General features: G+C 39.7%; 3 protein-coding genes and 1 long non-coding RNA gene across 5 annotated transcripts; all 4 read right to left on the bottom strand.

Annotated features, from left to right (window-relative positions):
• Window positions 1–14,882: 14,882 nt before the first annotated feature.
• LOC307036592 lies at window positions 14,883–17,185 on the bottom strand. 2 transcript variants are annotated; one of them, XR_013807396.1, is made up of 3 exons: window positions 16,084–17,185; window positions 15,633–15,693; window positions 14,883–15,550 (listed from the first exon to the last, which is right to left on the bottom strand). It is a non-coding gene; the product is annotated as an uncharacterized lncRNA (long non-coding RNA). The 2 variants fall into 2 exon arrangements; XR_013807397.1 differs by having other exon boundaries at window positions 14,883–15,532.
• A 4,836-nt stretch (window positions 17,186–22,021) lies between these two features.
• Window positions 22,022–23,881, bottom strand: LOC307036868 (uncharacterized protein). Its single transcript, XM_079677480.1, has 5 exons — window positions 23,767–23,881; window positions 23,317–23,433; window positions 23,008–23,199; window positions 22,610–22,762; window positions 22,022–22,338 (listed from the first exon to the last, which is right to left on the bottom strand). Exons 1-5 carry the CDS (start codon window positions 23,807–23,809, stop codon window positions 22,205–22,207), a joined length of 639 nt encoding a protein of 212 aa, XP_079533606.1. The 5' UTR covers window positions 23,810–23,881; the 3' UTR covers window positions 22,022–22,204.
• Window positions 23,882–23,944: 63 nt separating this feature from the next.
• On the bottom strand, window positions 23,945–25,125 carry LOC307038133 (uncharacterized protein). The gene is made up of 3 exons (XM_079679431.1): window positions 24,423–25,125; window positions 24,164–24,281; window positions 23,945–24,087 (listed from the first exon to the last, which is right to left on the bottom strand). The coding sequence occupies exons 1-3, from the start codon at window positions 24,678–24,680 to the stop codon at window positions 24,083–24,085; spliced, it is 381 nt and encodes a 126-aa protein (XP_079535557.1). The 5' UTR covers window positions 24,681–25,125; the 3' UTR covers window positions 23,945–24,082.
• Window positions 24,688–34,404, bottom strand: LOC307034839 (uncharacterized protein; the record flags this gene model as incomplete). The annotated part of the gene is made up of 10 exons (XM_079673765.1): window positions 34,267–34,404; window positions 33,808–33,934; window positions 33,468–33,548; window positions 33,068–33,275; window positions 32,705–32,757; window positions 32,517–32,615; window positions 32,091–32,323; window positions 31,824–32,002; window positions 24,990–25,051; window positions 24,688–24,767 (listed from the first exon to the last, which is right to left on the bottom strand). The coding sequence occupies exons 1-10, from the start codon at window positions 34,366–34,368 to the stop codon at window positions 24,688–24,690; spliced, it is 1,224 nt and encodes a 407-aa protein (XP_079529891.1). The 5' UTR covers window positions 34,369–34,404.
• Between the last annotated feature and the right edge of the window lie 26,544 nt (window positions 34,405–60,948).

The raw sequence follows: 60,948 nt of genomic DNA, 5'->3' as shown, positions 1-60,948 counted from the left end.
TGTCTGCTCACCTGGTAGCCTATTGTACAGAGCTCTGTTTTTAGTTGTCAGAAGAGGCCGAGATGTTTAGCCCTGGACTATTCCGTCCGCTTGCTGCTGGTGGTCTCTTCCCCGAAAACACCCCACTCAGACACGTCGGGTCACCACTTGTTGGAGATTTGGAGGATGTTTAAAACCAACCTTGTCTCCGCATGTCGTTTGATAAGCTGGGTAAATTCGTAAAAAGGAAGGGATTAAGAAACACCAGAATGCAAGTGAAACAATAATCTTGTTTTAATGATACAAGGTAACAATACAAATACAAAGGAATCACGAAGCACTCTGCAGAGTACTCCGGGCTCAGGTTCTACCACGTGTGAGACAGGTCTCAGGAACGGCCGGTCAAAAACAAGAGCGCGAACCAAAGGAAAACACAGGCTTTCATACTAAAACACAGGAGGAGGTGTGTGCGTGCTTTCCCCCAGAGGTCATCTTATTGGGAGAGACCAACACATGGCCTGTCGCACCCAATCAGTGCGACACAGCAGAAGAAACCCGGAAACAAAAAGTCTCTTTCAGTTTGACGAAGACCAGACACCTTTTGGTGTCTGGTACGAACCTGCTCTAAACAACAAGTTTCCTAATCTTATTTCACATCTTGCAGCCAGCACACACACATCCCCTTTATGGCCCTTTGTCCCTGAGTCCATCTTCCCGCCTCAGGCTGCCACACACAAGTTAAAAGTATGTTTTAAGATATAGTTGTTATAGTTGGCTAACTATACGTAATACATGTAAATCACTTTCATATCAATAATAACGAGGAACACATTACCTGTGCTCTTAAGCAGTATTAGAGATGCTTTTCAAATAGTCAAACTTCACACAGGCCTAATATAGAGAACACACTCATTTGTCCTACAGCCCTTCCATTTGTTTGAGCTATTGTTCACATCTTTACTTCAAATAAAAGGTTTCACATTGCATATTTCCAGCTTCCTTTACACATACTGTTATTATTAATACAAAGTAATTAACCACACACATCTATTGAAAACAAGTAGATTTCCCTGCTAATTGACATGCTGAAAATGCTCTCTCGTCCCTATCATAAAAGCTACTTCCATTTCATATAGAGTAATAAAACATGTTTAAGCTAATTTCTCCACAATGTTTGTAGCCATTTAGTACCCACACATGAAATAATAAAAACAGAGGTATAGTTGAACAGTAATCATGTAGCACATATATTTACTGCAATGAAAACACACATATTTGCACTAAGCATGTGTAACGCACCCTCTTCTTTTATGAGGGAAACATTCCAGAGTCTTGGAGCTATCCCCAAATTAGGATGTCCCCTGCTCACACCCCTCTCTAAACACAAAGACTTCACCTCAATATATTGGGGAGGGAAAATATACTTTGTCCCTTCAAATTTAACACACATGAATATATATAAGGTGACATTAAAATTAATATACCAGATTTAACTTTCCTGCCATAACACGTTACTTTAATACTTCAAATAATTCAAATAATCCTTCAACAGCACAATTTTAAAAGCAATGTATTTCTATTGGTAGTCTTTCCCCTTTTTTTTCGTGTTGCACTGCACGATTTTAAAAGCAATGTATTTCTGTCGGTAGTCTCACGGCATTACGTGTTATAGGAAGACCGGAAGCTGTGTGGTTCATAAAAACATGTTCTTACTCAATATCAAGCCACGATTATTGCTTTTATTTAAAATCGTATCATTTCGGACTTTTGTTGCTGTCTTTGAGGAAAATAAATGGGGCTCATTTTTCCTTCTAATTTGTTATTCTTTTCAAAATAACACACTGTTATTTAGTCAACAATAACACACAATTATCCTTGTTTTTATTTATTTGTTTAATTCTATAATCTCGGGCCTTTTTGCCATCCTTCAGGAACTGAATTTCAAAATAAAAATAACCGGAAACAGATGTAGGCCTATAAGGGACATTTCGAGCATCATCGAGTTTAGGATGGCCGAAGACACTACACCAGTATTAAACACCAATTATGAACCAATTAAAATGAACCAATTAAACATCTCTCTGACACAGTTTAAACGCATTTCAAGTGGAAGAATTGTTCGTGTCTCCTCTTCGTACCTCGGGAAGCTGTATTATTTAAAAAAAATATATATATATATATATTTTTTTAACCATAACGGGTACTTTACACAACATTGGGTCAAACTTATCCTTGTTTTAATCCTTGTTTTATTTATGTTAAATTGTTGTTGTCGGTTAATTTTCCATTTTATTTATTTTGGTTTAAGATATCATTATTTTTTATTTATTATCATGTTAGATGTTTAAACTTTTCTGCATTTTATAAGGCAATATATACTTTTTTGTTTTTGTCCGTAGGCTACTTAGGTTATTAAAGAGTTATCGTGTCAAAATATAGGAAATGTATTAATATTTTATTGTATAATCGGTAAAGGAAATTACATCATTCGGAGCACCACCTATTGGCCAAAGACGCTGCCACCGGCATTGCGATCCAGCCTCTGACAAAGTAAGTTGGGTCACTAAAGTCTGATACATGTTTTGCTTAGATTTAATAATTGGGGCTTTTTTTTAAGCCTTTACTCGCATGGTTCATCATACATACTGAACTGTTCTAAGTCTGAGAAATGCTTTCGCCATAATCAGCAAAGCAACATTAATGTGAAATTATTCTTGCGGGCGGCTAGCTAGCTAGCTCATGTTCAACATAAGCTTAAACTAGTTTAGCTACATTTATATCAGCTCATAAGTGGTGTGTGAAAAATATTTGTCTTAATTACGGCTACATAGGTCGGTGTTAAAGTGTGAGTTATACGTGATCTTAATCGCTTTTGTTTTACACATGACAGTACTAACGCTGGCCGACATTTTAATATATGTTTGGGGGGAAGGGTGTTAAATATGTTCTTTATTCTCGCGTTCAGGAGAGAAGCTTTAAAATGAGACTAAATGGAGTATCTGAGAAGATTCAAATGGGATACTTTAATTTAAAAAAGGCGCGGTAGTGTTACAGACAGAATATTGTTCCGGCAGAAAACAGCTGTGATCCGGCAAGAGAAGAGCGAGAATCTCTCGTCCGGTGCTGTTATATATATCCTCTGCTGGCTCCTCCCCGCCAGCCGGCTCGCCTCGTCTCTAATGTCCGTTGTTGCATTTAAACAGAGGATTGGTACTTTTCACATTCAATATATGCTTAACACGCCTTTTCTCCTCATATTCTCTTTCATCACTTTTCATGTAACACATTCTAAACGCTGTAATCAATACTCTGAAAAATACAGAAAATACTTCACTGCTGGTTTGGTTTCCGGTCATTCCGGATGTTGTCACATGCTACTCTCGTCTGTAAATTATAATGTATTCAAATAAACTGTACCTTCATTTAATATTCAGCATGGTAGTAGTATCTCGACATCTATAGTTGTAGTGTTAAATCAGTAGGTTTCGGTTTGCACCACTCCATATCATTTCGCTACAAAATTCACCTCTTTAGGAAATCGTATATTAGCCACATGCTAAATGCTAACCGGAGATGAAGGATTTTCAGAATAAAAGCTTAACTGGTTGTGCACGAGAATTTCAGGTTTTTTCAGTATAAATCAGCATTTTAACTGATGGCATGTTTCAACTAAATTATGCCATAAAGAATTGATTTTAATTTCTAACAGTCCCTCCTTACACACCTAAAAGGTGTGTATAATACTGAAATCAATGAGTTCTTCATCTGAACTTCGCATAACTTCGCATAACTCATATTACAAACATACAATCTAAATGGAATGGTTCAATAGGCTTAACTTTACAAAAACACAAAATAAATTATTTGCCTGTGCTCAAACATAAAAGTTTTCCCTTGTGTATAACTTCTCGTGTTTACATTCAATATCATTCTTCAAAATAGCAGCAATGGCTTGATATCAGAACATTTTTTCCTCCCTCCTTTCACAGAAACCGTTCTCATACCACGCTCAGTGTTAAGGCACTTGTTTTTACAAAGTGAAAAGAAACAAACCATTTTAGAATTGCAATGATTTATACAACATGAAATCTACCATATTAGAATAGTATAAAATAATAAAGTCAAATAAAATGGACTATCTTAGAATAGTGTAAAATTAATTGGAATAATACAAATATACTATCTCGGAATAGTATGAAGTAAATTGAAATGGATTCACTCCATTTTAGCATTTTAATTTTGCTCACTTCTTCACATGATTTCATCATTTAAAGAATCACATCAGCTGGACATTCATTGATCAATCTCATCTCCGAACATCCATATCATTTAAACTAACTCATCATTGTCCTCAACATCTGTATACGGGGTGGGTCGTCTTGTTCTGCTAGCATTTGTAACTGTCTCCTCATGAGAAAGTTACCCTCCCTCCTTTCAGACCATTTAAGGTATGAAAGTCATATGTTCTCTAGAAGGGGCCGTCGTGATCAATCGGTACGTTCTACTCTGGGGTACGGCATTCTAGAAAGTCATTTCTGGGAGAAGATTTTGGTCAGTTACAACAGTTGTAGAATTTCATCACTTAAATGTTCCTACTAAGTACCTTTGGGTGGTCTGTTCTAATGCAGTGATAAAGTCCCTGAAATGGTGTGAGAACCGGTGGAATATCAATAACGCATTATACTAATTTATTTTCAATTATGGTCTACTTAAATAGCTATGCTAACCCCTGTAACAGTGTGTGGAACCTTGGGTGCAGAGCATGTGATAATTACTCCCTCCTTTAACAAGGACTTTAAAACAGAAGTCATTTCATTAATGGTTTGCAGTTCAATTCAGGAATTTAGACTTATGGCAGATATGTTTCTCCTTTAAATAACATCTCTAAATGTCAGGTCATCACTGATTGAATGGATGACCTTTAGGAGCTGGTGGCGCTTGTCTTTTAAAACTCATACTCTGGTGCCGTGCGCTCCCTCTGAAGCTGCAAGTAAGATTTAAAACATCTGCAGGGTGGGTCAAGCGACCCCTTCTCCCTGAACGATATTTGTTGTAAAATATGCACCATCACAATGAGTGATCCAAGGCCCCGCATGTATTACTCCCAATTATATTAGTTTTTTTTTTTAAATTAAAATGTGCAATCTCTCTTTGCCCAGTGTCTTTTTAAAACTACATCTTGGAAGCAAAACAAATGTTATTTCCACCTTAATCTTACCTCCTGAGGTAATAACCATGCTACAATGGAGAAATCAATACTCTAGATTGGAATACTATCTTTGGCTTGGTACTAGCTCTACCTTTAACATTTTCCATACAAATAAAGATTTGTCTGCTTTTATAGAGTGGTTACTAAAACCATCCCTTTAAACTGTAGGTCTATATTGTAACAAATTCAATCTTCCCCAAATTCACACATGAATAAAAAACTCTTAAATAATAATTTGTTCATATGATGAAAAGATTGAATAATATGTTCTACCCTCAGTGTGTTTTTAGGGTTATTTAATAGTTTCCTCTTTTTTTCTTTATAAATTCACCAATTGCTTATTTCATGGCTAATACATATTTTTCTTTACTTATTTCTCGTTGGTGAATAAGTGTGTTTATGTGTAAACTCACTCACTCCCGTTTTCCTTCTCTCCCCCTCTGGTTGTCAAGCCACGACCCCCTCACGTTCTGCCGGACCATGCCAACTCCTCCGTCCTGTCCTCTCCTCCGTCCACCTTCTCCTCAGTCCATCTGCTCTTGGATCCTTCCGCTGTAACTCTTTTCAGTGGCCCAACTGCTTTGCATTTCATCTCCTCCTTTACAGTCTCTACTGGTTGCATGGAGGGCGTATTCCGCTCTCATGTCCCACACTCTGCTCTTGTGCCCAAATCTTGTGGCTCAGCTTGGAACTTCATGTCCTGTGGGGGACCGATGAGAGTGTGCCTTTTTATGTCTCCTGTAGTTCTGGATGCCTCAGGTGGAGATGGTTCAGCTCTGCTTCTCTGTCTGTTCGATGGAGGAGGAGGAGTCTTCTGTGGTGAGGTCTTTTCTCTGCTGGGACGATGGGGTCGTAGCGGTCTGACAGGCGGATATATAGAGAGAGAGAGAGATCTCGGGAGGCATTACGTATAGTTAAATTCTAACACACCGGAGTAAAATAAATCCAACCTTTTCCTCTCTATTTCCCTAATCTTACTATCCATCTTAGTTGTTAAATGTCATCTAAACACAATTCATGTCTACTAATAATTTTACCATATCCCTAAACATTGCTTTCACCCACTGTAACATGTTTATTCCAATTAACTCTTTCAGGAAACCATTTTCTTCTATACATTTAAATACCTACATGTTTCAAGCACCACATATTTCACACACTATAAAAGAACGTCTCCATATTTTCTCCATCACTTTAATCCCACTCTTATTTAGAACCTTAGTAACGTTTGTGACTGGACATATCTGCAATGTCGCCACTATCTGCTGGGGAATCTTGTTCATAGAGTTTGTACATACAAAGCTGTACTTGTGGGTTAGTAGCCTGTGTCTAACAATCATTTTCAATAATTGTGCTCAGATAGGTCACCGGTCGGTTGTTCATAGCTTAACAGGGGGTGTTTCTGGTAAAGACTAAAACATGGATCCAGTGTATTTAGAGATTCCCCTAATCTGTAAATCCCCATCACTTACATATCCCGATCACTTAAACCCATCTCATCATTTGATACAAGAATTGCATATAGGGGGGTGAATCATCTTGATAATAACCGCCTCACCTTTGGGAACGAGTATTTCTAACTCCTCCTCTTGTTGCTCAGCTGATCTTTTGGCTCTGGGGATAAGTGAAAGTCTGTGAAACCCAGCTGGAGTCTTGTTAGTGATGTGGGCATTCTCTATGAGTGAACTAATGGTTCCATGTTTTACTTGATATTGTACTCCCCTTCCAAACAGAAAGGTGCCAAGTGTAATGAGCACAATCGACAATGCTATTCTGCCTCTTATCCCTAGGGGACCCCACAATTGGTTTGGCTTTGTTCTTGTCATCATCTATATTTTATCCCTGGTTGTGTCCGTTACAGAATTTAAATAATGAGTACAAAAATAACATATACAACAAATTGGACTCTTTTTCAGATGTAAAACAACAAATAGGTTTTCACATTAATGTACAATCTACAAAAATCTATAGACAATTTGTCTTTTGAGCTGTTTCTATCTTTATCTTATTTCTATTTATTGTTTTGTTCCACCTCTGCCAAATCAGTCCTAACTCCCGATAATGTTCTGGAAGTTGTCAGTGAAGGGTGACAATGTGTGAGGTGGTGTCAATTTGCTCCTTTTTATTTACCTTTAAACCGGAGCGCGTGTGAAGTTTGTTACAACTTTTCACGATTCCGTCCACCGGGGATGAGCCCACTGTCTTTTGTGAACTTTCACCCTCACCCATTCACCTGGCCGAACAGGAGTCTCTTCTGGTGTCTCGTCTGGTATCTCTGTAGTTTTCCTAGCCTGTGTAGACAAAACTTGCATAATATTAGTCAGAGTTCTGACATAGTCATCCACTTCTATTTGTCTAATATCTAAAACTGGACCACTCCCTCCTTGGAGAAGGCCCAAGCTTCGGCATACCTCTTGTTGTTATGAGACCTATTGTTGACTACATGTTATTATTTATTAACTACGTCACTGAAATCAACATATCTGTATAATCATGACACTCCCTCCCTTGAGCATAAAATTCTCAATTAATATTGCAATGATTACCCTATTATGAACAGGACATGTAAAACACATAACGTTGGATTAAATAAATTATAACTTCTCCGCGTACACACAAGGCGTACAAAAATATCGTATGATGTATGGCTTTCTGATGGCATAAATGCATATTCACAAAAAATGTGCCATTAGCACTTCTAATAGTTTACTTGTTTCAATAATGGCTTTTGTCATGGTATTATGCATTTGTTGCTCCGAAAAAAACCACCCCTGGTGTTGCTAATGCGTCTCAATAATTCTAGGATTAGAGGATTGGTTGACACTGTTGAACTAACATATGATAAAATAATATTTCTCCAAACTGGAGGGAAAATATGAACTATTCTCACAGAGAGTGACCTGCATGAAGGGCTGGTGCCCCTCACTCAAAATGAGATATTGCCTTACGCACTACACTATAAATCAGTAAAGATACTCAAGAATAAATAAATAAAGTATGATTCTTGAAACTGTTGTAAAAACCCTACAACTTCTTCATCCAAGCTCTCAATCAGTGTTATGTTATTTAATCTGCAGCTCATGCCTTAAAACAGATACTTCAGACCGATTATAAAATTGTGTTTATGAGAAAAATGTAATCTGACTCAATAAATCACATAATTTGTTTGATTAAAAACTGCACTTCTGGCTAAGAATAAATGAAGTTCCCCTTTAAACACACCCCTGGTCTTCTGACGGGGTCTATCTATGTACTGGCTGGAAAATGTTGGGCCAGTCTCTGTCGCTCCGTCACAGTTCTCCCGCTAACAGTCACTCTCTAGTTCTGCTGGGGTCTTGTTGACTTCTTCACTGGTTTGAGACAAGCGACCCTATTGGAACACCTCCCTTTGTAGCCAGACTTCACCACAGCAGAATGGAGTTTCTGTTTTCAGGTCTGGACAGCTTCACGTCAGGTGTATCGCCGCCCCTTGCATATTTTGGGTGGAAGCCCGTCTTCTTGACCTCACTAGCTGTGTGGACACAATAGTTTTTTGTGTGGGGGAACAACATCACTCGTAATGTATTTTCCTTCTCATAATTACAAAAATAGTCTGCTAAATGTTCTACTATGTCTTAATCTTCTACTACTCTGTGGATGCTTTATGTGTAAATGCAATATTCTACTCACTATCTTTTAAATAACATTCAACCTCTCCCTCCTGTGGTGACATATGTGGCTCTATGTAGCTGGATTTCAAAATACTCTAGTGCTGAAGATGCATCACCTGATGGTCTGGTCCTCTAAGCTTCCTCATTGTTGTGGTTGATACCAGGCTGTCAGTGGCATTTGGTTCATGTTTGGAAATCCTGTACGTCTTTGACATCTCTGGGACCCCCTGCCTCCGTCGTCATCATGGAAACTGCATGGTGGGCCGTTGTTTGGTGCATGTGGTGGGTATTTCATTTGTTGTTGTGGACAATCTCTAGCCCAATGGCCCAGCTGATTGCATATGTAGCATCCCTCGAACCGGAGAATTTTTCCTGTGCCTCTGCCTCCTCGGAAACCTCCTGGTTGTTGGTGTCCATCTGATTCTCTGGCACTATCTGAGATTCAACTGTTTGAGATGTCTGCCCTGCATTCTCTGGTTCTTCCTGAGCTTGAATTGTTGGAGGTATCTGCCCTGCCTTCTCTGATGTAGCTGCCATTTGCCTTGCCGCTTTCTTGTTTTTATTAGCTTCGGTATCTTTCTCAGCTATTTGTATCTTCAAGAGTCTAAGTTGTAATGTTTTAATTTCTACGTCTTTTTCCCTCTGGGTTGCTTGGTATTTCATATCGTGGTAAATGAGATGTTGTCTCGATTCTTCAATGGGTATAGCGTCTAATGTCACCACATCTCCCAGGCTTGCCTGCACTGATTGGGGAAGGGCGTTAATGACCGCGTTCTTCCACATCATTACAACAGGCGGTGAAACGTCATGTCGTTCTCCAGTGTAGTCCTCCCACACTCCTTCACATCTCTTCAGGAAGGCATACATGTCTTCCCCCGGTTCTTTTCTCATGCTGTTGAGGGCATGTAAACTCTGTGTTGTTGGGTAGATTTGACGAATGGCAGCCCAATACCTCGACCTGACTTTGTTGAAGGAAATGTAATCTGGAGAGTTGGTGCATTTGGCCTTGGAATCTATTGCTCTCACTTCAAGTCGTCCTTCAATCCGTCCGAGCAGGGCCCTCATGTCTCCCAAGCACAGGTGGTCTTGGGCTGTGTATCTCTCCACATCATTCACCCACTTCTGACCTCCTTTCGTGAGTGAAGGTAGCTTTGACACTAATGCTTCCATGTCCCTGTGAGTCCATGGTTGGTATTGAAATCCTCCTCTTCCAGCCGCTATCACCGGTAGCATGAGTGTTGAGCAGTTATTGAGTCTTCCAGCTTCAGTTCCGGTTGTGGTGTCTGGAGAACCTTCGCCTTCTCTTCTCTTGAGTTGTGCTTCCATACTTTTGCTGAGTTCTTCCATCTTTCTGTTGAGCTCCTCTTCCATTCTTCTGCCTACTTCTTCCAATCTTCTGTTGAGCTCACCAGATAGGAGTCTTACCTCATACTCCAAGTATTTGACACGTGTAGCTGTGGGGAGACCGTCCAACTCCAATACTCCTCCTAAAACACCTAGAGTTGGAGCTTGTATTGGGGGTTGAAAGAAACTGTATTCTTCTGTCATGTAGGGAGGAGGCGCATCTGTCAGGCTTGGAAGGAGCTTTGAAGGTTGGATTACTGGAGCTTCTTCTGTCTTTTCTTTCTTATCTTCCTTTGCTGTGAGCTCTGCTCCTTGAGCCACATACATGCTGTTCGTTGATTCTTGGCTGACATATTTTAGATGGAGTACCAGACTTGTAACTCTAAATTTTCTTTTTTCAGCTCTGTTCATAGCGCTTTTAGCAGATCCATACCAAGGGGGTTGTCCGGCTTTGATCCGTGGCGTTTTGCTGTTGCAAATATTCTCCATTCTCATAGTCAACTACAGCTTTTCTATGGGCTTTTGTTGGTCCAGGCTGATCATCTGCTGGAAACAGTCCTCTCGTTTGCCACTGTTCCAACAGTTTCTCTATGTGGTTCCATGTCTTTTGTCTAAGATTTGGAACTGTTATAGCATCTGATCTGATCTTATCCTTCCCTTGATATCTGCTGTTGAGCCTGGCTCTGCGTCTAGTCTCAACTTAGTTTGTTTTGGTGACATGTTCCCTAATTATTTATTAACTTATCAAAGATGAAGCACTAATCTTCTGACTAGCACCTTCGTTGCTGTTCGTCCGAACTTTAAATCTGTTTTTTTTTTTTTTTTTTAGTTGCTCAAGGTTTTATTAATATATATATATTTTTTTAAGTTATAGGTTTTTGTTTTTGTTTTTTTTAAGTTTTAGGTAAAATATTAATAAAGTTAATTAATATATAAAAATTATGCAAAATTAAAATATGAAATGTTAAAATAAAAATTGTACCGTGTATGGTTTTGACTTTGAAATATGAATATTGGTTCAAATCTAAATCTCCTGTGTACAGTGCATACCGAAGTGTATGAAATTATGCTAATGTCACTACTTGTGTTAGCTTCAATAAATTGGTGTTTGAAAAATTGTTATGTAAAGTTTCTTATCTTATAATTAGAAACCACTTGCAATTCTATCTTGGCGATCAAGCATGTGTTTATTTATAACACTTAAAATTATACTTCAAAATGTTATGGTGTTTGTTCTATTTGTGTAATAATTCTGTACTACCAACAGAGTGCGCTATTTTAATTTCCAGCTTAATCCACTAGGGAATAGCTGTTGCAAAACTGACTTGTTTTTAACAAGGAGAAACTTATTTTCCTTAAACATATCTTTAAAATAGGAAGAACATTACACTATGGTTAAACAACACAGCAGCACATAACCGCCAAAATACATTTGCAAACAAGAATATTCACAAAACCGCCAATACACACTTGCAAACAAGAATATCCCAAAACCAGACAATGCACTTTTACCAGCAGAAGTACTTCCAATAGTTCTAACTCTAACAAGAAGTATGGTTCTTTACAAGATGGAATGCCTATTCTCAGTGTGTTAAAGCAAACAGAGTACTTCAATTAGCATTTCATGAAATGGCGACTGCCGTGTGGTTCACTGTGAACATGAGGTCAAGACAAGATGACAACTGGTTTTCCAACCTTTGACCTGAAGAACAAAATGATTTGAAAAAACACCTCGTGGCTCTCACAGTGGAGTTGAAATAATGGTGGGGTGATATTTTGTCTAGTAAATTCAACACACAACACTGTAGTTTAAAATAACATTTCTATTTAGTTTATAATGATAAATGGGCCTCATACCCTTACGTCATAGCCCTCTACCCATGTACGTAAATGTTTTGACTTTAAGAGCCAGTATGGTCATCTCTTCTGTTTAAACACGCTATTGGTCAGAAGAGCTTTATTATTTATATTATATTATATATATATTATTTATATTATATTATATATATTATATTTATATTTATTATTTAATTATTTATTAATGCTGCCCATTATGGGCACAAGCAATTTTCCCCCATTTATTAATTATATGTTTTAAATGTGAGTGTTTCCTATCCCCTAAACCTCCAGGGATGTACACAGTTTAATACTGGCAACTTCTTATTATGGGAAATATGAAAACGTCTTTTAAAACTACAATTCCCATTAGAGACGTGCCATAGAACATGTTGCGAAACACACTATAGTGTGTAGTTACTACACAGTTACTACATTTGTAGTTCTGGGGACAGGGTGGGGGAGGGGGTGGACCCGTTCAAATCCAGTTTTGGACAGTCTGCCGTGGTTCCATCCCATTTCAAAGTGCTGTTCGACGCTCAGCGTAACCCTCGGCGCACACTCAAACATCCAATCAGAGCTTGAGGACTATCACGGGGTTTGTCCATGGATGGGTCTGTCCAGCGCCGTATAGATAGAAGAGTTACGACAGCGGAAGTCCAAAAACGGTTATCGTCACGTGGTTCATGCAGACGAGGATCATTCCCCGGAAGTTCATGGCAGGCAATGTGAATGCATTGATAACAGGAGATAGAACTACGATTTTTGGTAATTATTAGTGAATAAAGGTTTTGATTTGCAATATTTATAAAACAAATCGATATGTGTATGTATTTACATCAATATGTTTTAAAAAATAAAATAGAATTTGCTAATATTAAGTGATAATATTAGGATTAGTGTGAACAACTAGTTTACATGTTAGGCTAACAGTGCCTTGGTTAAAGAGCATGTTGCTGTTTATAGCTTTGAATTCTTTCAAACCAATATTATCTTCTTAAACTTGTATGATAGTCAGGAGCATCACTTTCTAATGTTTATTGATATATTTAGAGGGAGGGGATCTAAAGGAATGCTTCAAAATTCAGATTAGATTAATTTCTACCATTTTCTTAAATTCATGGTAGTTTCAGTAATCCCATGGTAATTGAGGACACAAGTTATCTAAATGACTAATGTCATCTTTATGGCTTTCAGAAAGGACAGGAGACCGACAGGTGACTATCAAAGGACTAGCAGCAGCAGCAGCAGCAGCAGCAGCATGATGATGATGTTAAATGTGTTGTTTTAGGAACATCCATTGCAAATACATGGAATTCAATAAACATTGAATAGCATATCATGCAGTTTGTCTGTGCCTTTTCCTCCGTGTTGTCCTGGTTTGCTGTGCTGCCTCCTAGTCGCCACCATGGTTTGCTGTGCTGCCTGGGGATGCTCAAATCGCTCCGAGAAAGGAGTACGAATGTACGGCTTCCCCACTGACACAGAGCGGAGGAAAAAATGGCTGGCTCAAGTCAGCAGGAGCAATTTCACGACCAACAGCAAAAAAATATGTGAGGTTATTATATACAAACACTGCATTTGCACTTTTTCACAAAACGAAAACCACACCATTGGGAAAGCTTAATGTTTTGTTTAATACAAAAAAACAGGGAAAGGCTTGAAAAACACAGAGTTGAGACTCAGGGTGCAGGTGAGGGTCTCAGTGCAGGTATTCAGGCTCCATTGAATCCCCCTCTGGTTCTTGTGCTGAAAGACGGAGTAACAGACAGGAGAAAGGGTTATACACACCTATATAGCACACCTATTGGATGGGAAATTGCTTTGGGGAGATAAGGTGTGGTCTTTGTTCCCAACTGAAGTTATGGAACTTTATTATTTGTGAGTTTAACAAAGTATGACAAATGGCATCAGTAACAGATGTGATATGAATTTCTATAAAGTTGTCTCACATTCTTGGTCATATTTTATATACAGTATGTAATGAGTATAACATGTCCAATAAGTATAAAGTGTTTCCTAATACTGTGTATTCAACCACTATGAAATATGTATGTGGGCAGACAAAACTGAGTTGTTCTGTGTGTGAAGTAACCTCAAGTCACTCCGCAGGCACATTTTGATGCAGACCAGTTTGTCAAGACAAAAAAGGGCAAGACTAGTCTGAGAGCAGAGGCTATACCCACCATCTTCGTGCATCGCCCTGTGGTCAAAAAGAGAAGGGCCCCTGCACCAACATTCACCCCGGGACCTGTATCTACAAAGCCCATAGCACATGATCACAGCTATAGTGTGAAAGGTGACACAGGTATAATAAGTATGAACTCTTAGTAACAAAAGTCATATTTCTTATTTTTAAGTGGTATAATATTTTAAATGTTCGAAAATCTACAGTGCCATGTCTTCTACTTACATTAGTCTCAAAGATTGAGGGAAGAAGGGATGAGGAGACTGAGAGAAAGGAAAGTGAGGGTGAAGAAAGAGAGGACATGGCTAGTGAGGAGAGACAGGGAGGGTGGACACCACCCACTCAGCCAGCAGCCAGTCAGCATAAGGGGGAACCAGCAGCCAGTCAGCATACGAGGGAACCAGCAGCCAGTCAGCATACGAGGAAACCAGCAGCCAGTCAGCATACGAGGGAACCAGCAGCCAGTCAGCATACGAGGGAACCAGCAGCCAGTCAGCATACAAGGGAACCAGCAGCCAGTCAGCATACGAGGGAACCAGCAGCCAGTCAGCATACGAGGGAACCAGCAGCCAGTCAGCATACGAGGGAACCAGCAGCCAGTCAGCATACAAGGGAACCAGCAGCCAGTCAGCATACGAGGGAACCAGCAGCCAGTCAAACAGATCTATTAAAAAAATTAAAGAGAAAATTAAAGAGCCAAGAAAGAATCGCCAAAAAAGCAAAGTCTGCACTAAGAAAAATCAGGAAGGAAAATGCAGCTCTCAAGAAAACAATGAAAATTAGGGACAACAAATATAAGAAAACGTTTTCAAAAGACCAACTTAAGGCATTAGGCAGACTCACCACAAAGGGGATGAAATGGAGCAATGAGACAATTAAGAAGGCTTTAAAAATTTGCTTTGCGTGCGGACCAACGGGTTACAAAACTCTGCAGGAATTGCAGATTCCCCTTCCAGGAATAAGGACACTGCAAAGAAGGATGCAATGTGTTAAGTTTGAGCCTGGTGTGTAACAGCTAACATCAATGCCCCTCCACCCGTAACATCACTGCCCCTCCACCTGCCAACATCACTGCCCTCCACCTGCCAGCACCCAGCCAGAGGAGCGCAAACAAAAACCTTGGTGGCTCTCTACTCATGTTGTTACAGTTGTCTTGGTTGCAGATCTCAAGTTTTTTTTTGTTGCCATTTCCACATCTTTAGAAAATATGAAATAAATGAAGTGAAATCAACCTCTTCTCTGGAGAACAAACTTTGATTTCTCTGTCTTGTGAGTTTGCAGTCTTGCAGTTTTGCTCCTCCACCTGTAACATCACTGCCCCTCCACCTGCCATACAGTAGGTTACTAACAAGATTACTTATATAATACAGTGATAGAATACATTTTTAGTATGCTTACTTATATAAAACAGTAGTATTAAACTTACCTTGTGTTTTCACTCTCACTTAAGTCCCTCTCACTTTGCCATCAATCCAATATCAGCTGAGCTGCAACATTATACAGACAGGTAATAATCAACATAATCACAAGGACACAATATGGCTCTGCTAAAAACACTCACTCTTACACGCACCAAAGTTATATTTATCTAATATTTAACTCCCTCCACCCCCGCATACAATCCCTTTTAGAAGCCCCTCTTCTCTAATTCAACAACGTTGGACGAAATGACATTAAGAGAACGGAATTTACAATTAAAAGGCTATTCAACGTGTGTTGCTAACTTGATCCGGAATCCTAGCTTTATCTGTTATCTGTAAATGTTCCCTAAATCTACTAATTTAGGGATAATCCACTGACATCCTTTAATACACATGTTAATTTGTATCAGATGTACTGATAATATCCACAATATAAATCTTTAAACTTCTTCTTACCTTTAAAAGTCCGTCACGAACGGTCTATTATGCTGCAACTCTACAGCTCTGCTAGCCTTGGCGCTAACTTCCGGGGAACGATTGAGAGGCTCCACGATCCGCCATTGCTGTAAAAAAGTGGTCCATTGGAGTGAACGGAGATGACGTAACTCTCAGTCTATACGGCGCTGGGTTTGTCAAGCGAAGCGGAGAAAATACTTACTTCCGGGTGTAAAATTCTCTAAAGCAAATGAGCTGCTCCGACCCGGTCCTGGCGGACTCCAACTTGTGTTTATTAATCAAACAAATAAATACACACAAGGATACTTATGTGTTGTTGAGTAAATAACAGTGTGTGGTTTAGAAAAGAATACAAAATTAGAAGGAAAAAACAATGAAACAATACAGATTTCAGTATTCTGAGCCCCTACTCTCCCCATAACTGACGGCAACAAAGGTCCTACATTATTCAATTAAAATAAAGAAGTAAAAACAACAAGTGTGGCTTGATATTGAGTAAGAAAAAGGTTGATAAACGCTGTGAGAATGGATCTGCGGAGAGCATTTCGCCGCGATCCCAACGTGTCTATTACCAACGTTCAGGGAGCTCTATGCAAGTCGGTGACGGGGAGGGGCCCTGACCGTGCGTCAACATGTGACGGGTTGGGAGTGAGAACGTGTTGCAGTACAACAAATTACCTCTGGCTGGAAGAGAACTCTCTGCTCCATAGTTTCTCTCTTCACTGTACATTTGACATATTCAGTGTAATATTTAATATTCCATCTGTCACATAGTTATGTAAATATAATACCTTGCATATCTTGTTATTGCTCATTTGTAAATTCAACATGTATATTTTCTTCTTTATTTCTTGTCTTTTTATTTGTATTGTATAATGCCATGTGTTTTAATGCTGCTGCAACGCAAAGATTTCCCAAATTGGGATCAATAAAGTTCTATCTTATCTTAAACCAACAACCAGTGTTCCGGATGAGGATCATCTCTTTACAAAAATATTCAAGTGCTAACCCATATTGTTACTTCTAAATGAATTTATTTCCAAACGCATTATAATGCAGTGTGATGTAAACAACAAAAAGTACCACAGACGTATGCTTAATTTATATTTATTCATCAACCAACCACATCAATAACATTGTTTTTAAAACAATAAAACGGTCCTCTCTGGCAATGGTTTACTTATGTGTTTCACCACAATACAAGTAAAAGGCCACCATAAGGGTGTATGTCTTGACTCTAGAGCGTTGGGGTTAGTCTAACATGAAAAGCATGGACAACAGAACATAAAATCAAGTTATGCTAACGGTTATAACTAGGGATGTAACGATACCAAAAACTCACGGTACGATAATATCGCGATAACAAGTCCACGGTACGGTATTTATCGCGATATTGAATAATAAAGGGAAGAAAAAAAAAATCATAAATTTTTTTTTCAATAAAACATTTTTTTACTCGGAAAATGTTTCTTTATTACATAATAAATCTGATTTTTACAGCCTTTTTGTAGGATAGCAGTATTTTAAAGTGTCAAAAACAAAGTGACAGTAACAGACTGGAACAAGAAAACCAGTGTTTTTGTACCTACTGGTACTACCAAACAAAGTAAGCATTTTCTTTATGCCACTGCATCTCACAAATAAACAAGGACATTTAATAATCAGATCCTGCAATAAAATAAATCAAGTTTCACTTTAGTTTTTCAAGTAACTCAACTCAAACTCACTAGTCACTCACTCAGCATCATCAGACAGGTTTTTAGGAATATGAGAATGTCCACATTTCCAGGTATTTATAAGCTGGGGTGTTTGGGCATTTACAATATCCCCTGCTCTGGAAACAACTCTCTCGCTTGGTACTGATGTTGCTGGGACACCAGTGGTCGCGGGTCTGAAAGCAGCCTGTCATTTTGACAGATTAGAACAAACTCGGAACAGCGCCAACGTTTCCCCGCAGCGAGGCTCTGGTGTTATGCCGTGTTATGGATGCCCTCCAAAAGGAAATGATATAGTTCCCAAACCGTACTTTGCCGTACAGATCAATACATGTCTGGGAGGTTTTGTTTCACGCTGTGCGCGTCCCGCGAGGTGCATGCACACACGGCATAACACCGCCCCCCCCCCCCCCGTTGACAGTTCACGAGCATGCTCTATCGTGAACTGTTCAGACCCGACGGGTAATAAGGGATTATGACGGATATTTTACGATCCTGTCTGTCAAAATGACGGACAGCGAAAAAGTCTAACGCCAGGCTTATTGACAGGGCGAGATATAAATATATGGTTGGTACTTGTCAATGTCTCTAGGTGTGTAAATGTAGCCCTGTAAATACGATGTCCTTTTGTGTTATCTGTTGTTTTATTTTCATGTTGTAACCTACTTGCTGCCATGTTGGACAGGTCTCTCTTGAAAAAGAGATCGATGATCTCAATGGGACCACCTGGTTAAATAAAGGTTTAAAAAAAAAAAAGTGTTTAAAAAAAAAAAAAAATTTTAAAATTTTTTTTTTTTTAAAAATCGCGGTAGATTTTGTCAGTCTCACGACGGTATTGGGAAGTTTATTTACCGCGATACCGCGATATTCGGTATATCGTTACATCCCTAGTTATAACATACAGTATTAAGAAATCATACAACACAACCATTTTTTTATGATTTAACTATGTATATTAAACATGTACATTCTATGTGTAAATCAAATATAACAATTTATAACAATGTATTATTTGGTTTTGAGAACAACAATGAGGTGATTCACCAAATACACTATTTGTTGTTTATCTCAATGTCCCTAATTATACATCCTAAAAGACTGTGCATTGTACATGTTGAATGAAGTACTTCAATCAATCAGGTTAATAGCTGGAGACCAAAAAGGAAATATAACTGACAAAGCAATTAAAGCAAGTAACGCAAAAGAAACAAAAATGAACAATTAGAGGAAAGCTGTTATTGGCCTGCGGTGTAACAGGTGCAGTCATATAAAGTTAATGACAGGTAAATCCTATAAGAGATCGAAAATAATAATGCATATGCATCCCGTTCTGGGAAAAAAGGGAAAGACCTCCTGCTCTTGGACAATGATGTGCTCACCAAGATGTATGGTAACCAACAAGATATACTTGGAGATTTAGGAATTTACATTCTAGTGTTTCAAAAAGGATCAAAAGTGAATGGTTCATTGCTCAGGATGCATTCCAGGGACGCTGAGCATTTTCTTCGATACAATTTAAGTTGTGTACAAGTGAAATGTTTGGTCTGATGCGGCGGCATAGGGAAAAGTCATATGGTCAACATATTCAAGGGTGATCTTCCATTGAGGAGTCTGAATACAATCTCTAAATATAAAGTCAGTAAAGTATTTACATTTCTGATAGCACATCAAGTCTTGGCGGATATTCGTGCTTGAGAGCAGCAGCAATCTGGGGAAATACAGAGAAACAAAAAGGAGGGGCAGATCAGAAACCAAATTTGAGGTTTTTGAATACACAATGTATGTTTAGCATTAATGAATACAAAAGTAACAGCAACATGTCTAGGTTGAGGCTAAATCAACAAAGATACTGTACATTAATTCATAAGTAAATTACCTAAATTATGTTTCCTTCTTCATCTTCACTGGTGTCTGGACTGCTTAGGCCACTTTGACTTTCCTCTTCATGTTGAAGGAAACAAGCATCAGGACCTAAAGCAGTCTTGTACTACTGCAGTACCACCTGCAACCTCTCCAACGCCCAGGGCTCGACATTAAGGACTGCCCGATGGCCCGGGGCCATCTAGTATTTAGCTCGGGCAATGAAGCCTCACCTGCTGGTTGCCCGATCGGACAATCTATTATGCCAGTATCATGCAGCTCGCGGATCCAGTAATGAGTGACCCGACAGTAAAACTAAACATATCTATAACTAGTTACGGTAGTTTGAGAGGTAATTAAAATAGCTACGAGTGATATTCTAACCTGAAGTGTGTGTTTTGTTCCGCTCACCGCTGCATGTGATCAGAGGCGCGGGAAGGTATTTTGAGTGGGGGTGCTGATGTGCTGGACTCCAGTGAACACTATTACGGGCACTATAGAGCACGCACAAAAAAACTCCCCACACGCAAACACACAGTACACCCGCGACTGTTACAATGAAGGCTCGATAATCAGCTCACGGCATATAGGCAGCAGGGGTAAAGTGCTATTTTTTACGAGTGGGGAGCGGACCTCACCTCCTCTAGGGGGGTCCGGGGGGATGCTCCCCCGGGAAGATTTTTTTAAAATATTGAAGTTAAAAGCATCAATCTGGTGCACTTTGAGAGCAACATTAAGAGATCTATGGATACATCTCTCAACAACAAGATGAAACACAACTGTAATCAGATGTTCTTTTTCTTTATGGATATTTCACAAATCACTCCCCTTTCAAACTGTATTCTTGTTTTACTGCCATATAGTATTTCATAACTGTTTTTCCTTTATTCTCTTATTTTTTTTATAACTATAGTCTAATGATCATATGAAGGTGTGCCGCGGAAATGATCTTTTGAATAATTTTTTACCAAACCGTTTGAGACCCACTGAGATAATTTAGACTAAAGTTAACTCTCTAAACACTCAGAGTCCTTGAGCTCACCTGAGCCTCTCAGTCTGAGAGGAGAGCTCTCCTCCAGCTTGTTGTGGAACAAACAGCTCCGGATGTCCGTTAGTGCAGCTAGCTAACCAGATGCTAACAACACGGTCCCTGCTGCTGGCACCGGTCCCTCTCTCTCTCCCCCTCTCACACACACTAAATGCGCTATTTCCGCAGACACAGAGCCGCGAGTTTGAATGACACAAGCACACTTTTATTTCCATGCAACTCTCTGATTGGTCTGGTGTCTTGCCTCTGTTGCATTCACTGAATACGGGAAATTACAGTCCTGCCGTCCTTTCTAGTGTCTTGATGAGGTTCACGTAAAGCACGGTTAATGTATTATATTATTGAGGTAGAATTGTCCGGGGCTACAGAAAAAACATTCGGGGCAGGCCAAAATATTATTTTACCAACAATGTGGAATTTATTGGCTACATATTACACAGATTATGCACAGCGGGAGCAGCAATAACCGTCAAATAATAATTCAGACAGGGGAGCTCCGCACCCCCTGCCTGCCGCTAGGGGATGCTGCAGCGCCCTCAGCACCCCCCTTCCCGCGCCCATGCATGTGATCATGCAGTGCTGCGTGTCGACTCGTCAGCAGCAGCTGATCTCTCTCTCCCGTCAGATTAGACTTCACTCGCGTTATGTCCATATTGATCAGATCTAGCTAGTTTTAGCTAATGATATGACTACCTGCTTATTAAAAGACACCTAAACAATAAGTGTCGCTATGCAAACGGGCGAGGCCACAAAGTATAGCGCAGCATTATGCATTTGTTTACATGCCCACCGGAACCCCGAGGCATTACCAACAGATCAACGCACAATCAACCCATACAGCACATCTCTTTCTCCACATTAAGTGTTAGACATTAGAATGGACTATTCTTGTCTGTCACATAAGTGGCGCAACTGAAGCGGTATTGTAAAGGGAAATTATTTTGACCGGAGAGATTTAGATTTGCCGGCTAACGGGAACTCTGACGTCGCCATTTTGTGTGCTTCGCGGATGCGCTCGGCTCCTCTCGACTGCTGCTCGGGTCTGCTCGGTCAGCTTCCGGATGAGGAGGCATTCGTTCGACCAACTTACAGTAGATAACATTACAAACATTTTTAACAGATGCCATAATAGTGTAAATAATGTTTGTTTTGGCAGTTACAACTGAATGTAATGTTTTCTACTTTTTTACATCTGGGAAGGCATTTGCCTTCATCAGATGGAAAGTGTCTTGACCAAAAACGTAAGTATTTCGTATAGCTATGCAGGACATGCAAGAGAGCAAACACAAACAAGAGCAAAAAAACAAGTGAAATGAAGAATAAAATTGAAATTGTACAATATAATAGTGTGCTGGTTCATCTTATAATTCAGTCTAGAGAATGCACCAGACAGCATAGATCTAAGACCTGCAAAAATCTAAATGTTCTAGGGGGAGGCCCCCCAAACCCTTCGTGCCATTTCGTCCGCGCGCATTTTTCAGGGCAATCTCTATTGGGCTCAGGGCCATCTGTAAATTAGCTTAGATGTCCCACAGGGCCATCTCCCAAAATCCTTAATGTCATGCACTGCCAACGCCTCAGCATGCTTCCTTCTTAGGGTGCACCCAAGTCCTCCATTCCCCTTGTCTACATCTGAAAATACACAAAATATTGTTATATGGATATACTATAAAGTAAGATTGCTTCACGAGGCCAGAGCACTTCAATGGAGTATATTCTCTCCCATGTACATATAAAGATGATTGTCACTGTCAAGGGACTTCATTATGTAAAATGGCCGGGTCGAATGGGCAAAGGCCATTATACTCCATCCAATTTCTGTGACCAAGAATGATTTGGGCTGACTTTTTTTCCTTTAAAACTCATACTTTACAAGGTAGGTTAAGTTTTGCTTTCAACTTACCTTCCTCAGCCACCTTATTTTTTAGAGCAACTGCCATGTTCTGCAACCATGTGCAATGCTGCGCCATCTCCCACAATAGGATGCCTTTCTCCTCTTGCAGTCTCCGTGTAAGCATGACTTGATCAAGTATCTTTTTCTTGGCTGTAAAGTTAGCTAAAATCCAATCACAGTTATGTATATACATGAATCACATTTTCATTAGAGCATAACAATAAGTTTAAAACTCCAAACATGTACTTTCAAAATAATCAAATGTATACACAATAAGAAAACTTAAGATATACCCTTAAACTAAATGAACGTTCTAACACTCTACATGATATGTGCATAACTCAGCAAGGTATACCTTCATATAACAGAACTTCAAATGAATTATTATGAAATATCTGAAAACTGACCCATGCTATGAACTTCCCACGGCCACAGCGCGGACATGATGCTCCCTCCAGAGAGGGAATGCTCCACCGCAGCAACATCTATGCCTCTGGCAGAGTCGTGTACCAGCTGGTTGTACTTCAGTACCTCCTGATTAAGGCGCTTTTTGTCGTCTGCAAGCTTCCTTCGAAGTCGATGGCGGAGCTTGCTGCTGTCTGAAAGAGACATGAAGTAGTGGGATAGGGATATGTGACAAACTATATTTGCAAGTGCAAAAAATATATATAATTCAGTAGGTTGAATCTGCAACCTACAATATTATATTGTTATACCATTCTGTCGGTAAAGGGATTGCTTCCGCTGCCTCACACTTAGGTAAAGCCCCTCAATGCTTTGCTGCAGTGCTGTTTGAAGGATGTCTTCAGAAGTACCCGATGTTTCTGATGTTCCTGTAGAAATAATATTGGCAGTAAAATGTACTGTTACACAACACGTAACGGTTTTGAGAAACAAAGTTGTGCAACATATTTAACACCTTTTAACACAAATTGATGGTACAACTATGGAAACTGGAACATATCAGAGATAAACATGGACACATAGTTGGTTTGCTATTGCTTGAAGATTATGTCCCTGTCTACTGAAATCCAGTGAGGGACCCATTACGTGGCATGAAAAATCAGCCTTATTGCCTTAAAATTGGCTGCTCTTTAGGATCAAATCTTTAAATTCAAACAGTCATGGACAATGATATGTAGCTGGTGTTATCTCGTCGTGCTTACCAGATGCCCATTCCTTCACGTCGGAAATCCACGTCGACACCATGTCATCTGAGACACAATGTAGCTCCGTCTTGAGTTCCTCAAGACTTGCAGTCTCTTCCAGGAGCCTCTTACTAGTGTGATAAACAGTAGACGATGGACATTTATCAAGATTAAAACTTGCTATGATTAACAACAAGCCATGTGCAAATGACAAAGGACACAACAACACCTTTAATAGGAGGCTCACCTTCACATATCTTGTGGAAAGTGCCTGATGAAGGGAGTCACCTTTTTTCCTGTTCCATCCCATTGCATGCACTGTGAGCATGTCCAGTCATGCTTTTGAAAGCAATAATGAGGTTATGATGTGTCATCTAAAAAAGTATGCAATAATAGGGCAAAACCTTCCACTCACCTGCTTTGGACATGTATTTTGTTGTCAGGGCACAACGGGACAGGTAGCTGTTGACCTGCTCCACCTCTTCCCCAGCGGTCATCCCTGCTCCCTCCTGGTTCTTCCCACTCCATATAATCTGATGGTAAAAGGTTGCTGGAATTGTTGTGCAAAGAGGCTACATACTACTATACTAAACAGTATAGCTTAGATATTTACTACTTCAGTGTTATAAATATAAAAAATATAAAAGTACGTGATACAAAAATATTTCACATACCTTGCATTTGGTAGCATGGGATCGAGCATGCATTACACTGAGGAATGGCTTCATGGTGGTCAGCTCCTGGAGAGCAGGAAGGACACTTGCAGCTTTCTCCATGTACGGCCAGTACTTCCAAGCCACATCCATGGCGAAGAACTTGGCTTTGGCTGGCATGAGTTCCTTTTGAAGATACAGGAGGTAGGCGAATATCTCCCCCCTGTACATATGTAAGGCCTTCAAAAGAAACCCATGGCAACATACAGCCACCTCCATCCCTTCTTCATCCAGCTTCGAAGCCCTCCTTGACGTCTCCCTCGCTGCTGTCCAGTGGGAGTCCCCACATGTGCCTCTTCCCTGGGTCTAAGACACACATTACATCATGACAAATCAGTTAAAAGCAATGGAATCACGATCTACACCATTTGTTCTAATTATCTGATTTTGGAGTAGATGGTAAGGAGAAGTAGCTGAATTTGAAGAAAGTCAGGGTCGGATATACATGGCTATATTTGTGATATACCATAAGGTAAAATGACGAATAAAAAATTGCATTTTTCAGTGATCTCTGTATTTTGTCGACACATGCAGCCACCGCGCTGTCTTCTGCTACAAAGAGCCCATTAAAAAAGGCGCTGCCATCAGAACTGAGGAAAAAAAGATTACAGATGGAGCACTGAATTTCGGACTCCAGCTTACAGCTTCCTGCCTACCACCAGCATGGCCGTGGGAAGTAGGGGTGCTGAGGGTGCTGCAGCACCCCCTGGTGGAGGACAGGGGATCTGCACTTCCACAAGATATAATACAAAAAAAAAGAATTTTCAGCCTTGATGTAACAACATTCCTAATTAAGTAAAGATAACACCCTTTTCACCCCGGTTACATTTTCCATTTGCCCTGTACGATGGGCGCTGTAGTGATAAAAGTGGAGGATGTTGGCTTAGCAGGCGCCCGCAGCTCACAGCCAAAGTGAGAGAGATAGAGAGAGGGGATACCGCGGTACCGGCGGGGATTGTTGTTAGCTTCTGCTGCGCTAACGGATATAAGAAGCTGTTTCTACAATAATGTGGAGGGAGAGCTCTGTCCTGTCAGACGGAGAGGCTCAGTGAGGTAAAGGACTCTGAGTGTTTAGATAGTTCACTTTAGTCTAAGTTATCTCAGTGAGTCTCAAACGTTTTAATCACAGTTTATGTAAACAAATATTTCCAATGCACACCTTTATAATTATTAGGATAAATAAAAACAGGTTTGACATCATTCCAATGTATACTATAGGACAGTAAACCAAAAATATCGTTTAAAACTGGAGAGATTTAAAAATATGCATAAATAAATAAATGTTAACTGATAAAATAAGATATGAATGAACAACACAAATAAAATAAGTTACATTTATTTGTTATTGGCTATGGTAGGTTATTGGAAATGTTCACATACTTATTTGATTAATAAAATGCAAACCGATCTTTTTCATATGGGTGTTTTAGAGTAGTATCCGCTAGATCAGTCTCTAATTGGGCGCTCAAAGTGCACCAGATTGAAGCATTTTACTTTAAAATGTTAAAAAGGGGGGGCATCCCGGACCCCCCTAGAGGATGTGAAGTCCACCCCCCCAATTAAAACATGTTATAATACTAAATACATTTGAAGCCTTGTTATATAAGCTTTCCACCATGTCAATATGTTTCTCTTTTTGTAGTGTATTGGTCTTTAGTAGAGGTTTTTCATTGCCAGCTAAAATCTTGCCTATAGGGCAGCACATTGGTCAGAACCAGCCCTGGTGTCATCCCCACAGCACCCCCCATTTGAAACATGTTCCCACCAGTATTGAGGAATGTTAAGCCCTCCCACTATTTTCCAAGAGGGCGTTGCCAGATCTCCAATTTTAGGTTTTAACCAGGAGATGGCGCTTCATTCACAAATACAGAAAGACAAGTTTCATGGACTTTCAGTTGTGTTTTGAAGAGCATTTGAACACATCAATATTTTAGATCAACTAAAGTATATCTAATCTTGTAATTCAATAATATATAGTCTTTATATATTAAATAATCATAATTATAATGTAAATGTTTACATTACACTTCTTTATTTGTTATGCTCATACTTTAACCTTTACAATCGTTTGCTTTAATATGCAGTATATTTTTGTGTTTGCTTCCTCCTGCTCCCTTTCGGACACATACTGTATGATTTATTATTATTATTAATATGAAGATATTATTAAGATAAGATAAGATGTTACTTTATTGATTGAACATTTTAGTTTAGAATGTGCTGTCCCACGGTAATTCAGAAGGCTCACAGGTCACATTCCGACCATTATTTAAAACAATAGGTGCTTTCACACCTTCTACAGTTTGATTTGTATAGAGGGAGCTCTGTCAGTTTTCGAATTACCCATTTGCTTTCGGGGAGCCCTATTTTTCAGAGCACATCCTGCTACTAAATATGTCACACGCACGCTCTGTTGACTGGCGCAGCAGCGCGGATGCGATCAATTGCTATAAAAACACTCTTCTACTAATACAGACGGTGTCACTATGCCGGCGGATGTGGCCGTTGTTGAAGCCTCTTCAGGCTCCGCATCGGCAGGCCTCTCCCTCGGTGTGGAGCTGTCAAACTCGACCCTAACGCCGCTTACAGCCGGCCAACTAAAAGTTGTTTTCCGTTCACGTTGTCATTTTTAGACTCCTTCGCTTCTTTGCTTGTGAATCCAAAAGCTGTGACGCTTGGCTGTTTTCGTTTTGCCATATTTTTTTATTACACAGCCAGAGTTAAAAAAATATCAATATGAACATTTCAAATACCGCGCCGGCATCACCGCCATAATCATAGCAACGTAAGTAAGAATGCAGCGCCGCCACATACAGATGGCAACACCCAGACATATTCACAAATATAAAACAAATATTCAGAAACTGTAATGAACAATAACTATTATTCCTTTCAAGAACTGTTATTTACAGAAACTCAACATTTCTAATCTGTGTGACACAAATATGCACGATTGTTTTGGGCTCCCCCCATTTATCTCAAAGTCAGCCTTCAGGGGAGCTCCCTCCCTCTTCGGGGGAGCCAAGGTCCTCCTAGCTCCCCCCCATTTCGAACAGTGTCTGTGGCTGAATGGCCAGCGATTAGGTGCGGCGCATTTGTCATAGGTGATCAGAGCTAACTGCCTGCCATCAGATTTCATTTAAAAAACAGATCTGATTTTAAGACTATTTCTGCGCTCATAAAGAATGATAAGAATAAGAATAATGCGTATTGAACTGGTTTCATTAATTAGTGAGTTTATTTAAAACTAGAACCGCCAATCGGGTGAATTTGTGTGATGTGTGTTGTGTGTGTGCAATGTAACTTTTTTTCAATAAAATATTAAAGTCTCCCAGTCCCTGACTTTTCCTGAAAGTGTGTTATGTAGCACCATATGTTGTTAAAAATGGCATTCTAATAGCGGGATTTGACAGGTTTAGGTAGGCCTATACAAAAACCTCTGGCGGTTCTAGTGTTAAGGTAATTAGGTACAGTAGAAGCCCTTTTTTTTCAATAACGAATTTAGTAGTTGAACATAAAAGTCAACTAACTGAGGGTCACTTGCAATGACAGTGTTGTGTCTAACTGTAAGCTTGTCACTCAGAGTAACCTACCGTTAATTTAGCTGCTGGAGAAGAAAGATCAAGGGGGGATGGGGGGAGAGAGCTGTGGTTGATGGGCCATTAGTTGTGTAAATACACAGCTGAGAGCTGCCGTTTCATTCAGACTGTTTAAAAAACTGTAACAACGGACTATTTTTCTTAGCGGATGCATGTCAATTTAAATCAATACATACAACTATTTTTTAAATCAATACATACAACTATTTTTTAAATCAATAAAAACATTTTCTAAATCCATAAAAGCATTTAAATTAATATTGGGAGTCATGTCGTTACTTTGTTGAGAATTTGGCCGTGTAATAAGCGGGATAATTTGCAGCGACTTGTTCCTTATGGGGAAAATAACACCCGTCATGTGTGTGTAGTAGAGGTGTGTGTGGTTAAAACACTTTCATGAAGTGAAGGAATTTCCTTCTATAAAACAGCTGTGGGCAGCAGTGAGTGTCACGGACATGAATTCATAGATCAAGGCAGACTGGTGCTCACACTCTCCTGTCCTGCCAGGCGACACGCCCGTTCGAAGCCGTGTCCCTCACTCCTCACATCCCAAGCATCCCCACAAGTGTATTATGTTGTTACATCGTTTCAGATGTTATGTTTCAGTTGTGCTCTGTCTATGTTCAGTGATGCAAACTTGTCACCTTTCGGCGAAATTCGCCGTTTTGAATCCAAAATAAGTCGTTTGTGTGATTCATGTAGATCTGCAATACAAATATTTTTGGGGTATGGGGGGGGCTGGGACCCGGAGTAATCTGCGGCCGTGAGCTGTTATGTGCCATCATGACACGCATGGTGTTCTTTTTTTATATATTATAATGAAGTACGAGCTGTGTGCTCGAGTCTTCCTGCCTGTCGGCTCTGCTCATGGATGTATAATAAGGCTCTGCTGCTCCGAGATGATGGTCTAGCTTCAGCAGCTACATTACCTACGGGTGCGTTCGTTAATATTAACTGTGCGTCCGGAGTCACTGTGGCACAGACTGGACCGCTGGTGAACAGCTGTTAGAACGGGCTGTTCAGGTGTTCAGAGCATAGCTCCCTGTCGGAGCGGCAGAGCGTGATGTGAACTGAAAAGTTTTTTTGTGGCAATATTATTTAAGGAATCGTTGAGCTAGCTAGCTAGCATACATTGTCACTATCTACTAACGTTAGCTTTAGCCTTCTGTTTCTTTTCATAGGCTATAAACAGAGGTGGTATAAGTATATTGTACTTGAGTAAAAGTAGAAGTACTCAGATCTTGTACTTGAGTAAAAGTAGAAGTACTCAGGTCTTGTACTTGAGTAAAAGTAGAAGTACTCAGATCTTGTACTTGAGTAAAAGTAGAAGCACACAGATCTTGTACTAGAGTAAAAGTAGAAGTACTCAAATCTTGTACTTGAGTAAAAGTACAAGCACTCAGGTCTTGTACTTGAGTAAAAGTAGAAGCACACAGATCTTGTACTAGAGTAAAAGTAGAAGTACTCAGGTCTTGTACTTGAGTAAAAGTAGAAGTACTCAGATCTTGTACTTGACTAAAAGTAATAGTCCCAGAGTGTAGGAATACTCTGTTACAGTAAAAGTCCTGCATTCAAAATGTTCCTCAAGTAAAAGTAGAAAAGTATTATCATCAAAATATAGTGAAAGTAGCGACAGTAAAAGTAGTCATTGTGCAGATTGGTCCATTTCAGAATAATAGATATGATGTGTTTTATAATGATTGATCATGAAAGTTTTCTCAAAGCTGCTAAAGGTGCAGCTAGTTTGAATGACTTTGTATACTGCAGGGTAGCTTGTGGATTTACTCCAGGTGGAACTAAAGTCTGATTTAACACTTGATTATATTTCACATCATTCATCCACATCTGTGAAGTCACTAAAGGTATTAAATACATGTAGTGGAGTCAAAGTACACCATGTACCTCTGAACTGTAGTGGAGTAGAAGAACAAGTAGCAAAACATTGAAATACTTAAATAAAGTACAAGTATCTCAAAATTGTGCCCAAGTATAGTACTTGTTGAGTTTATGAACTTAGTTACTTTACACCATGTGGCTATAAAGATAAAAAGACTTAAGCCTTGCACAGAGGCATGAAAATACATTTTCAAAATGCTCAACAGTGCTGCCAAAATTATAAACTGACTGCTCCACAATTTAAAATAAATGCTTTTATATATTTCTATTAGATGTGACTCTTTGGCGTTTCTGTTATTATTAACACTGCTGCTTTAGTTGTTCTGACTGTTAAAATCCTCTGTCATTCCGTGGGGTGGGGGAGCCGGGGGCTCGGATCCTTGTCACCTTTTTCATACCTGATGAGTTTGCATCCCTGTATGTTAAAAAGCCTCAGTCACCTTAATTCATGTAATAAAAACATCTCAGGTCAGTAACACTCAAAGCTAAATGTGCAATACCATGTTCAGCTATGTTACTATTTATGATGTTATTGTTGTTACATCAGAAGATGTACATATTGAAATGATTTCTTAACTTACAGTAGGCTATTTTTTACAATGTGTGTTGGAAGGATTTATTAAATTACAATGAATATTGTCATTGTTGAAGGCTTTTAGAGAAGGGTGAACTATAAGCCTGAACTACATAACATTTTATACCAAAAAACATAAAAGCCACAATAAATAAGTCACAATTATTGTAGTTATTTTTACCTCCCGTATTGCTTTCAACCCACCAGCTTTTATGGTGTTGTTACGTCACTAACTGTAAGCTTGTCACATACAGTCTATGGTCACTCAGAGTAACCTACTGTTGATTTAGCTGCTGGAGAAGAAAGATCAGGGGGGGAGGGGGGGAGAGAGCTGTGGTTGATGGGCCATTAGTTGTGTAAATACACAGCTGAGAGCTGCCGTTTAATTCAGACTGTTTAAAAAACTGTAACAACGGACTATTTTTCTTAGCGGATGCATGTGAATTTAAATCAATACAACTATTTTTTAAATCAATAAAAACATGTTCTAAATCCATAAAAGCATTTCAATTAATATTGGGAGTCATGTCGTTACTTTGTTGAGAATGTGGCCATGTAATAAGTGGGATAATTTGCAGCGACTTGTTCTTTATGGGGAAAATAACACCCTTCATCCAGATGAGGATCCCTCCGCTACACTTTGGGATCCTGATCGACCGACGAAACTCCATTAAAATATACATATTTTTGGTGAATTACTGAGTTTAGGCACGTTAATAACGTTTTAATGAAGTTGAATACAGTATATTCATATGTGTCAGTGATTTCATGTCAATTCGGCGAACATAAACATAAATGATCGTGGTGAAGATGATGATTAAATTAGGATTAAAAATCGAGAGCCGGGCTGCATTTCCTCCCGTTCGTTTTTTTTGAATAACAAAATTATTTTGTTAAATAACAACATGGTGATGTTTTGTAAATGATTACATGTCTCTTATTTAGCACAGTAGTATGATATCCGTGACATATGGATCTTAACAAAGTTCCGCTGTACATCCAGCATACTGTATCTCACTTTATTTCACATGAGCTCCAGTGTGGAACTCCACTGCACCCCCTGGTGGATCATTGATCCATTGCAGCTGGCTTCATTATAATTATATTTATCTATCACGGGGGCGGTCTCAAGTCAAGCTGGAGGTTTTCCCTTGAGCGAGGGTAGATTACGTACCAATCACGGCCCTCGCGTTTCAAACTGTCTGAAATGAATCGCTACATCTGTAGCAAACATATCCATGAAATAGAAACAATAATCAAAAAAGTTAAATAACAACATTGTAAAAACAGCACCTTCCACTTCGCCGAAAGCGATACAGCTTCCTGTTTCCATCGGCAGAAACAGCCAACATCTCCGGCGTGCAGGCAGGGCAGATGAAAGGAGCACCACAGCAGAGCTGGTCTTCCTCATACGAGGCATAGGAAAACTCCAGAAAGCTGCGCTGCAGTGCATCTCCGTTGACAGGTCCAGACTGGAAGATAATTACATATATTGCTGTGATTTTGTCTATTTACGGAAATGTTATAATGTATAATATGGTAAAGAATATTTACACTTACTCTTCCTCCACACTTTGTGCGATGCTCCAGCAGCTTTGCAAAGGCCTGTCTGGAGAATCCCGGAGAGATGACCTTGAGCTCTTCAAAGGAGCTCAGGAGGTCCAAGGTGTAAAGTGTGGAAATACTGACCGAAGCTGGCCAGTATCCACTCTTAAGGAGGACTTTCAAGTCGGGGGTCCACTGCTGCTGGCAAGTTTGACAGACATATAGTGGCAGATGCAAGTCATAACGCCCTTGGAACAAGTAAATAAACATAATTAAGACACATTTTACAACAGCTCCATCTACAAATAGTCAAAGATGAACAGATATTACATGAAGGTTTTACTCCAAGTGGAAGCACAATGCCTCAGCCCACAACAGTAAACATATAACAACAATTCAATAGAAATCCAAATATATATTTATATATATATATTTGTTTACCATTGATGGTAATTAAAATCACTGGTTTGCCTGGTACCACAGTGAAGTTTGTGCCTTTACAGGAGCAGTTGGGTGCCTTCACAGTTGGCAATATGCAAGCTGTCAAAAAAAAAGAAAAGCACTAATTACCATTATATGCTGGCCGAAGAGACATGTGAACATCAAAATGCAAGTTTGAGAGAGCACACCTTGGTCATGGGTGTCATATCCACCTTCCACTCTAACAACACACGTTGTTGGACTAATTGGTTTAAAAAACCCATTCATTAAACTGTCCCTGTTGTGGAGTGGCTGGTTCTTGTGATGAAGTACATCACTGTCTCCACAGAACCACTCCTTTAGTGAGACACTCTCTACACCTTGGGAGGAAATACAAAATTATTCTAATATCCTAGAATTACTTTCATTTTCATGTGGGTTTTCTCTAGGTATCCAGTTTTCTAACATCCCAAAAGTCATGCATGTTAGCTGAAATAGCAGGGCACTGAGCATTAACACTGAACAATTACAATTAGGTAAAGTAATTGAAATAAAGGTAAATGTTATCTCACCTAATAACAGCCGGCTCGTGGCAGAGGCCACACAGGGGATGACCAACAGCCTCTTTTTCTAGAAGGCATTGCAGGTGGTGTGGTCTCGCTTCTTTCCAGCGCTCTGAGGCTTTCTGCTGCCGAAAAGACCAGGATGAGGCAGAGCTTTTTTGAGGCTCAGGAGGAGGACATGAGGAAAGAATGTCAGAGAGTCTCTCCATATTCTTTTCTGGGAACAGAATTGGAAACTTTAACTGTAAATGACTATATTTAAGATGAACACTAAAAATCAAGGATCATTTCTTTGCTCAGGAACTGGCCAATATCTTTACTGAATTACATTCCTCGTTCGAGTCCTGAACTGTCAGTTGTGTATAAAATTGATTTTAGTTTTAAACTTAAAGCCATTTTTGTGATTTACCAAATTCGTGTTGTGCTGAAGGTTCAGTACGCAGAACCTCCACACTGGAAGACTGGAAGCCCTCAGTCGGGGGGGATGTGACTGTAAAACATCACACAGAGGGTTAACAACAGATAACTGATGATTTGTATTATCTACCTATTGTTTAAAAGCTTGTGAAATTAAATAAAGCATAGTTCTTATGACACCACAGTGGGAATGTTTCCGACTGTAGTGTCACTATGCGTTTATATATTGGAATTATTGTAGACCCTCAACAAGCAATTATTGTGTTTTAATTCGATTTTCCAACCATTTACTTAGTAAATTCATAAAAATGTAAAATAATTGGGATTTCAACCTGTAGCTGAGCCTTGGCGTCGCCCTCCACGCCTCCCTCTCGGCTTGCCATGTCCTACACAGCCCCTTTTAGGGGACTGTAAAGTGTCTCCTACAGAGCGTGCCCGTTTCCTCTCCTCAGCTGCTTTCTGTGACCGAGTAACAACTCATGTAAGGTTGATGTTGCTGATAAACTGATACCATATGACAGTGGACAAATAAAAGTAAATTCATTCACTTGAAGAACATTTTTGCTTCAAGTTTTTCCTACCATATACAAATAATGAAGTAAAACAAGTTGAACAAGCTTTATTTTTAGTAAGCCTCTGCCCCCCATGTTGTAATGATGAACCGTTTTGCAAAGGCCCTATACATTGATCCAAAATCCAGTTACTCTTGGCCTGTTCAGCATTTTTTGGATAACAGATAGTGCCAAATTCAAGTGGGAAAGGAATGAGGTCATATGGGTTAAAACACCAACCTTAGCTTCAGCTAGCATGTGTTCATGCTTCAGCTCAAGAGCCATGCGTTTCCCTTCTTTGGATGTGGGATTATTGGGGTCTGGGTTGTGTTTTGTTGCCATTGCAACACAGCCAGCCAGCCAGCCAGCCAGACAGCCAGCCAGACAGCCAGCCAGCCAGACACAACAGATATGCAACAGCTGCTGTATGAGACAAACAGAAATAGAGAGACAGATTGTAAGATTGAAATGGATAGATGAAGAAATAGATAATGAATGATAGAAAAAGATAGAGACAACAACTATAAGAAAGGTAGGTAGATAGACAGAGAGATAGGTTGAGTTTGGCTCTTAAAAGTGCCGTTGGTTTTATGATGGTGTAGATCAGTGTATGGGTTTGTGGTGTGGGTACGGAGTTGCAGGAGAGAACAGAAAAAGTGAATTATGTAGTGAAACTAGCTTTTTTAAATGCACATTGTGACGGTTTAACTACTTTAGACAGACTGAGTTCATTTACGTGTTTCCTGTTTCATACGCGTAACAAGCACATGGACGTGGACTATGCCCCTCCCCCCCAAACATATATTAAAATGTCGGCCAGCGTTAGTACTGTCATGTGTAAAACAAAAGCGATTAAGATAACGTATAATAATAATAATAATAATAATAACTTTTATTTATATAGCGCTTTTCAATAACCCAAAGTCGCTTACAAAAAAATTAAAAGTACAGAAAGGGGGTGAACAGGCAGAAGACAACATATTGGACAAGAAAATTGAACATGAACATTACATGAACAGGCAAAGGACAACACAGGGGGGGAGCAAGCATAGGACAACGAGCAAAAGACAACATAATGGAAAAGAGGAAAGAAAAAGTTGATGAATGTATGAATAAGAGATGCAGCGTGGGGTGAATAAGAGATACAGCGTGGGGTGTGAGTGAAGTCAGTGGGTTGGGGGGTAGGGTAAGTTGAAGGCTTGGGAGAAGAGGTATGTTTTCAGCTGGGTTTTGAAGGTAGACAGTGTGGGAGAGTGGCGGACAGATTGGGGGAGGGAGTTCCAGAGGCGGGGTGCTGATCTGGAGAATGCTCTGTTGCCAAATGTTTTGAGTCTTGATGGTGGTACTGTGAGGGAGAGAGTGGAGGAGGATCGGAGGGCTCGGGGGGGGTTGTAGGGGATGAGGAGGTCAGAGAGGTAGGGGGGGGCTAGGTGGTGAAGGGCTTTATAGGTGAGGAGGAGTGTTTTGAAGATGATGCGTTGTTTGATGGGGAGCCAGTGAAGAGAGCGGAGAACGGGAGTGATGTGTTCACGGGTCCGGGTGTGGGTGAGGAGGCGGGCAGCAGAGTTTTGTACCATTTGGAGTCTATGGAGGGAATGGGAAGAGATGCCAGTGAGGAGGGCGTTGCAATAGTCGAGGCGGGAGGTGATGAAGGCATGGATGAGGGATTCAGCAGCACGGGGGGGGAGGTAGTGTTTGATTTTGGCAATGCGGCGGAGGTGGAAGTAGGAGATCTTGATGATGGAGCTGACATGGGGGTCAAAGGAGAGGGTGGGGTCCAGGATAACGCCAAGATTGCGTGCCAGGGGGGAGGGGGTGATGGTCGAATTCTCAATGGTGAGTGAAATGGGTCCTGTTTTATTGAGGGTTGATCTGGTGCCTATGATGAGTAGCTCTGTTTTATCACTGTTGAGTTTAAGGAAATTGTGAGTCAGCCATGTTTTTATTGAAGAGATGCAGGTTTCGATATGGGTGAGGGGAGGGTTGTGAGGGGATTTGGTGGTGATGTAGATCTGGGTGTCATCGGCGTAACAGTGGAAATCAAGGTTGAGGTTGCGAATAATGTGACCAAGGGGGAAAAGATAGCAGATGAAGAGGAGGGGGCCGAGGACTGAGCCCTGGGGGACCCCCTGTGTGACTGGGGAGAGGGCGGATGTGTGGCCAGAGAGGGAGATGAATTGTTGCCTGTCGGTGAGGTAGGAGGTGAGCCAGTCGAGAGCGGAGCCCTCAACACCCTGTTGGCGCAGCCTTTGTAGGAGGAACTCAGGTATAACTCACACTTTAACACCGACGTATGTAGCCGTAATTAAGACAAATATTTTTCACACACCACTTATGAGCTGATATAAATGTTGCTAAACTAGTTTAAGCTTATGTTGAACGTGAGCTAGCTAGCTAGCCGCCCGCAAGAATAATTTCACATTAATGTTGCTTTGCTGATTATGGCGAAAGCATTTCTCAGACTTAGAACAGTTCAGTATGTATGATGAACCATGCGAGTAAAGGCTTAAAAAAAAGCCCCAATTATTAAATCTAAGCAAAACATGTATCAGACTTTAGTGACCCAACTTACTTTGTCAGAGGATGGATCGCAATGCCGGTGGCAGCGTTTTTGGCCAATAGGTGGTGCTCTGAATGATGTAATTTCCTGTACCGATTATACAATAAAAATATTAATACATTTCCTATATTTTGACACGATAACTCTTTAATAACCTAAGTAGCCTACGGACAAAAACAAAAAAGTATATATTGCCTTATAAAATGCAGAAAAGTTTAAACATCTAACATGATAATAAATAAAAAATAATGATATCTTAAACCAAAATAAATAAAATGGAAAATTAACCGACAACAACAATTTAACATAAATAAAACAAGGATTAAAACAAGGGTAAGTTTGACTCAATGTTGTGTAAATTACCCGTTATGGTTAAAAAAAAAAAAAAAATTATTTGTATTTTTTTAAAATAATACAGCTTCCAGCTCCCCGAGATACGAAGAGTAGACACGAACAATTCTTCCACTTTAAATGCGTTTAAACTGTGTCAGAGAGATGTTTAATTGGTTCATTTTAATTGGTTAATAATTGGCGTTTAATACTGGTGTAGTGTCTTCGGCCATCCTAAACTCGATGATGCTCTAAATGTCCCTTATAGGCCTACGTCTGTTTCCGGTTATTTCTATTTTGAAATTCAGTTCCTGAAGGACGGCAAAAAAGACCGAGATTATGGAATTAAACAAATAAATAAAAACAAGGATAATTGTGTGTTATTGTTGACCAAATAACAGTGTGTTATTTTGAAAAGAATAACAAATTAGAAGGAAAAATGAGCCCCATTTATTTTCCTCACAGACAGCAACAAAAGTCCGAAATGATACAATTTTAAATAAAAGCAATAATCGTGGCTTGATATTGAGTAAGAACATGTTTTTATGAACCACACAGCTTCCGGTCTTCCTATAACACGTAATGCCGTGAGACTACCAACAGAAATACATTGCTTTTAAAATTGTGCTGTGCAACACGAAAAAAAAGGGGAAAGACTACCAATAGAAATACATTGCTTTTAAAATCGTGCTGTGCAACACGAAAAAAAGGGGAAAATCGTGTTGGTGAACACGAATCAATAGATAAAAAATCGTGTTGGTGAACAGGAAATGCCGTTAGACTGGGTTGGGACACACTGGCACATAAGTTACATAAACAATGTATAGGCCTAGGTTGCATAAATGCTTGAGCTACAGTATTGCAACTAAGCAGACAGCGCTGCCTCTCTCTCTCTCTCTCTCTCTCTCTCTCTCTCTCTCTCTCTCTCTCTCTCTACTTTCAAAATCTATTTAAAACTCATAACAAACAAACACAATTTCCAAAGTTGTCCTGAAATTAACTTATTAAATAAACAAAACGAAAAATATAGCCTACAGCAAACAACATTGAATCTGGACTTGAAATTATTCTGATTAGGCCTAGCCTACATTGCAAATAAGCAGACAGCGCTGCTTTTTTCACACACACACACACACACACACACACACACACACACACACACACACACACACACACACACACACACACACACACACACACACACACACACACACACACACACACACACACACACACACACACACACACACACACACACACACACACACACACACACGGGAACGTTGCTAGCATAGCTAACGTTGACGTTAGTGCTAGCATTATCCACATCTTTCGGCGGCTCTTCTGATGATGTACTAGTAGCAGCTTCACTTGTAGCTTCGGTGCTACTAGCCTCTTTCTTTTTGTGAATGATATTCTTTTTAGAAAAGAAGTCAAGTATAGAATGTTTGCCTGCCATTGCAGAGCTTTTTCGTTAGCGTTCTTGAGGGAAAGAGCTGCCGCCAAATCACTGACACACCCCCAGCTCGCCGCGGGGTCACGAGCGTGATGACGAGTCATCATTTTTTAAGGAAATCGTTTTTATTTTTTATTATAATTACTGTGAAATGTATTATGTTTTTGTCATTATTACAACAAATAAACACTTGCAACTGATAACACTGGCAATGATTTTATATTTATTAGACTATTAAAAAAAAGATCATGCTCCAAATAAGTGGGGGTAAGGCGTACCCCCACGTCCAACGCCCACTACACCACTGGGGGGAGGGGGAAGCTATGCACTGATTCTCGGGTCGCAAATTAATACCTACGGTGATGGAGAAAATAAGGCATCAGGTGCCCAGTTTAGAATGAAAAGGAAAGAAGCAGAAGAGAAACGCTCAAAAGATAAAAGGTATGCCCCTGTAACATCTCATTTATTTAGTTGAGCTATATTAAAAACCTCTTAAGCCCGATTGCCCCTTGTGCTCCTTGCATTTTGTAAGAAACAGCGTCTCAGGGCTTATTGACATTTAACAACCTATTATTGATGCATACCCACTTAACAGGATAAACTCAGCTAACAGATGATATTAACCATTTTTACCTAAACGAAACACAATTTCCAACACCAAGCGTCGAAATTGTCTAAAACGAAAACAAGCTAACGCTACATTAGCACATTATTTGGCGATGGCGATCTTTTCTACTTCATGCTATCTGCCAAAAGTTTCACTAAATTAGCATCTATCCTGACACAGGGTACCTATGATATATTGTGGTTTGGATCCCTAAAGGTTCTGGGCTACTATTCCATCATTCAAGGGTGGTTTTCATTATAAATAATGTGGGTTTTTTAGGCGGAGATTAGAATTGAATTTTTTTTACTGTTCAATCCGAATTTACTCTGACACAGCAACATCTATATTGATTCTGACACTTCTACAGCCGACTCACAGGTGTATCATTGCTTTGTGAAGATATACTCATTCATTCTGGGCATGTCATTTTTCAGCCTGAGGCCTGAAAAATAGGCCCAGGGTTTAACATGTTAAGCATATCATTAAATTATTCTGGTAACCTTATCTCCATTGCTGCTTGTTAGCTGCCTGTGTGTCGTCGTCAGTTCAGCAACTAACAATAATTTCAAACCGTCTTACTTCAGAACGATAATGTGTAGCCCTGCAATAAAAACGTTATAAACGACCACTATAACCGTATTGATTTAGTCACCTTCATTTAGCAAACACCTCAAAGGTAATTGTACTGACAAGTCCTTTGTGTAACTTTCAATACTGGAGTCTTAATTAAAAGACGTCTGTAATATAGGGCCTACAGTACTGATACTGTATGTTGTAGCTCATCTTTTGTGAGATATGTTATGCAAAGAATTAGTGTAGAAAATTGTGTTATTGTTCTAACAGTTCCTATTCTGAAAAAGTAATAGGCCTACATTGTGCATACTGAAATGAAAGCTATATTTAACTGCATCGAAGAAGGCAAGAAAGGTTAGACTTTAGAGGGCAGTTTGGGAGTTTAACTTTAACTACAGAGATGCCTAATTCTGTAAATAAGTTATTTAACGTGTGTTCTGGTTTGTGTGTTTCCTACAACTTTTTATATTCCAGTTTATGTTGTGATATTGTTATGTAATTTGTGTAGTTATTTTGATTGTACATATTGTTCTATTTGTGTGTTGGAGACATTTGTGCAATATAGTTATTTAATTCTGAATTGTATGCGTCTTTTTATTTATTCATATAACCTATAATTTGCTGAGCACCTGTCTCATTGCTTCTCATCCCAGTTTACACCCCCCTCAGAAGTAACATCAAATTAAAACTGCGGTCGCACTTGTGCGCGCAGTGATGAGCGGGCCCTCGCGTCCGTGCGCCTGTCGGGGAGGGCAGCCGGTCGTCCCGGCGTCAAGCAGGCACGCGAGTCCTGGGAAATGAGCCGTTTCTCATTTCTATAATTTTCGCGTCCCAGACTCCCAGGTCCTCCGGCAGCGACCCGGAAACGGATGTCGGCGCGCCATCTCGAAGGAAAACAAATTTCTGTAAAGGGTCGTCGAGGATCGATCATCGAGGAGGTGCCGTAACCGAGGATACACTGATTTAGAGGAGAGAGGAGTGTCTCTGGAGGAGCTATAACCGAGGGTACACTGAAGTATTCTCCGGAGACGATTTCAGCCAACAGTGATGTTTAAAAGAGGTGTGACGCATGGCTGGATGTCAACAAAGCACATCTCTGCAAACTGTTCCCGTTGTGATTATAAGTTATTCAAGATGATCAAATGTGCATCAGACTTTCTGCCCTTTACCGTTTGTTTGTTTACTCACTAATCACATCTCCCATGGATGTTAGGTTATGCTTTCATTGTGAGGTGATGTTTACAGTGAGAACAGATGCTGAGGTCAGTGCAGAAAGCAGAACAGTGTGTATAATATATATCGCTCAATAATATATGTAACAGGCCTACATTTCACACTTTATTTGTAGGCTTTAGGAGATATCTACAAATAAACAGTAGATATCTTTCATGAAACCATATAGTGCTTCACATAATAAAATATACAAGGGCTGTAGCCTGATATTTAGTTATGTTTTAGGAGCTGTTTGGTCTGTGTGTGTGTGTGTGTGTGTGTGTGTGTGTGTGTGTGTGTGTGTGTGTGTGTGTGTGTGTGTGTGTGTGTGTGAGTTGATGGTGCAGGCAGACAGGCGGGTCTCAGTAGCTTAAGGTAGTATGGTCAAAAATGGTACATTCTCCATTAGCTTACGAGCTCCATGTTCAAGCGATCGACTATTTCTTCACAATGTAGTATCACATTGGATTATGCGCTTAAATTGCCCTAGATTGGAATTTTTCCAATCATTCCCCTAGGAGGAGTTCGCAAGAATGTGCTGAAAATGGCGGAAAAACGCACATGTTTCAAAATGGCCTACTTTTTAGGGGACGGGGCTAATAAAAGCCAATTTGAAATATGTCCGCAATCATAAGAACAATGTGTATACAGTGTTTCGTGAATATCGGAATAACTATATCCGAGTAGTTTGGAGTAGTTTGGAGTCATAAAAGCCAATTTGAAATATGTCCGCAATCATAAGAGCAATGTGTATACAGTGTTTCGTGAATATCGGAATAACTATATCCGAGTAGTTTGGAGTAGTTTGGAGTCATTTACGACATGTAAATCGTCAAAAATTAAGAATAATTAACGTCCAATAAGAAGAAGAATCGTCCAATCAGAAGAATCAACAAATCAGCTTACGACCTCCACGATTGAGCTATCAAAAATGTTCTTCTCAATTTAGTATCATATTAGATAGGGGCTGAGCTTGTCCTGGATTGGAATTCTTCCGATCATTCCCCTAGGAGGAGTTCGCAAGAATGTGCTGAAAATGCATGAAAAACGCACATATTTCAAAATGGCCGACTTCCTGGGGGGCGGGGCTAATGAAAAGCAATTTGAAATATGTGTGCAATTATAATAGCAATGTGTATACAGCGTTTCGTGAATATCGGAAAAAACTGCAGACAGTAGCAACAGGTCAGATGCGGACATCACGTTACCCTCCGTTGTGGACACTAGCTTACTCCCGCCTGACTCGCCGGCCCCGGAGCAGCAGTCTTCGTCGCCCGAAACTACGCTGCCCCTCTGCGGCCCGTAGGTGCCAGGTATATTTAAACAACTACCCGCCTGTACAGTGGGGTAAGGCGGTCATGTTGCAGCTTGTGGTATAAAAATAAACAATGTCTAGAATATTCATGTGAAAATAGTACCATATTCTGACATGCCTGTAGAAATGTTGGGTCAAAAATAATGCATACAATAGCACAGATGCCTTCACCACGAATGGCTACAAAAATATCTCATATCCCAAGCTTATTATCAACGAGCTGATGTTGCAGCTGAAATGTTCTCCAGGTCACAAAGTCAACCTCACATGATGATGTGATACCAGTTTTCAAGCAAAGTAAATATTCTCTTCCCAGCGTATATGATGGGACCAAGGTGATGATGTAGTAGGCTACATGGTTTTAATAAGACTTTTGCCTTTCAATGTTTGCCATTTCAAACCATGAGCATGGTTTAAATAATATTTGGCTTGATTTACAATATATTAACCTTCATTATAGTCCTTGACAGCGGTCTGTACTGCTGTATTAACAACGTGTCACATGTTAAGAATTTACAATCAGAATCGAGTATTCAACTAAGCCCTGTAATACAAGTTGTTAGTAGCCTTAAGGGCCTACACAGTTGTTATGCTATACCACATTGCCCTGCACTGGATGCATAATGAGCTGCACTAAACTACATTTGAGCATTTAAAATACCTAGCTATTCTTTTGCGGTTATTTTGGTGAAAGTAACTAAAGTAGTGTAACTCATTACATTTCAGAGACAGTAATATTGTAATGTAACTTATTACTTTCAAAAAAGAGTAATAAGTCATATGTAATATATTACATTTTGGAAATAACTTGCCCAACACTGCTAGTAACGCTATTAGTTACCGCAAAAAGTAGTTGCGTTACAGTAACGCGTTAGTCCCAACACTGACTATCATACATCAAGTTCTGCACAGACTCATCTGTGTCTGTTAGAGGTGAACCCTCCCTGTAAAGCAGCAGTTCCCAACCTGCGGGCCGCGGCCCCCTACCGGTCCGTGAAGGCATTTCAAGTGGCCCGCCAAATAATTGTATTAAAAAAAAGTATTATTATTTTGTACAGGCTAAAGACACAAACATGGACATAACAATAACATATAGGAGATGACATTCCCAATTCAGACCAAAAAAACCAGAAGAAATAAAGATACAGTCAGTAGGATCACTTCAACATTTCACAAACAAAAATAGGTTGACAACCAAAAACCACCAAAAACACAACATGGCAAGCATATTTATTGTTCCTTTAATCCCACTCTTCGTTAGAGCTAATTATTTCCCATTTCATGGTGTGATGCTTTGATTTTTTGGCGGGGCTTAGAAAGAAATGCTCATAACTCATCAACAATGTATCCAAACATCACAGATTTTGGTAGAGATGTTCAGTCTGTCTTGGGGAATAGGCACACCAAAGCATATCATTTTCATGTTGGACTATAGGGGTTGCCAAAAACACCATCAATTTATAACTCAAGAGCGGATGGACTAATTTTTTTTTTTTTACATCAACAACAACAACAACATTTTACATCAAAAAGGCAGCTTTTGTTTGGCGCCATAAAACGCTGTGTTGAACATGGGTTTCAGTTGGTCGTCCATATTTTTTTGCCTGCTTCTTGAGAGCCACAAACATTGGCCCTGTGCCTTTCTCTGTGACCTCTTTCCTTTGAATGCAGAGAAGGTGATATTTGCTGGACTCGTGTGACTGAAGTGTCTCAATGCGTTTTGACCCTGTGACACCCTCGTACAGTTTACTGTTGTGGTCAGCAATGGATGGATATTCTCTGCGGACCTCACAGAACATGATGTCGTCCACACATCTTACCCACGGTAACTGGGTTTTCCAAGTCTCAATAAATGTTATTTTCCTCTTGGGTTTCAGGGCGATGTCACTCTTGGCCTTTTTAGATGGACCAGCCATTAGTGAGATAATTGAACATGGCCTTTTAGCAGAGGCTTTCTCGTGACTGGGGGGCTCATCGTTCTGCTCGTTGTTCAGGCTGTTGTTCGGACTCCTGTTCTTGCAGAAAAATTATAGATTTTTGTCAACATGAATTTTAGGTACTCTTAGACTGCCCACAAACCTTTCTGCATTTCTTTGGGTTTTTTTCTGAAATAATTTGATATGCCCCCTTTCAAGCCCCTTGGTACATAATATGTGACCTGCTCCATCAAAATCAGTCGCATTGACCCAAAGACACATTTTGAGTTGTATACACTATTGGAAAGAGGAGATTCCTAGCTTTCTAATGATATCAGGATTGTTTTTGTACTCCAAATATTAAGCAAAATATGTCACATTATATAATGACTGTCACCGAGTCATCATTTTGAGAAAAAGGCCTTTAAAGTTTTCTTTTCTCTGGAATCCATCGATCTGATTGATTATTAGCAGAGTAAATGATCAAAATACTACGGAGGGAAGATATTTTTGTTTGGATTACTGGCCTGGGGGAAGCTCGCGAGTGTGTGTGTATACGTGTGTGTGTGTGTGTGTGTGTGTGTGTAATTTTGCGTTTGTGCGGATTGTGTTTGTTTCCCGGGGAAAACCCTGTTGTTATGCCTGCTGTGACGTAAAGTTACTCCGTTCTCCGCTTGTAATTATGCCGTTACAAGCTTCAAAGTTATATTTATCATCTGAATTTGCCGAAACAAGTTTAATATTCTGAAAGCCAAGACTTTGATTAATTGAAATCAGATGAAAACGAACTGTAACGAACCCTGCTGTGTTATCTATGATTACTATACACCTTACATTCATAATTTCAGCCGGAGAGAGGGGGAGCTGCGCTGCGGAACAGCAAAGTGGTGAGGGAGAGCTGTCATCTTCCCTTTACAAGCTTCAAACATGTATTTATCGTGTGATTTTGGAAATAAAAGTTTCATATTCTGAAAGCCAAGACTTTGTTTATTTAAAATCAAACAAAAACACCCGAACCCCGAAAAACTATTTTTTTACCCAAATCCACGTTTATTTTTAAATGAGCCGTTGCAACTTTTGACTGAATTCGATAGAGCGGGTAACATATGTAGAACCCCCTATCAATTCCCCCCTTTTTTTTCAAAAATAATTTTACATACCGTAATTTTCGGACTATAAGGCGCACCTAAATATAAGCCGCAGCAGCTAAATTGAATGATGTGTACATATATAAGCCGCACTGGATTATAAACCACAGGTGTTTTAATGTTTAATTACCATATGTAAGGGTTTGTGCACAGAGGGGATTGTCGGGAAAGAGATGGCTGTTTGAGGAAGCTCCCATTTATTAACATTTCAACAAACAAGTTGCATATTTGCATAACGTATTCAAGTGTTACCATTTAGTGCAATAGTAGCTACAGAACATGTACTGTGCTGTGTAAACTGTACTGTATCACATAGCGTTTCAGACACACAAACTTTTCAACTTTCAAACTTAAACGGTGCGCTCCCAGCGCACGTACCGGCAGTGATCTACAGCAGTGGTTTTCAACCAGTGGTACGGGGACAAACTCTCGCTCTCGTAATGTCTGTCTGTCTTGCTCTCGTTCTGTCTCTCGTACCACTCTCGGTTCCACCTTTACTTTTGCGCGCTACCTGTCTCACTCTTTTCCGGCCTCCAGATTTTCCTGCTGGAGCCCGCCGCTTAAAGGTGGGGGGCGCGGACCGGCCATAGAGCCCATAGAGTTAAAGGTGGTGGACTGTGTAAACTGTGTTCGTTATTCTCCCGTCCAGGAGAGAAGCATTAAAAGGAGACTAAATGGAGTCTCTGTGAAAGTTCAATTGGTTACTTTAATAAAAAAAGGCGCGGGTTGGTCACAAGCATGATATTGTTCAGTTAGACAAACAGCTGTGATCCGCTCCTCGTTAGGGAAGAGAAGAGACCCGATCCCTCGTCCGGTGCTGTTATATATATCCTCTGCTGGCTCCTCCCCGCCAGCCGGCTCGCCTTGTCTCCAATGTCCGTTGTTGCATTTAAACAGAGGATTGGTTCTTTTCACATTCAATATATGCTTAACACGCCTTTTCTCCTCATATTCTCTTTCATCACTTTTCATGTAACACATTCAAAACGCTGTAATCAATACTCTAAAAAATACAGAAAATACTTCACGGCTGGTTTGGTTTCCGGTCATTCCGGATGTTGTCACATGCTACTCTCGTCTGTAAACAATAATGTATTCAAATAAACTGTACCTTCATTTAATATTCAGCATGGTAGTATCTCGACATCTATAGTTGTAGTGTTAAATCAGTAGGCTTTGGTTTGCACCACTCCATATCATTTCGCTACTAAATTCACCTCTTTAGGAAATTGTAAATTTACCACATGCTAACTGCCAACCGGAGATGAAAGAGTTTCAGAATAAAGCTTAACAGCTGGTGTTCCACAAGAATTTCTGGTTTTTCAGTGTAAAACTGCATTAAAACTGACGGCATGTTTTTACTACATTTCCCCATTAAAACATTGATTTTAATTTCTAACAGTCCCTCCTTACACACCTAAAAGGTGTGTATAATACTGAAATCAATGAGTTCTTCATCTGAACTTTGCATATTACATATCTCATATTAACAAAATTACAATCAAAATGGAATGGTTCAATAGGCTTAACTTTACAAAAATACAAAATAAATTCTTGTCTGTGTTCAAACATAAAAGTTTTCCCTTGTGCATAACTTCTAGTGTTTACATTCAATATCATTCTTCAAAATAGCAGCAATGGCTTGGTATCAGAACATTTCTTCCTCCCTCCTTTCACAGAAACCGTTCTCATACCACGCTCAGTGTTAAGGCACTTGTTTTTACAAAGTGAAAAGAAACAAACCATTTTAGAATAGCAATGATTTTTACAACATGAGATCCACCATATTAGAATAGTATAAAGTAATAAAGAATAAAATAAAATATCTTGGATTGGCAAAGTAAATTGAAAAATAAAAATAAACTATCTTGGAATAGTATGAAGTAAATTGAAATGGATTCACTCCATTTTAGCATTTTATTTTGCTCACTTCTTCACATGATTTCATAATTTAAAGAATCACATCAGCTGGACATTCATTGATCAATCTCATCTCCGAACATCCATATCTTTTAAACTAACTCATCATTGTCATCAACATCTGTATACGGGGGTTGGTCGTCTTGTTCTGCTAGCATTTGTAACTGTCCCCTTATGAGAAATGTACCCTCCCTCCTTTCATACCATTTAAGGCAGGGCTATTCAACTACACATTCAGTTGGGCCAGATTTTATAACTACAAAATTCAGCTGGGCCAGACATTCAGCGGCCTGTAAAAAGCGGGTAGTGACACATTTTAAACCAACAAATATTACTGCGATGAAAAACATGCAATTTTTATTCATTGTTCATCTAACAAAGGTACGTCAAAAAGTGCATAAAAAACAACAAATTAGCATTAATTTAACAGAATTTGAAAAAAAAGTGCACAGTTGGAGCATTACATTTGTTTGCTTTCGAAGTCAAATATTCAGGTTATTTTTTTTGAACCAGGCACATCAAGTGCATTTACTGAATACAATAATAGCAGTCTTAATAAATGTCCTCGCATACAAAGAAAACAGCTAAAGAGCTCCAATGCAACACAAAGAGGTAGTACTGTAGCAATACTATTTTTTCACTTTTCAAGTAATAACAAAAAAATCATACGTTTTGGTCACATTTGACCCAGACACATTACAAAGTGCATTTAAATGAATACAGAAAGAACTGTCAAACCTTCAGTGGACAAACCCATAACAAGGGATACGGGTAACTATATGAATGAATACTACACTACACGTCTACTATAGTAAACTAGGTGCTTACTATCACCTCATTTGTGATTTGTCATCGCTGACTTTCTCAATGGGAGAAGGGACATTTTTAGTTTTGAACAAGAGCAGTGATTTGTGGCTCATAGGATGTCAATGCAATCCTAAGACATTGGGGAAGAGTGCTGTCAGTCAGGGAGCAGTGAGTGCTACTTTTGATTGAGTTCATGTGTGAAAAGCTTGATTCACATGTGTATCATGTTGATCCAAACATACTGAGCACACAGATCGCTACTTTCTGAACGTTAGGGAACTGCTGTTTTTTGACATCACTCCAAAACTTCGCTGGTCCGTTAGTGCGCTGCATGTCAATAAGTTCCAGTGTATATTTCCCCTTGTCGATGCAGGGGACCACTTCCTTTGCTCTGGTTGATACGTCCCCCTCTATTGCAACAGTGAAAGGGTCTCTGGCAAAGCCCATCACCTCTGTGGGCAGAGCAAGTCCATCCAATCGACCGGTAAAGTTCTCTTTCAACCTCGCAATGAAATCTGTCATCACATCCGTGATTTGTGCCGGAGATGTGATGTGTTTAGGGAGCGTCGGAAAATGCAGCATCCGACCCGTGCTCAAGTCGGTCGCGAAAAGGTCCAGCTTGACTTGGATCTGCTCCACAAGATCAATGACCGTTTTGTCTCTGTTTACGCTTCAGAGTTGAGAGAGACATGTTTTAGAGTTGCTATCATAGGACCACCGTTACTAGCACCACTAGATGCACTTTCAAAAAACGTGCTGCGTTGTGGTTTGGTGGTTTCTATGCAACGCGGAGTGTTGCGTTCATGGTCTGTAGCGTACTAGTGTAGGAATTTGGCTACGGGAGGCTGGGCCACTCGGGAGTTGGTTCCGGGCCGCATCTGGCCCGCGGGCCGCCAGTTGAATAGGCCTGATTTAAGGTATGAAAGTAATATGTTCTCTAGAAGGGGCCGTCGTGATCAATCGGTACGTTCTACTCTGGGGTACGGCATTCTAGACAGTCATTTCTGGGAGAAGATTTTGGTCAGTTACAACAGTTGTAGAGTTTCATCACTTAAATGTTCCTACTAAGTACCTTTGGTTGGTCTGTTCTAATGCAGTGATAAAGTCCCTGAAATGGTGTGAGAACCGGTGGAATATCAATAACGCATTATACTAATTTATTTTCAATTATGGTCTACTTAAATAGCTATGCTAACCCTTTTAACAGTGTGTGGAACCTTGGGTGCCCGAGCATGTGATAATTACTCCCTCCTTTAACAAGGACTTTAAAACAGAAGTCATTTCATTAATGATTTGCAGTTCAATTCAGGAATTTACACTTATGGCAGATATGTTTCTCCTTTAAATAACATCTCTAAATGTCAGGTCATCACTGATTGAATGGATGACCTTTAGGAGCTGGTGGCGCTTGTCTTTTAAAACTCATACTCTGGTGCCGTGCGCTCCCTCTGAAGCTGCAAGTAAGATTTAAAACATCTGCAGGGTGGGTCGAGCGACCCCTTCTCCTTGAACGATATTTGTTGTAAAATATGCACCATCACAATGAGTGATCCAAGGCCCCGCATGTATTACTCCCAATTATATTAGCTTTTTAAAAATTAAAATGTGCAATCTCTCTTTGCCCAGTGTCTTTTTAAAACTACATCTTGGAAGCAAAACAAATGTTATTTCCACCTTAATCTTCCCTCCTGAGGTAATAACCATGCTACAATGGAGAAATCAATACTCTAGATTGGAATACTATCTTTGGCTTGGTACTAGCTCTACCTTTAACATTTTCCATACAAATAAAGATTTGTCTGCTTTTATAGAGTTGTTACTAAAACAATCCCTTTAAACTGTAGGTCTATATTGTAACAAATTAAATCTTCCCCAAATTCACACATGAATAAAAAATCTCTTAAAGAATAATTTGTTCATATGATGAAAAGATTGAATAATATGTTCTACCCTCAGTGTGTTTTTAGGGTTATTTAATAGTTTCCTCTTTCTTTCTTTATAAATTCAATTGATTAATTCATGGCTAATAAATCTTTTTCTTTACGTATTTCTCATTGGCGAATAAGTGTGTTTATGTGTAAACTCACTCACTCCCGTTTTCCTTCTCTCCCCCTCTGGTTGTCAAGCCACGACCCCCTCACGTTCTGCCGGACCATGCCAACTCCTCCGACCTGTCTTCTCCTCCGTCCACCTTCTCCTCAGTCCATCTGCTCTTGGATCCTTCCGCTGTAACTCTTTTGAGTGGCCCAACTGCTTTGCTTTTCATCTCCTCCTTTACAGTCTCTACTGGTTGCATGGAGGGCGTATTCTGCTCTCATGTCCCACACTCTGCTCTTGTGTCCAAATATTGTGGCTCAGCTTGGAACTTCATGTCCTGTGGGGGACTGTGGAGTGTGCCTTTTTATGTCACCTGTAGTTCTGGATTCCTCAGGTGGAGATGGTTCTGGATAAAGTCTTTTCATTGTTGGTTCAGCTCTGGTTCTCTGTCTGTTCGATGGAGAAGGAGGAGTCTTCCGTGGTGAGGTCTTTTGTCTGCTTGGAAGTTGGGGTCGTAGCGTTCTGACAGGCGGAGAGATAGAGAGAGAGAGATCTCGGGACACATTATCTATAGTTAATTCTAACACACTGAGGTAAAATAAATCCAATCTTTCCCACTCCATTTTCCTAACCATACTATCTTTCTTTGATGTTAAATGTCATCTAAGCCCAGTTAATGTCTTCTAATAATTGTACCATATCCCTAAACATTTCTTTCACCCACTGTAACATGTTTACTCCAATTAACTCTTTCAGGAAACCACTTTCTTCCATACATTTAAATACCTAGATGTTTTGAGCACCACATAATTCACACACTATAAAAGAACGTCTCCATATTTTCTCCATCACTTTAAATCTCACTGTTATTTCGAACATAAGTAACTTTTGTGACTGGACATATCTGCAATGTCGCCACTATCTGCTGGGAAATTTTGTTCATAGAGTTTGTACGTACAAAGCTGTACTTGTGGGTTAGTAGCCTGTTTCAACTGTAATCATTTTCAATAATTCTACTCAGGACACCGGTCGGTTGTTCATAAACTTAACAGGGGGTGTTTCTTCTACAGACTAAAACATGGATCCAGTGTATTTAGAGATTCCCCTAATCTGTTAATCCCCATCACTTACATATCCCGATCACTTAAACCCATCTCATCATTTGATACAAGAACTGCATATAAGGGGGGTGAATCATCTTGATTATAACCGCCTCACCTTTGGGAACGAGTATTTCTAACTCGTCCTTTTGTTACTCAGCTGACCTTTTGGCTCTGGGGATAAGTGAAAGTCTCTGAAACACAGCTGGAGTCTTGTTAGTGATGTGGGCATTCTTTATGAGTGAACTAATGGTTCCATGTTTTACTTGATATTGTACTCTCCATCGAACCAGAAAGGTGCCAAGTGTAATGAGCACAATCAACAATGCTATTCTGACTCTTATCCCTAGGGGACCCCACAATTGGTTTGGCTTTGTTCTTGTCATCATCTCAATTTTTTCCGGCTTGTGTCCGTTACAGAATTTAAATAATGAGTACAAAAATAACATACAAAAAATTGGACTCTTTTTCAGATGTAAAACAAAAAAAATAGGTTTTCACATTAATGTACAATCTATAAAAATCTATAGACAATTTGTCTTTTGAGCTGTTTCTATCTTTATCTTATTTCTATTTATTGTTTTGTTCCAGCTCTGCCAAATCAGTCCTAACTCCCAATAATGTTCTGGAAGTTGCCAGTGAAGGGTGACAATGTGTGAGGTGGTGTCAATTTGCTCCTTTTTCTTTACCTTGAAACCGGAGCGCGTGTGAAGTTTGTTACAACTTTTCACGCTTCTGTCCAACGGGGATGAGCCCACTGTCTTTTGTGAACTTTCACCCTCACCCAATCACCTGGCCGAACAGGAGTCTCTTCTGGTGTCTCGTCTGGTATCTCTGTAGTTTTCCTAGCCTGCTGTGTAGACAAAACTTGCATAATATTACTCAAGAGTTCTGACATATTCATCCACTTCTATTTGTCTAATATCTAAAACTGGACCACTCCCTCCTTGGAGAAGGCCCAAGCTTCGGCATACCTCTTATTGTTGACTACATTTTATTATTTATTAACTACAACGTCACTGAAATCAACATATCTGTATAATCATGACACTCCCTCCTTTGAGCATAAAATGCTCAATTAATATTGCAATGATTACCGTATTATGAACAGGACATGTAAAACCCATAACGTTGCATTAAATAAATATAAATTCTCCGTGTACCCACAAGGCGTACAAACATATCATATGATGTATGGCTTTCTGATGGCATAAATGCATATTCACAAAACATTTGCCATTAGCACTTCTAATAGTTTAAATGTTTCAATAATGGCTTTTGTCATGGTATTATGCATCATCGTTGCTGCGAAAAACAATACCCCTGGTGTTGCTAATGCGTCTTAATAATTCTAGGATTAGAGGATTGGTTAATACTGCTGAACTAACATATGATAAAATAATCTTTCTCCAAACTGGAGGGAAAATATGAACTATTCTCACAGAGAGTGACCTGCATGAAGGGCTGGTGCCCCTCACTCAAATGAGATATTGCCTTACGCACTACACTATAAATCAGTAAAGTTACTCAAGAATAAATAAATAAAGACTGATTCTTGAAACTGTTATAAAAACCCTAAAACTTCTTCATCCAAGCTCTCAATCAGTGTTATGTTATTTAATCTGCAGCTCATGCCTTAAAACAGATACTTCAGACCGATTATAACATTTTGTTTATGAGAAAAATGTAATCTGACTCCATAAATCACATAATTGTTTGATTAAAAACTGCACTTCTGGCTAAGAATAAATGAAGTTCCCCTTTAAACACAGCCCCGGTCTTCTGACGGGGTCTATCTATGTACTGGCTGGAAAATGTTGGTCCAGTCTCTGTCGCTCCGTCACAGTTCTCCCACTAACAGTCACTCTCTAGTTCTGCTGGGTTCTTGTTGACTTCTTCACTGGTTTGAGACAAGCGACCCTATTGGAACACCTCCCTTTGTAGCCAGACTTCACCACAGCAGAATGGAGTTTCTGTTTTCAGGTCTGGACAGCTTCACGTCAGGTGTATCGCCGCCCCTTGCATATTTTGGGTGGAAGCCCGTCTTCTTGACCTCACTAGTTGTGTGGACACAATAGTTTTCTGTGTGGGGGAACAACATCACTCGTAATGTATTTTCCTTCTCATAATTCCAAAAATAGTCTGCTAAATGTTCTACTCTGCTACTTCTAATTGGTGGATGCTCTGTGTAAATGCAATATTCTACTCACTATCTTTTAAATAACATTCAACCTCTCCCTCCTGTGGTGACATATGTGGCTCTATGTAGCTGGATTTCAAAATACTCTAGTGCTGAAGATGCATCACCAGATGGTCCGGTCCTCTAAGCTTCCTCATTGTTCTGGTTCAGGCTGTCAGTGGCATTTGGTTCATGTTTGGAAATCTGGACGTCTTTGACATCTCTGGGACCCCCTGCCTCCGTCGTCATCATGGAAACTGCATGGTGGGCCGTTGTTTGGTGCATGCGGTTGGTATTTCATTTGTTGTTGTGGACAATCTCTAGCCCAATGGCCCAGCTGATTGCATATGTAGCATCCCTCGAACCGGAGAACTTTTCCTCTGCCTCCTCGGAAACCTCCTGGTTGTTGGTTCTCCATCTGATTCTCTGGCAATATCTGAGATTCAACAGTTTGAGATGTCTCCACTGCATTCTCTGGTTCTTCCTGAGCTTGAATTGTTGGAGGAATCTGCCCTGCCTTCTCTGATGTAGCTGCCATTTGCCTTGCCGCTTTCTTGTTTTTATTAGCTTCGGTATCTTTCTCAGCCATTTGTATCTTCAAGAGTCTTAGTTGTAATGTTTTAATTTCTTCGTCTTTTTCCTTCTGGGTTGCTTGGTATTTCATATCGTGGTAAATTAGATGTTGTCTCCATTCTTCAATGGGTATAGCGTCTAATGCCACCACATCTCCCAGGCTTGCCTGCACTGATTGGGGAAGGGCGTTAATGACCGCGTTCTTCCACATCATTACAACAGGCGGTGAAACGTCATGTCGTTCTCCAGTGTAGTCCTCCCACACTCCTTCACATCTCTTCAGGAAGGCATACATGTCTTCCCCCGGTTCTTTTCTCAGGTAGTTGAGGGCATTTAAACTCCGTGTTGTTGGGTAGATTTGACAAATGGCAGCCCAATACCTCGAACTGACTTTGTTGAAGAAAATGTAATCTGGAGAGTTGGTGCATTTGGCCTTGGAATCCACTGCTCTTGCCTCTAGTCTTCCTTCTATCCGTCCAAGCAGTGCCCTCATGTCTCCCAAGCACAGGTGGTCTTGGACTGTGTATTTCTCCAGATCATTCACCCACTTCTGACCTCCTTGTGTGAGTGGAGGTAGTTTTGCCGCTAATGCTTCCATGTCTCTGTGAGTCCATGATTGGTATTTCAATCCTCCTTCTCCAGCCGCTATCAGCGGTAGCATGAGTGTTGAGCAGTTATTGAGTCTTCCAGCTTCAGTTACGGTTGTGGTGTCTGGAGAACCTTCGCCTTCTCTTCTCTTGAGTTGTGCTTCCATACTTTTGCTGAGGTCTTCCATCTTTCTGTTGAGCTCCTCTTCCATTCTTATGCCTAGTTCTTCCAATCTTCTGTTGAGCTCACCAGATAGGAGTCTTACCTCATACTCCAAGTCTTTGACACGTGTAGCTGTGGGGAGACCGTCCAACTCCAATACTCCTCCTAAAACACCTAGAGTTGGAGCTTGTATTGGGGGTTGAAAGAAACTGTATTCTTCTGTCATGTAGGGAGGAGGCGCATCTGTCAGTCTCGGAAGGAGCTTTGAAGGTTGGATTACTGGAGCTTCTTCTGTCTTTTCTTTCTTATCTTCCTTTGCTGTGAGCTCTGCTCCTTGAGCCACATACATACTGTTCGTTGATTCTTGGCTGACATATTTTAGATGGAGTATCAGACTTGTAACTCTAGATTTTCTTTTTTCAGCTCTGTCCATAGCAATGTTTTCAGGTCCATACCAAGAGGGTTGTCCGGCTTTGATCCATGCTTTTTCCTGTTGTAGGTATTCAGCATTCTCATGTTCAACTACAGCTTTTCTATGGGCTTTCGTTGGTCCAGGCTGATCATCTGCTGGAAACAGTCCTCTCGTTTGCCACTGTTCCAACCGTTTCTCCATGTGGTTCCATGTCTTTTGTCTAAGATTTGGAACTGTTATAGCATCTGATCTGATTTTTATCCTTCCCTTGATATCTGCTGTTGAGCCTGGCTCTGCGTCTAGTCTCAACTTAGTTTGTTTTGGTGACATGTTCTCCAATTATTTATTAACTTATCAAAGATGAAGCACTAATCTTCTGACTAGCACCTTCGTTGCTGTTCGTCCGAACTTTAAATCTTTTTTTTTTTTTTTGTTGCTCAAGGTTTTATTAAATTTTTTTTTTTTTTAAGTTTTAGATTTTTTTTTTTTTTTTAAGTTTTAGGTAAAATATTAATAAAGTTAATTAATATATAAAAATTATGCAAAATTAAAATATGAAATGTTAAAATAAAGTTGTACCGTGTATGGTTTTGACTTTGAAATATGAATATGGTTCAAATCCAAATCTCCTGTGTACAGTTCGTACCGAAATGTATGAAATTATGCAAATGTCTCAACTTGTGTTAGCTTCAATAAAGTGGTCTTTGAATATTCTACAGTCTAGGTTATGTTATTATGTAAAGTTTCTCATCTTATATTTAGAAACCACTTTGCAATTCTATTCTGGCAATCAAGCTTATGTTTATTTATAACACTTAAAATTATACTTCACAATGTTATGGTGTTTCTTCTATTTGTGTAATAATTCTGTACTACCACCAGAGTGCGCTATTTTAATTTCCTAGCTTAATCCACTAGGGAATAGCTGTTGCAAAACTGACTTGTTTTTAACAAGGAGAAACTTATTTTCCTTAAAAATATCTTTAAAATATGAAGAACATTACACTATGGTTAAACAACACAGCACATAACCGCCAAAACACATTTGCAACCAGGAATATTTCAAAAACCGCCAAAACACATTTGCCAGCAGAATTACATCAATAATCCGCCAATACAGTTTTGCAAGCAGCAATACTTTAAAACTTTGAAAATACAACAATCCTTCCCTTTAATATCCCAAAATTGATTCAGCCTTCTAGTTCCAACTGTCACAAGAAGTATTATTCGTTCTTCACAAGATGGAGGTCAGGAAAATGCCTCATTGGAGTTAAACCAGCTGCATAAGAACAAAGAAAGGAGTGCTTTGAATTTGCATTTCACGAAATGGCGATTGCCCTGTCTTTGTTTTTCCACATGTGGGGTGTAAACAAGATGGCACCCGATTATTTCGCACTCTGACCTGTAGACAAAGAGATTTGTCCATGCGGCTCTCAGGTGGGAGTTTAAACAATGGCGAGGTGATCTTTAAACGAACCGTAACAAAGTAAACCACTGGTGTGGTATTATAAACCCTGAAATCCAAGCCAAAACAACACTTAGTTTAAAATAACAACATTTCTATCTAGTTTACTATGAACAAAATGGGCTTTATCTTATTGATATAATCACTTAAAGTTAGGAACCCTTACACACAAGCTATAAACCTGTTCACGTAATAAATGACTTTATAGTCGACTATTGGTTAACTGTTGCTATTTGGACACGGCAAACCGGGACCAATATGGAGACCTATCAGCAACTAATAATAGACCGTCGTCTTATTACTGCACTGCTGTTGTAATTCCGATTACCGTAACCCACCTGCAATATCTTGTTTAAAACAGAACAGTTTTAACCACGGATAAAGGCTTAGACCTTAACCAAGCCTTTTCTTGAAAAGGACTTTCTTTAAAGCACTGGCTTCGGTTACTTAACCCTGAGTTAATTCGCTATGCCCTGCTGGTTTTCACTTACTCGGCCCTTAACCGATTCGCTATGTCTCCAGATCTTAACAAAAATCGTCAAATGGGCTATATACCCTTACGTCATAGGCTAACTAACTACGAGCGTAACAACAGACACCTACGTGAAAACAGCAAGGCACCTATCCGAAGTACAATGTCCAAACACATTTATATTTAAAATTCAACACCCACACATGGTTAATAACATGCAGGGTTAATGGAACAAAAGAAAGTGTGAACTCACCCTGCTTGTGATAAAACAACGCCTCGTGGTTTTAGAGTGATTATTTTCTCAATTTGGGTTGTTTTGACATTAAAATGCACAGCTATTTTCAAGATCCGCCCGCTGCCGTCAAACACACAAATCTAACATTGCCTAGTTTAACTAGTGAAGAATCTTTGTCATAACAGGCATCTTCGTACCGATTGATTTGAGCTCTTGTGTGTCGAATGGCTGCAAGCGTCTCCAGGAAACAGCCGGTTGGTTTTCTCTCCTCGGTCAGCGGGATCACGTCGGGGAGCTCACCAGATTGTAAACTGTGTTCGTTATTCTCCCGTCCAGGAGAGAAGCTTTAAAAGGAGACTAAATGGAGTCTCTGTGAAAGTTCAATTGGGTACTTTAATTAAAAAAGGCGCGGGTTGGTCACAAGCATGATATTGTTCAGTCAGACAAACAGCTGTGATCCGCTCCTCGTTAGGGAAGAGAAGAGCCGATCTCTCCTCCGGTGCTGTTATATATCCTCTTCTGGCTCCTCCCCGCCAGCCGGCTCGCCTCGTCTCCAATGTCCGTTGTTGCATTTAAACAGAGGATTGGTTCTTTTCCCATTCAATATATGCTTAACACGCCTTTTCTCCTCATATTCTCTTTCATCACTTTTCATGTAACACATTCTAAACGCTGTAATCAATACTCTAAAAAATACTTCTCGGCTGGTTTGGTTTACGGTCATTCCGGATGTTGTCACATGCTACTCTCGTCTGTAAACAATAATGTATTCAAATAAACTGTACCTTCATTTAATATTCAGCATGGTAGTATCTCGACATCTATAGTTGTAGTGTTAAATCAGTAGGCTTCGGTTTGCACCACTCCATATCATTTCGCTACTAAATTCACCTCTTTAGGAAATTGTAAATGTACCACATGCTAACTGCCAACCGGAGATGAAAGAGTTTCAGAATAAAGCTTAACAGCTGGTTGTGCACAAGAATTTCTGGTTTTTCAGTGTAAAACTGCATTAAAACTGACGGCATGTTTAAACTACATTTCCCCATTAAAACATTGATTTTAATTTCTAACAACTGTAACCTGTAAAATCCATAGATTTAGGAGGTCCCCTAGTGGCTGTTAGCTGTAAAAATCCATAGATTAGCCGCACCGTTATATAAGCCGCAGGGTTGAAAAATGGGAAAAAAGGCGCGGCTTATAGTCAGAAAATTACGGTACTTATTTCTTAGTTTTTCATTATTTTTATTTGTATCTTCGATTTTATTTTTGATTTGATTAACCTGTGCGAATCTGTGCTGTCCTGTTTTTCAGCCTTACCCTGTTGATGTTTGAACTAGGCCTACTGAATTTCCCCACAGGGTTTAATAAAAGTCCATTTGATCTTAGCCCTTTCCTTAATCCACTATTTTCTGACAGAATTTATTTAAATTATTTTCCTTGTTAACTTAACACCCCATTTTACAACTGTGAGAATGATGTGTACAAACCTTCTTAGAAAATAACGTTTTTTTGCCGGAAAATAAATGGGGCAAAGAGCCTTAGAATACTGAAATCTGTATTTTATCATTTTTTTTTCCTTCTAATTTGTTATTATTTGGTGCAGGCACAAAACATACTACCAATAGATATACATTGCTTCTAAAATCGTTCTGTGTCAGAATACTGAAATTTGTATTTTTTTAGATCTGTTTTTCCTTTTAATTTGTTATTATTTACATTGCTTTTAAAATCGTTCTGTGTTACACGAAAAAAATGGCGAAATCGTGTTGGTGAACATGAATCAATAGATTCATTTCGTGACTATGACACGAAATGCCGTGAGGCTGTGTTTGCATTTCACAACGACAGACATCACATTGTCAAACTTCAAGCATTTGCTAAAAAGGGCCTACTGAAGGATAACGCAGTGCAAAACAATAGCCTCCTCAACACCCTCCTCCTCCAGTTTTCTTTGAACAAGTGCCACCAGCCCATTTTTCCTCCCTGTCATTGATGGCGCTCCATCGGTCATTATTCCAACAAACCTCTTCCATGGCAGACCGATATCAGCAATGGCATCACACAGTTGCTGGAATATCTCCTGAGTCTGGCCATGCATTGGTTTCACTGTAAGCAACTCCTCTGTCACTTCAAACTTGTCATCAACACCACGGACATACATTGCGAGCTGAGCGGTGTCAGTGATGTCCGTGCTCTCATCAAGAGCCACAGAGTATGCACGGAAAGGTTTGACTTTGTCGCACAGCTGATCATATGTGTCACTTGATAAGTCAGTGCCACTGTGTTCGATGACAGGCTGATGTTGCTAAACTGACCCTTCTTTTCCGGACAGACTATACTTGCAGCCTGCAACAGGCACTTTTTGACAAACTCGCCTTAAGCCTGTTTTTCAGGTCTCAGGCTCGAAAATGACATTCCCAGAACAACTGACTATATCTTCACTTCTAAAAGGGATAAATTAATAATCTTTTTTCTCAAAGCAATGATAAACCTGTGAGTTGGATGTAGAAAAGTCAGAATCAATATAGATGTTTTTATTTTAAAGTAAATTCAGATTGAACATAGTAAAAAAATGTAAATTATAGCTTCTGTCCAAAATAAACCCATTACTTATAGTAAAAATCACCCCTTAATGATGGGATAGTAGACCAAAAGCTTTAGGAATCCAAACTATAACATATAATAAGTACCCTGTAACAAGATTGATGCAAAACAAGTGAAATCTGACCTTTTTAGAGAGGTTTAGAAGAAAAAAACCCACCTCTGGTGTCATTTGGGTTTATTTGCCATATCTCTGGAACCCATCTGTCGATTTTGATGATTGACACCACGTTTGAACCGTTAGAGCCAATATAATCGAGAGGGAGTTCCTAAATCCATCTAAAAAAATTACCATTGGTGAATGAGAGTTACGCGCAGCCAGAATTCCCAAAACCGGAAGCTCTCATACACTCTCGTAGCTCTCATAGCAGCTATATGAAAACTACTCTTATTGCCATAAATATGATGATGGATTATGAGTAATAATTTCAAAGTGACACAGAGACATTGGATTAACCTTCAGCAGCGTTGATATGTGTTTTAATGCCATTGAACACAACTTTTGGTCAGAAAACAGCAAAGGTAAGACGTATTTGCCGTTTTGGCCCCGTAAAGTGAAGTTGTGTGTTGTCTTAGCTGGCCTTCGCTGCCGTGAGTCTGTGGAATGTCAGTTTTCCTTTCATATGATATCTAGTTTGTGCAGATCCAATGAAGTATAACATATTGCTACCGTTAAGTGCGTCAGCACTCTTTCGCTTAGTGCTAATTCAGAGGCTTGGCGTTAGACTTGTGTTTTGTTTCAGTAAAAAATTGTCATACTGTCAGTTAGCTGAATTTCTTCCCGTTAAGTGGGTATGACACATTAATAGATTGTTAAATGTGGAGAAGCCCTGAGACACAGTTTCGTGAATATTTTTGTGATGGGGGCTATCGGGCTTAACAGGTTAATAGGCTTTCCCGCCTTAGCAATCATATCACCACATAGCTAGCTTCGACTGCTAAATCAGCCTCATTGCTTCCTTTCTTGAAGAGATTTTGTCGCTTCCATAGAATTTTTTTTCGCTCTGTGACTCTTTTCTCTCTCTCTTCTCCCAGGTATTTTGCATTCACTGCATATTTAGTTGAGTAGTGACGTTTGACGTTATACTCCTTGTATACGGCGATTTTCTCTGTGCATATAAGGCACGTTGCGATTTCCCCTGTACTCGAAACAAATATTCAGTCTCCCACTTCTCCTGGAATTTTCTTTGGTCATCATCGACTTTTCTTTTCCCTGAAAGTTTTGATGAAAACATGACTGGGCGATATATT

Source organism: Notothenia rossii (assembly GCF_949606895.1).
Source record: "Notothenia rossii genome assembly, chromosome: 4".
In the NCBI taxonomy this organism is placed as follows: domain Eukaryota; kingdom Metazoa; phylum Chordata; class Actinopteri; order Perciformes; family Nototheniidae; genus Notothenia; species Notothenia rossii.
Note: the sequence above shows the minus strand (reverse complement) of the source record. Positions and strands in the feature narration are given on the sequence as shown.

Bases quoted from the DNA above. Each gene is read 5' to 3' on its own strand.
- LOC307036868 (XM_079677480.1), bottom strand. From the start codon at position 23,809: ATGGTGTCGACGTGGATTTCCGACGTGAAGGAATGGGCATCTG. The intron at 22,763-23,007 runs GTCAGTTTTCAG...ATTGGATTTTAG, and splicing joins GTGGGAAGTTCATAGCATGG to CTAACTTTACAGCCAAGAAA. The intron at 22,339-22,609 runs GTAAGTTGAAAG...GTGTATTTTCAG, and splicing joins AAATAAGGTGGCTGAGGAAG to ATGTAGACAAGGGGAATGGA.
- LOC307038133 (XM_079679431.1), bottom strand. From the start codon at position 24,680: ATGGAGGTGGCTGTATGTTGCCATGGGTTTCTTTTGAAGGCCTTACAT. The intron at 24,282-24,422 runs GTATGTGAAATA...TTTTACCATCAG, and splicing joins CCCATGCTACCAAATGCAAG to ATTATATGGAGTGGGAAGAA.